This window comes from Zonotrichia leucophrys, chromosome 28, assembly GCF_028769735.1.
Source record: "Zonotrichia leucophrys gambelii isolate GWCS_2022_RI chromosome 28, RI_Zleu_2.0, whole genome shotgun sequence".
NCBI lineage: Eukaryota > Metazoa > Chordata > Aves > Passeriformes > Passerellidae > Zonotrichia > Zonotrichia leucophrys.
Window position 1 is genome coordinate 1,362,996 of NC_088197.1, and position 60,948 is coordinate 1,423,943.

The following is a 60,948-nucleotide window of genomic DNA, read 5'->3' on the forward strand; positions in this document are numbered from 1 at the left end:
GGCACCAAGCAAGGCGGGAGGAGGGGACAGCGAGGAAGAGGAGGCCGAAGGCACAAAGGAGCCCAGCTGGGGACAGGGACACCTCGTTAGTGACGGCAGCTAATTAATGAGGCCGGAGCCCGTGTCCGCCCCGCACACCCGCAGTGGTCCCGCATCGCCGCAATTGCGTTAATTACTGCCTGCAATTAACGCGGGGACCCAGAGGCGATCACACAGCGCCAGCCCCGCAGCCCATGAAGCGTTTACTGCACAGCTCTGTCCCCGTGTCCCCATTTGTGTCCCCACACGTGTCCCCATGCATGTCCCCGTGTCCACATGTACAACCTTGTACACAGAATTTACAACACCAAAAATAACAGTCCCAAACAAAACAACAACCCTCCTAAACTTTTAACTGAAAATTCAATTAAAAGCTTAGAAGTCCCAACTCCAAACCAAAAACTATTATACAAATGTCTTACGTCATTACTAAATATTGTCCCTTAAAACAAAATAACAGCACCTGACAAAGTTATCACACAACAAAATAACACCTCCAATGCCAAGCATGTACAGCACCACAAACACCATTTTACACCCATCAAAACCACCAACCTCCCACTGCAACACCCCCCTGACCACTTCTATTATTGCAAAGAAAAAGAAAGACAAAAAGTTCTACAGGGAAATACAAAAATAAAAACCCAAATCTACAGAAACAACTCAAAAATGTCCCCATATGTGTCCTCATGGGCCTGTGTCCCCATAGTGGCCCTCACATCCCTGTTTCCACACCTATCCCCGTGTCCCTACATATCCCAATGTCCCCACATGATGTCCCCACAGGTATCTCCATGTCCCCATACATCTCCTGATATCTCCACATGTCCCAATGTCCTCATACATGTCCCAATGTCCCCACGTGTCCTCACGTCATCACAGATCTCCTGATATCTCCATGTGTCCCCATGACCCCATACACATCCCAATGTCCACACGTGTCCCCACATCTCCATACATGTTCCAATTTCCCCACGTGTCCCTGTGTCCTTACACATGATGTCCCCGCATGTGTCCCCATGTCCCTATACATGTCCCAATGTCTTCCTTCCTTCCTTCCTTCCTTCCTTCCTTCCTTCCTTCCTTCCTTCCTTCCTTCCTTCCTTCCTTCCTTCCTTCCTTCCTTCCTTCCTTCCTTCCTTCCTTCCTTCCTTCCTTCCTTCCTTCCTTCCTTCCTTCCTTCCTTCCTTCCTTCCTTCCTTCCTTCCTTCCTTCCTTCCTTCCTTCCTTCCTTCCTTCCTTCCTTCCTTTCCTTCCTTCCTTCCTTCCTTCCTTCCTTCCTTCCTTCCTTCCTTCCTTCCTTCCTTCCTTCCTTCCTTCCTTCCTTCCTTCCTTCCTTCCTTCCTTCCTTCCTTCCTTCCTTCCTTCCTTCCTTCCTTCCTTCCTTCCTTCCTTCCTTCCTTCCTTCCTTCCTTCCTTCCTTCCTTCCTTCCTTCCGCCACTTCCTTCCTTCTGCCACTTCCTCCCTCCCTTCCTTCCTTCCGCTCCTGTCGCGATCCCGCAGGTCTGGAGCAGTCCCCACAGGGAATTTCGGTGTCTCAGCCATCACCTGCCGTGTCCCCCGCGCTGTCCCCTCGCCTCGGGTGGCACCGCAGGAAGCACCAGTGGCCCCTGAGCCCCAAACCCGCCGTGCCCCGAGGGTTTCGCTCCCTCTCGCCCTTCCCGGGTGGGATTGATCCCTCTGGAGCAGGGACAGGGACATTCACACCCCGCTCCTGGTGGTGGCTTTGGGCACCCGGGGACGGCCGAGGTCACCCTGGCAACAGAGGCCGGTGACGGTGACATTTTCCCAATCAATCGCCCTCTGCAATTAGCGGGCACCCCCCCGCCCTTCCCGGGTAATTAATGAGCGCCGGGAGGCCGGGACAGAGGGAGTCCCTGGGGCGCTGCGGGGTTTGTCCTGCTGTGTCCGTGTGTCCCCTCCCCGGACACCGCGGTGGCTGTCCTGGTGTGTCCCCTACCCTGCCACCGCGGGGTTTGTCCTGCAGCGTCCGTGTGTCCCTTCCATGGGCACCGCAGGGTTTGTCCCTGTGTGTCCTCTCCCCAGCACTGCTGTGGCTGTCCCCGTGTGTCCCCTCTCCAGGAGCTGCCCCCTGTCAGCCCAGGGAAGGGTTAAACCCTCGGAGCCCCGTCCAACCCGGCTTTGCGTCCTCCTGTCCCTCCACGAGTGTGGGGCTGGCTGAGCGCTGCTCCCTTGGGACCGGGGCTCTCAAAGCCCTAAAAATCCCACCTTGCCTCCACCCTCGCCCTGGAGGAGACCCGAAGGGTCCCTGTCACCCTGCAGGCTCCAAAAGAGCAAAAAAAAAAATATTAAAAATAGAAAAGCAAAATGCTTTTGTCACTGCAGGGTTCCCTGATGTCACCTGGGCCATCAGGTGAGCTGCAAGGGGGGAGCAGAGGGACCCTCGGGCATGGGGAGGTCACTGTCAGAGCCGGCAGTGCCACAAACGCCCTGAGGAGGCTGAGAAGGCTCCAGGTGTGACTTTCACAGCCTCGGAGCGGCCGCTGCCATCGCCGAGCCATCAGCTGTGTGTTAAATAAAACACATTGCCTGTGAGGTCATCTAATGGGCCATTATTTCTTTATTTGAACTTTTTACCTTCACCTCTTCCTCCGTGCTGAATCAGCTCCTTGGCTTGGCACTTCCATTCCTGCCCCATTTGGGAGATTGATGCAGGCTCTGGGGGGAGCCTGGCAGGGCTGGGGATGCCGATGGTGTAGTGAGTTTTTATGTTTTATAATGGTTTTGTCTTTGTATCCCCTTATTTTCCTCAGATTGTGTCCCCTCCCTCTACCTGTGTGATCCCTTTCCTTTGCTGAGATCATCCCCAAATCCCCACCCTGGCTCTCTGTCACTCACTCACCATCCCATCCCCTCCATCCAGAACTTTCCATCCAGGACATCGAGTGATCAGCCAGAAGCCAGGGGCCACCCCCAAGTGTTGCCCCATACCCTGTCCTAAACGTCCATCCCCAGTCTCCATCCCTTAGGGTCACTCATTGGTCAGTAAATGTTTTCTACTTTGGGTTTCCACCTCCCTTTCAATGTAACCTTGGCACCTCTCAGCAGGAGCCCCCTGAGGTTTGTGGGGCTCCCTGGAGCTCCTGAAATAAATTTTGGATTAACCCCTGCTAAGAGTTGGCCCCTTTATCCTCTGCCATTGCTCCAGCATCTCCTCTGCTGCAGGGGATCAGCCTGGCTGCCTTTGGTACCCCTGGGATCAGCCTGGCTGCCTTTGGGGCTCCCTCAGTGGCACTCAGAGGGAGCAGAACATGCCGGGGCACCGGGGGGAGCCTGGCAGGGCCGGGGATGCCGAGGCTCCGTCCCGGCCCCGGGATAAGGCAGGAGGAGCCAGGATGTGCCCGGGCACCCCTCGGGGTGTGGGACTGGCACAGAGCGAGGGTCCGGCCGCGACCCCCCCTCCTGGTTCAGTCCAGGGCGTTGGGATCGGGTTCTGTCCCAAAGGAGCAGCACCGATTTCATCCCTTTTCCTTGGCATGTCCTGGAGGGGCAGGGAGCAGCGGGAGCTGGGGTGGCCTGGGGGAGGCTGGGCTGGGCACACACAGGAGTGACTGACAGAACCAGAGCACACAGCCTCGAGCTGCACCAAGGGAAATTGAGGTTGGATATCAGGAAAAGGTTTTTTACAGAAAGGTGATGAAGTTCTGCAATGGCTGCCCAGGGAGGTGGTGCAGTCCCCATCCCTGGGTGTGTTTAACAGAGCCTGGATGTGGCACTGGGTGCCAGGGTTCAGTTGAGGGGTTGGGGCTGGGTTGGACTCGATGATCTTGGAGGTCTCATCCAGCCCAGTGATTCTGGAATTCTGTGCATGCTGTGATTCTGTGAGCTGGGGTGTGGGCTGGGGGCTGTGAACATCTCAAGGACTGAACGGGGGTCTGCAAAGTGATTCTGTGATTCGGTGAACAGCAGCTGTGAATTGAAGAGTAGAAGAGTCACGGAATGGTTTGGATTGGGCAGCAGCCGGGTTCCAAAAGGGCAGAGAGGGACCAGGATGGGACCCCTCAGGGTTGAGACCCCTCTCACCCCTCAGCCCATGAGGCACCTGTGTCCCCTGTGTCGGGGGATGGAACACGCTTGTGGGAACCCCACAGGGCCACCCCCAGCCCCAGCAGCAGAATGGGGTCTTGTCGCTGCTGCTGTCACAGAATCATGGAATAGTTTGTGCTGAAAGGGACCTCAAAGCCCACCCAGTGCCACCCCTGCCATGGCAGGGACACCTCCCACTGTCCCAGGCTGCTCCCAGCCCTGCCCTGCCTGGCCTTGGGCACTGCCAGGGATCCAGGGGCAGCCCCAGCTGCTCTGGGCACCTGTGCCAGGGCCTGCCCACCCTGCCAGGGAACAATTCCTGATTCCCAATCTCCCACCCAGCCCTGCCCCTGTGGCAGTGGGAGCCATTCCCTGTGTCCTGTCCCTGCAGGCCTTGTCCCCAGTCCCTCTGCAGCTCTCCTGGAGCCCCTTCAGGCCCCAAAAGGGGCTCTGAGGTGTCCCTGGAGCCTTCTCCTGTCCAGGTGAGCAGGCCCAGCTGTGCCAGGCTGGCTCAGAGCAGAGGGGCTCCAGCCCTGGCAGCATCTCCGTGGCTCCTCTGGCCTGGCTGCAGCAGCCCCACGTCCTCCTGCTGCTGCTGCCCAGGGCTGGGGCAGCTCTGCAGGTGGGGTCTGAGCTGAGCCCAGGGGCAGAGGGGCAGAATCCCCCCCTGCCCTGCTGCCCACGCTGGGGCTCAGCCCAGCACAGGGGGGGTTTCTGGGGCAGCCTGAGCCCCTCACCCACCAACAGCCCAAGTCCTTCCCCCAGGGCTGCTCTCCCTGAGCTCATCCCCAGGCTGGGATTGCCCTGACCCTCCTGCAGGACCTTGGACACGTTGAACCCACTTCTCCAGCCTGGGAATCCTGTCCAGCCCCTCCCAGCTCCAGGATGCCTCCAGCCCCCCCCTCCACAACCCACCAGCAGGCAGAGCAGTCCCAGACTCAGGGATGTGCATCTAGTCAACACTCTTTTATTAAAAACAATTACAAAAAGTTACAGGTTACAATCGTTCTGTACAACCCAACCAAACCTCTGGTGCCTGGGGAGGTGATGGCAGCCCTGGGCCAGGACTGGCTCTGAGCTCATCCATGGTGGGGCTGGATGTGGTTCCACCCTCCCAGGGACATCCCTTGACACAGACACCCCCTCACCCCCACCCCAAGAGCCTCAGTTTAGGCTGACCATGGGGAAAGGATGGAGGATGGAGCCAAAGCTGCAGAGCAGGACACAGCACAGTGTGCCCACGGCTGTGGGAGGCCGGGAAGGAGCAGGAGCTGCCTGTGAGGAACAGGCAAGAGGCAAGAGCCAGCTCTGCTCCAGGGACATTCCATCCCTGCAGCCAGGGGTGAAGATAAACTGGGGATAAACGTGGCAAAGAGGGAGAAACAGAACAAACCTTCCCTCCCCAGCTGGGAGGCACTGAACTGTCCGTCCCACAGCCTGGGCAGGGGCAGCACTGTCCCTGCAGGCACTGGGACACAGCGACAGCCCAAGGGCTCCCAAGGCAGGGAAGGAGCAGAGCTGGATGTGGAGCACTGGGGGAGCTGCACCCCCAAAACCTGGGGTGAGGAATTGGCTGCCAGAGGGAACAAGGATGGGCTCAGCAGCACCGGGAGTCTGTAGAGCCCCACTGCTCCTGGATCTCCTGCAGAGCCTGGCAGAGGAATCACCTCCCTGCCTCCGAGGGCAGCAGTGGGATGGGAGAGTCCACCAGGGCCAGAGAGGGGCTGGAGCAGGGACATCCCTGTCCTGACCCCAGCCCTGGAGCAGGGACATCCCTGTCCTGAACCTCTGCCCACAGCTGGGCCAGCTCAGCAGGACCTGCAGGGGACACAGAGCTGTCCCCAAACCCTGAGCCCAGCAGGGGCACAAAGCAGTGAGCAGGACCTGGCTCTGACAGGAACCAGAGCCCAGCAGCTCCTGTGCCCCCCTGTCCCCAGACTGGCACAGCCAGGGACACAGCAGCCACCAAGGGACACAGGGACACAACTCCAGGGCTGCCAGGGGGACTCAGGGTCCCTGCTCAGGGGTGAAGGTGCTCCCTGAGCCCAGCTGAGGGACCATGGGCTCCATGGGGATTGTTCCCCTCAGCTCTGCTGTCCCCAGAGCGAGCCACCAGTGCCACCACCCACCCCAGTGACAGTGACACCCAGCAGTGCTCCAGTCCAGGTGCCACACACACAGCTGGGTCCCTCACTCTCTGCACAACTCCCAACATGTGAATGAGGTGAAATGAAGGAATTTTGAAGAAAGAGGTGAAATTTTCCCCTATTGCTTTTGCCTGGGCCAAGTCCCTGCAGCAGGGCCAGCCTGGGGGGGAGTCCTGCACTCTGCTGAGGCCACCCTTAGGTGCAACCCCCAAAAACCTTGTTCCCTGAGCACAAGCTCACTGGGGCCCTGCTGGCAGCTGAGGGTGAGGGAAGGAGCCCTGTCCCACCCTGCAGTGATGGGGAGCAGCCTCTCCCTGCCTCTGGAGCTGTTTGTCCCTGTCCTGCCTCGTGGCTCCCTGAGGGCTGGGCAAGGGGGACACTGGTGGGTTCCCCCTTTGCACTGCCTGCAGATCCAGGTGCCAATTCCCAGATGCCACCTCATTGCTGTCCCTCAGAGCCAGCCTCCCTCTCCTGCAGCTCCACTGTGGGACTGCACCAGGATCCCTTCCCAAGTGCTTGATCCTCAGCTCTTGCTTCCCACACCAGCTCCACAATCCCTTCACAGCTTCCTGCCCAACCTCCTTCCATCTCCCCCCTCTCCAAACACTGCTTTGGAGTACAGAGGCAATTTAAGTTATATTTGGGAGAAAAAAAAAAGTAAACAATCTACCTTTAACTGAACCAGAAAGATCCTTCTGCACATCTCCAACCTACCTCTAACAAGCTTCTCCTAGGAACCAACAAGTTCTGGTTGTGCTACTCCAAACCACCTTGCCAGGCCCAACAGGCAGAGCTTGGACCACAGAGAATCCCTCAGGTGGAGCCTGAGGATCTGAGAGCCACCAGCTGGGCAGGGGACTGCAGGTGTGAGTGCAGGAGTCCTGCAGGGGTGGTGGGGAGCAGGAACATGCTGCTGGCACGGGGGACAGAGTGGCTGTGGGCATTTATTGCACTGCTTCTTCCCAGAGGCGCAGGAGAACGGCAGAGACACCACACGAGGTCATCGCTTCACCTTGGCATCCTCTTTGATCTTCCACACCATCAGCTCCATGCAGGCTCTGGCATCCTCACTGGAGTCGTGTCCTTCCACTGGGGACACAAACACAGTGCCACTGAGCCCTCTGCCTGCTCAGCCCAGCCCAGGGAGCTCCTCCCTGGCTCTGCAGCCACAGCCACACCTGGGAGCCCCCTGAGCACAGCTGGGATTCCACCCAATCCCAGAATGGTTTGTGGTTTATGGTTTGTTCAAGCCCCTCCAGTGCCACCCCTGCCATGGCAGGGACACCTCCCACTGTCCCAGGCTGCTCCCAGCCCTGTCCAGCCTGGCCTTGGGCACTGCCAGGGATCCAGGGGCAGCCCCAGCTGCTCTGGGAAATCCATTCCAGGCATGGATTCCACAATTCCTGATTCCCAATCTCCCACCCAGCCCTGCCCTGTGGCAGTGGGAGCCATTCCCTGTGTCCTGTCCCTCCATCCCTTGTCCCCAGTCCCTCTTCTGAAGCCCCTTCAGGCCCTGCAAGGAGCTTTAAGGAGTCCCCAAAGCCTTCTCTTCTCCAGGCTGAACACTCCTAACATTAAACATGTATTTTTTTTCCACCAAACCCACATTTTTGCTGGGTTTGAGCCTGACACCATCAGCTATGGAACAGCTGGGAGCTTCCCCAGCAGTGTTTAGAATGACAGGAGGGAACAGGCCCCACTTCCAACAGGAGGGTCCATCCCAGCTGAGCAGAGAGAGAAGGGAGGGCAGGACCTGACCTTGGTAGAACCACCCTCAGCCTTCCCACATCCCTTCCTTGGTCCCACTCTGCACAGGGAGGGAAGGAAGGAGAGCTCTGCCCTCGGAACAGGGGTCACACAAATGAGCTGTGGCTGAGGCTTCTTACATAAGCACATTCCAGCTACCACACACATGCAGGGCAGAAAACACAGTGTCAGGAGGGCTGGGGAGAGCAGAGGAAGGCAGGGCTGAGGAGAGCACAGCCAGGAGGTCCCTCAGGTCTCACCATTGTCCTGGATGATGCGTTTGAGGTAGTCGGCCATCAGCGTGCGCAGCGCCCGCTTGTAGGGCAGCCCCAGGCGGTGGGGGAACACGATGGCTGTGTCCACCACAGTGCCATGGATCAGCTGGGGAGCAGCACAGCAACAGGGTTAGCCCCCATTCCCACAGGGACAGGCCCTCCTGGGGATCAGGAACCTCCTGGTCAGCTCTGGGCTCTGTGCAGCTTCCAACCCAACCAGTCTGGCAGGAGGCTCTGGCTGGATGTGGGCACCCATGCAGGGTGTGGGCACACAGCATTCCCACTGTGCCAGCCCCACAGCCCTGGAACCTCACACTCTGGAGGTTTCCTGAGTCTCAGCAGAGACTGGGGCTGATCCAGCAGGACAGGCCAATCCTAAACCCCCCAGCCTGGAGAAGCTGGAATAGCTCTGGAGTATTTCTCAATTAAAAACTACACTGACTGCACAACAGCCCCTGTGGGAGCTGCAGCAACCTTTCAGCTGCTTCTCAGTCTGGTGAGTGGCACCCTGCCCATTGGAACTGGGTTATCTTTGTGGTGCCTTCCAACCCAACCATTCTGGGGTTCTGAGATGGGGCCAGAAGTGGGCAGGATGTGCACACATGACAAAGCAGGATGTACATCCCAATGCTGCCTGGCCTTCAGGGTGCAAACCAACCCCAAATCCTCCCATCCACCAGCAGTGACTCAACAGGAAGTTTTTAACCAGCACCAGCTCAGCAAGTGTGGAATGGGACAAGGAAATTTTATCACTGAATCATATCAGAGTGTTTTGAGTTGGGACTTTTTAAAGGGCTTCTACTCCATCCAGTGCCATGGCAGGGACACCTCCCACTGTCCCAGATGCTCCCAGCCCTGTCCAACCTGGCCTTGGGCACTGCCAGGGATCCAGGGGCAGCCCCAGCTGCTCTGGGAAATCCATTCCAGGCATGGATTCCACAATTCCTGATTCCCAATCTCCCACCCAGCCCTGCCCTGTGGCAGTGGGAGCCATTCCCTGTGTCCTGTCCCTGCAGGCCTTGTCCCCAGTCCCTCTGCAGCTCTCCTGGAGCCCCTTCAGGCCCCAAAAGGGGCTCTGAGGTGTCCCTGGAGCCTTCTCCTGTCCAGGTGAGCAGGCCCAGCTGTGCCAGCCTGGCTCAGAGCAGAGGGGCTCCAGCCCTCTAATCCATCAGCTCAGCTCTGAATTGTCACCAAGCTGGGGGAACTGGGGATGCTGACCAGGTCAAAGTGCTCCCTGCCCTGCACCAAGGGGGCTCAGGACAGCCAAAAGGCTCTACCTGATAAAGTCCATAACAGGGCAGGCTGGCTTTGCCTTTTTTAACACTGATTTCTTCCTCTCAGGTTAAAACAAGATGAATTCTCTGCTGTCATGAGCTGCATTCAGTGGGTGAGGGCAATCCCACATCCTGAGCACAGCAGTGAAGGGCAGGGCCTAAGAGATAAACCTGTGTCCTGTCCCAACAGGGATAACTCCAACAGGACCCTGATAATCCCTCTCCTCTCTGCCCCCAGGCACCAGCTCACGCTGCAGGACAAGCCAGAACTCCATCAGGAACAGCTCCACAACTGCACTTTAACAGGAACAACCTGCTCCTCTCCTCAGAATACAAAACTGCCAATGTTATGGATAATCTCCCCTGGCCTGCACTCAGCCCTGGCACCCTCCCAGACACACTGGTAATTACTTATGTAGATCAGGAAGAGTGAGGAAACAGGATAATAAAGCCTTAAATAAAACTTGAAATGCCATCAGCACTTGGAAGTTGCCACAGCCATTAGTGAGATATGGCTTTAGTGCCACAGCCCTGGGCCATTCTGCTGTGACACCCCACACTGCTCTGGGCTCCTCCTCTTGGCAGCAGCTGTGGTGCTGAGAGAAAATCAAGCCTCTAAGAGGCCAAGGCAGTCATCTCGAGCTGATCTAACTGGAAATAATGTCTTTCTGATGATGATGAAGCCTCTCCAAGGCTGGGATAAAGGGTGCCACGGAGAGGTAAAGTGTTTTACAGGCATGAAAAGCTCCTGCTTCCAAGCCAGCCCAGCCCTGGGAGCTGGCAGCCACAGAGGCTTCAGCAGGAGAGCTGTGGGACAAAGAATGGCTGAGGGAATTCTGGCATGAGAGCACAAAGACTTGGCTCCTGTCCTGGTGACCCAGGACAAACCCCTCAGTGGAGGACACAGTCCCTGGCAGGGCCCTGGGCACTCCAGGCTGGTGAGGGCCAGGCAGGAAACAGGACAGGTAAAAGGTCAAAATAATTTCACCAAAATAACACCACAATTCCTAGAAAAGCTGGCACAGAACAGAGAACAGATCAGGCAGAGGTGAGAGGCAAATGGTTTGGGATCAGTCACAGAATCATGGAATGGTTTGGGTTGGGAGAGACCTTAGGGACCATCTTGTTCCACCTTGCACCAGCCCAGGCTGCTCAGAGCCCTGTCCAGCTCTGGCACCCTGGGCAGCAGCAGCCACTGAGAGTTCAGGTGACACCAGGGGTGACAGACACGACCCCACTGCCTGCACTGCCAGCACAGCCAGCTCCACACAGGCTCAGAGACCGGACAGCCCATGGAACCTGGAATGTCCTCAGTGGGAAGGGACCCTCAGGGATCATTGATCCAGCCCTGTCCCTGCACAGCCACCCCAACACCCCCACCCTGAGCAGCCCCGGGAGCTCCTGCAGCTCTGGCAGCCTTGGCACCATTCCCTGGGCAGCCTGGGCAGTGCCCAGCAGCCTCGGGGGGCAGAACCTTGCCCTGAGCTCCATGCCAAGGCCTGGCACAGCTGCAGCCCTTGCTGGGCTCCTGTGTCTGGTCATGAGAGTGAAAAGATCAGCCCCTGCCCCTCCTCTTCCCCCATGAGGATGCTGAAGACCACAGTGAGCCTCCCCTCAGTCTCCTCTAGGTTGAACAAACCAAGTACCCTCAGCTGCTCCTCATGAGGCCCCTCAGACCCCTCCCCATCCTCACAGCTCCTCTGGACACTCTCTAATGTCTGCATGGCTTTTTTATATTGTGGTGCCCAAAACTGCACACAGGACCTGAGGTGAGACCACCCCCCTGATCCTTGGAAATAACCAGTTCCTAAATTCCACCTTACACCCCCCCAGGGTGGGAAAGCAGCCCAGGGAGATGTGAAGGCAGAGCCCAAGTTACCTTTAGTGCAAATAAGTCGCTTTCCAAGCTGTGCCCTATCAGAATGGTGTCTGCACTGAACATGTTCAGGAGGACGGCTTGGACATCCCGCAGGGTGATGCTCGTGTTCTCCAGGTCCTCTTCTGTCACACCTGAGAACCTGCACAGCAACAGCACAGAACAGGAGGGGTTCCTTCACTTGAAGACACACCTCAAAGCCCCTCAGCCCTTAGGGACTGGTGGTCAGTGGAGTTTAAACAAGTTCCTGAGAGGGCACAAAGCTCTGTGCCAAGGCAGACCATCCTCACCTGGTGTTGTAATCCACCACCTTGGAGTCTGGCTTGACAAAGGTGTCATACACCACCTTCAGCTCTGAGTTGATCACAGTCACTCTTGTCAGCTCCAGTCCTTGCTTAGTGTAGCACTGCAAGAACAGGGCAGATGTGATGAGAGGCACAGGCCAGAACAGTGGGGGATCAGTGGAGCCCCTCACCCAAGGGCTGCAGCTCCCAAAATGTCCAAAATGCCCCAAAAAAATTTCCAAAACATCTGGTGCAGCAAGGCCAGGCAGCAGCACTGCCCAGCGTGGGCCAGTCAGAGCCTGCCAGGGCTGCACAGCCCTCAAGCCAAACACAGCAATCAATAAGAGCTCATTTGCACCTCCAGCACCAATATTCAGAACAGAGAGAATCAGGTCAGCAAACAGCTTCCCTCCAGCCACTTGTGTCACACCTCAGGCAGCCCCAAAAAGCTTTGCTTTGGCTTTGGACCCACCATTTCACAGTCTAAGGCATAGATCCCAGGGTAGCCATCAGTTGTGGGCAGCTTCTCAAAAGTCTTGACAAAACCATCCAGGCTCTCCTTGCGCCCATCGTGCACGTGTTGCTGAGGGGAAAAGACAGACAGCTGGTGAGCAGAGGAACAAGAAGCCAAAGAGCCCACTCCAACAAACCTCCACTTCAACCAAAGTGGGGTTTTAATGATTTCTTAATGAGGAATAAGTTTTGAGAGGTTCACAGCCACAGCAAACACACCATGGGCAGCCCTGATTCCAGTGGCACGTCAGGGCTGGTGGCATCGTACTGACAGCACATGGAGGAGCAGGACATGTCTGGGGAGGAGGAGCTTTCAATGTGGAAGAGAATTAGTCAGGAAGGGCCACACTGAGGCCTGGCTCTGCTGGAACTCCAGCTCCTGGTTCCTGTGGCCAAGACAAGGCCAGGTGCAGGATCCTAAGCCCAGACTCTCTTGGGTTTTTGGTTGGTAATTGCTGCCCTGAGATGTGCAGGATGTCTCTGCTTCAGCCCACACGACTGAAGAACGAGTCTGGACTCTTCACTTTTCTGTCTTGAGGTTGTTTATTAATTCTTATCTATAAAATTTTCTTTCTGCCCAACCCGGATCTGCTCAGCAGGGCAGCCACAGGCACTCTGTGTTGTCTTTTTATACTACAAACTACATATTTACACCTAATTCCCAATACCTATCACCTGTGTTAGACAGTGCACTTCTACTCTAAACCAATCCCAAAGTGCCAACATCACTGCAGAAAATGGAGATAGAGGAGAAGAAGAAGAAAGGCTGGACACGCCCAAGTTCCTCCATCTTTTCCCCATCACCCCCATACCCCAAATCCTAAAATCTACATTTTCAGCCTGTGATCATTTTGTTATTACACCATTCAAACCTCTGTGACTTTCATGTCCTCATACAAAGCTGGCAGCTTGCTCCAGGGGTCAAAATCAAATCCCCAGGTGCTCTGGGCTGTGTGCCAGGGTCTCTGAGCCCCCTGATGGGGTCCTTGGCAACTCTGGACACCCAGAGGGATGCACTGAGTTCTGACAAGACTCCAGAGCAATGTGTGCACCCACACCCAGCCAGCCACACCCACAGCAGCTCCAGCCCACCACACTTGAGGCAATAATGGGCATTTCCAAGCACTCTGCATTGTTCCCAGCTCCAGGGTCAACAAGATCCAGCAGGAAAACTCAGCGAGTGATTTCACAAGTGGTTTTAGCCAGTGCATGACTGAGCTGCTGTTGCAACACAGGTACTCCCACACTCCTCCACAGCTCAGATCCCACTGGTTACCCTGAAACCCTCCTGGCAAGCAGGGGATCTGAGCTGGAGGAAGTTTAAAGGGGAAGCAGGAACAGGTAACAGAGGGCAAGGCAGAGCTGGGACTGCCCTTTTGCCTGCTGACACAGTTTTGGTAAAACCAAGCTGCACCACACCCAGAGGTGATGCTCTCCCTCCCTTATTCCCCAGTGGGGTTTTTCGTTGTGCTGAAGCTTTGTCTGTCCCTAAATCTCCATGTATCTGTGTACAAGCACAGCAACCTGGGCACAGCCTCCTTTGCCATGCCCAAAACCAAGGAATCACTGAATCCTTAAGGCTGGAAAGGACTCCCAGGGTCATCAAGCCAACCCAGCAGCCCCACCATGGTCACCACTAAAGCATGTCCCCAGGTGCCACACCCACGAGCTTCCTGAGCACTCCCAGGGATGGTGACTCCATCAGTGCCCCTTCCAATGCTTTACAAACCTTTCAGTGAGGAAATTTTCCCAATTTCCAACCTAAACCTCCCCTGGCCCAGCCTGAGGCCGTTCCCTCCCTCCTGTCCCTGTTCCCTGGGCTGTCCCCTCCTGTCAGGAGCTGTGCAGAGCCACAAGGGCCCCCTGAGCCTCCTTTGCTCCAGGCTGAGCCCCTTCCCAGCTCCCTCAGCCTCTCCTGGAGCTCCAGACCCTTCCCCAGCTCTGTTCCCATCTCTGGACATGCTCCAGCCCCTCAATGTCCTTCTTGTCATGAGGAGCCCAAACTGACCCCAGGATCTGAGGTGGGGCCTCAGCAGTGCCCAGCACAGGGCAGAGCTTCCCAAAGGTCTCACCCTACAAAGAATGAAACTGTTCTGGTTTGTCCCAGGATTAAAGGCTGGAGAGAGGAGGAACTGAGGCCCTTGTAAAGCTGCCATGTGTGGGCAGAGAGGAAACCAAAGCAGGATTTGCATATTTTCCTGCACAGATCACTGCTGCAGGTACAGCCTGAGCACAGGAACTGCATCACTTGAAGTTAATGAGGCAGCTGGGCCAACACTGAGGCCAATCTCTCCCAGATTCCACAGGCAGCACTGCTCAAAGGCCTCATGGATCACTGCTGCCAGAGGCTGCACTTGTCCTCTCTGCACCCATGGCATGGAACTGCTCTGCTGAGGCACTGGGAGAGCAGCTCAGCAGCCTGGAGACACCAAACACTTCTCCCTGGCAGCTTCAGCCCTTCCCTCCCTGTGTGACACAACACAGCTGGGCAGTGAAGTGAAAAAAACCCCATTAGGTAATTCTGTTGTCATGAAAATGCCCAATTCTTCCTGGCTGGGAGGAGGGCAGGGAAGTTGCTCCTGTTTTTGAGGAAGCACAAAGAGCAGCCTCTGCAGGCTCCCTGGAGCAGCACAGCTCCCTCCTGCCACCTCCTGCCTCCCTGCCTAACTGCAGCAAACCCAGCTCACTCACACAGCTGAGTGCCAAATTCTGGGTTTTCCCACCACTGCAGGGCAAAACAATTTAAGTTGCACTTGATTTATCCCCTTAAGGGAAGCCACTGTTCTGCTAAAGGCTTAAACAAGGATTTCCCAGCCCTGTGCTTGAACACACACAAGTTTTCTAACCAGCTTACTGCTCCAGTTACTGAGAATGCTTTCATTACAAATATTTTCTGTTTTCAAAGCATTTCTTCAAAACTGAAGGATTCTGTGCTCCCCAATACCCCAATATCCAAAACTTTCACTGCATGCTCTGATGCTGAGCAGCCTGTGGATTCAATCTTGAATCTACCAAAAGGTGCTGTGAAAACTGGGAGCTTATAAAAAGGAGGGAGAGAGACTTTTTAATACTGGTATGGAAGGACAGGACACAGGGAATGGCTCCCACTGCCACAGGGCAGGGCTGGGTGGGAGATTGGGAATCAGGAATTGTTCCCTGGCAGGGTGGGCAGGCCCTGGCACAGGGTGCCCAGAGAAGCTGATTTTTAAAAAAATCCTAAATTTATGTGGAAAAGAACAAAAAATAATAACCTGATGCCATTCAATCCAACTGTGCAGGGCAGGCTTTTATGGTGTAAACAAATAAATTTGTAACAAACCTTGAATTTTACCCAGAATCACCTTCTACCTCTAGCTTTTTGTTCTCCCCTTGTGTGGCAGCTGCCAAATGTAAAAATGCCACTAAAACAATGACAAGGAACATGCCCAGAGACCTGGGAGAAAGGCACAGGACAGACTGGGGATGTGGGGTGGCACACCAACTCTCCTGCTGCTTAAGGGAAAGAAAAAAGCACCTGTGCAAAGGTAGCCAGACCCTCTGCTCCATCAAACTCCACACCTGAGAAGGTCCTTAATTCCTTTTTCTAGTGCTGGGCTCCCTCCAAAGAAGTTTTGTGATATTTTGGAGTTACAACATGCTCATTGGGAAGGTTCCTCCCCTCATTACAACCAAGAAAACTTGTCAGAAAAAATCTGTCCACCAGGATAAAGTTACCTTAGCATGGGAATCTGGAAAGGAAAAGATGGGAAAAAGGGTTTGGCACTGTTGCCAAGGCCCTGAGACTGCTCTTTAAAAGGAAATCCTTTATTTCTCATTTCTTCTGTGATTCACTGAAGAACATGAGCTTTCCTATGTCCCTCAAGTAGACAAGCTGGGCAGCTCAGGATAAATGAACCCAGCTCACTCCAGACAGCTGAGTGTCAAATACTGGATTTTCCTACCACTGCAGAGCAAAAAAAAACATTAAGTTGCACTTCTTTTATCCCCTTAAGGGAAGCCACTGTTCTGCTAAAGGCTTAAGCAAGGATTTCCCAGCCACTGCCACTGTGAGCAGGGCACAAATGTCACAGAGAATAAAGAGGTGTTGTTCCATCACTTACTTTAGCAACCTGGCAGCCTGGTGACCCCACAGCTCCAGAGCAGCAGCTGTAGTGAGTTTCCCACCCACCTGGCACTGAAAGAGAAAGAGAGGAAGGGTCAAGGAGAAAATTCTTGTTAACAAGAGACCTGAACTTCAGCTTTCACTGCAGATCCCCTGGATGAGCATGACAAAAATGTGTCAAACACAAGGGGAAAATAACTGTGGATTCACAGGCAGCAATCTAAAGAGTTTAAGTCTCTGGTACTCAGCCAGACAAACTCCAGAAGCCACTCAATGATGGAAAACCAGAGCAGAGCTCAAACTAGGTTAGTGCCTTGCTGCAAATGAATTCAGCCAAGATCAGTGAACTCTCCTGGGAGTGACAGACCTCTAGTGCTCCCAGCCAGCCTGTTAAAGGGCTGATTCTTTCCCAAAAGCACAGGAAGGTTTTTTTTTCCTTTACAAAAAGAATGAAACCCCCCTGCTGCAGCCCCAGTGTCACATTCTGAGGACAGCCAAGCCCAGCAGCTCTTGGTGAGGTCATTGCAGTGACAGGCACAGAAGTGCCACCACCTGGGAGTGTGACAGGCCCCAAAATCAAGCTCAGAGCTGAGGAAGAGCCTGTGCTCGGGGCTGGAGCACAGGCAGCCAGGCCAACCTGTGGTTACTGATTATTGCAGTGTTGTTGTGGCTCCCAGGACAAGGTGAGAATTGACTCCAAGTTCTTAGAAGGCTGATATATTATATTATATTATATTATATTATATTATATTATATTATATTATATTATATTATATTATATTATATTATATTAAATATAATAATTATTATTATTAAAATTAATATTATATTATATTATTATAAAATTATCACTAAATTATATTAAAATTATATTATATATAAATATTATTTATATTAAAATTATATTATTTTTAAATGGATTATTATAAAATTAATTATATTAATTAATTATTTATTAATTATAATATATTATTACATTATATATATTATATTTAAATATATATATATATATTACATTAATTTTATTATATTATATCATATCATATATACTAATTATATATTATTATGATAAATATATAAATTATATATATTAATATTATATTATTATATTAAAATTATACTAAAATTATATTAAAATATATTATATGAAATATATGTTATATTAAAATAATATTATATTAAATGGCATTATTATAAAATTATATTATATTACATTAATATTACGTTAATATTATATTATTTATGATTATGTTATGTTATTTATGTTATATTATATTATATTATATTATATTATATTATATTATATTATATTATATATACACTAAAATTATATTAAAATTATATTATATGAAATATATATTGATATACTAAAACTACACTAAAGAAAGAGAAAGGAGACATCAGAAGGCTGGCAAAGAATGATAATTAAAAACCTGTGACAGACTCAGAGAGCCCGACACAGCTGGCTGTGATTGGCCATTAATTAAAACCAATTCACATGCTGGGTAAACAATTCTCCAAATCACATTCCAGAGGAGCAAAACATGGAGAAGCTGAGGCTTCCCAGGAGAAGCAATGGTGGCAAAGGGATTTTTAATGAAATGTGGCAGTTCCTGGCAGGGCTGTACCTCTCTGCTTGCGCAGCCGCCCCCAGTGGTGCACGCACTCCTCCCGGCGGATGCAGCTCCCCGAGGCCGACACCATGTACTCGGTGCCACAGCGGCAGCAGATCCTGCACGAGGCTTGGGGACAGGAGACAAACAAACAAACAAACAGCCAGGTCACTGCAAGCAGCCCTTCCTACCCCTCACCTGGCCAAAGCAGAGGAAATCACCATCACTCGGCCCCAAACGCTGTTAAATGATGTTTTCTGGTATAAACTATTCCAAATATTGTTGCAAACTTCTATGAAAGCACAGAAATCCCTCTGAAATCTGCCCCCCAGAGGCAAACACAAAGACTCTCCAGTGGCTTTGGTTCACATAAGCTGCCCCCAGTTCCAGCAAGGTTTGCTGCATTGTTTCTCCATGCACAGCAAATTACGTTGGAGTCTAACACAGTTATTTTAAGAACAGGATAAATAAGTCATTCTTTGGACACCAGAGCTAATGAAACCTGGTTTCCAGGGGATCTGTGCCTTGTCACTTCCAAATGACATTTTAGCCCTTCTAGGGCACAGCTTTTCTGTCAGGAGCAGTTGGGGCAAGGCCTGGCAGTCTGCAACAGCTCCCTCCTACCATCTCTGCTTTTACTGCCCAAAATCTGGGGAAGGGAGATGCAAAAAAACACTGGGAAGCAGCTATCATTCTTCTCATCTCCATGCAATTCCATGATTCCACCAAAACTGCATTTTTGTGTGAGCATTAAAGCTGTTAGGACATTCCCAGCTCTGCCCAATTGGTCACAGTGGCACCAACAGCTTTAGTTAAACAAGGAGAAATTCAAAGATCCCGCAGCATCTGCAGGAAACTACAGGAACAAAACCAGGAACATGGGCTCAGGTTCATATAAAGGAGCTGGCTGGTTCCTGGGAAAAAAGGGCTCTCACAAATACAGCACTTGACAGTGTTAATGCAAGAGAGCTTTTGCCCAGGTTGCTTCAGCAACCACAGGACAAATGTAGGCACAAGGTGTTAACATGGATGAGCACTTAACACACTTTAGTGAGGTCTCTCCACACACATGCTCAGGGGAGCGTGGCAAAGCACCTCAACAGAAATCACCAGTCTGGATTTTATCCTGCTGCAGCACAGCCTGCTTTAGGCAGGGGCTGAGGAGCAGAAATCTTGAGTTCAGGCCATGAGTTCAGAAAATTCAGAAGCAGACCCCATCCTGTGGGTTGACCCAACCTGTGGGTTCAAGGCTAGGTTGGATGTGGCTTGGAGCAACCCAGTCTGGTGGAAGGTGTTCCAAGGGGTGGAATGAGATGGGCTTTAAGTCCCTTCCAATCCAAACTATTTTGTGATTTTATGATCACTGCACAAAGGGCTCTGGGGAACTGTTTGGCCCAGCAGTGCCATGAGATCAGATAGAAAACTCTGCAATCCAGAGCAGCAGAGCAGGACCCACTGCAAAGCCAGCCTGTCCCTGTGCCAGTCCTTATCCCACCAGAACAGCAGCTCACACAGACAGAGACACAAAAAAATCCTTCCCCTGGGAGAGGGGAGGGTCACCAAGAGCAGAACAGGAGCCTCTTTCCAACTGGTGAATTGCTGTTCTTTGGCAGCACAGAATCCTGGAATTGCTGAGGGTGGAAAAGACCTTTAAGATCAAATCCAACCATCAGCACCACCACCATGGCCACCACTAAACCATGTCCCCTGTGCCACATCCACACATTTTTTCAACATTCACAGGGTGATGACTCCACCACTGCCCTGGGCAGCCTGTTCAATGCTTCACAACCTTTTCCACAGAGAAATTTTCCCTTATATCCAATCTAAACCTCCCCTGGTGCGACTTGAAGCTGTTTCTTTTCATCCTGACACTTGTTACCTGGAAATTAGAAATTAGAAACCTCCCTCAGCCTCACAGACTATAAACTCTGGGTCAAAAATAGCATTGTCAGGATGTGAAAGCTGAAGAAAGAAACTCTCCATGCAGCAGAGCTCTGCAGCCACACTGCCCATCCCAGCAGCACCAAGGGGCAGCTCCTGCTGTGTCCAGCAGACCCTGCAGAAGGAAAGAGGCAGCAGAACTTACAGTCAGTGACTTTCTTCTCCTCTGCAGTGTAGAGCACAGCCCGTCCAGCCTTCTCAGGGTGAGGCATTGGGTACCCATTCTCCTTGAGCTGCTCCTCAGTCATCAGGTACTCCTTGAGGCGCCGGTACAGGGCAGCTCCTGCACACAAACAGCTCAGCTCTCAGCACCAAAGCACTGCCTGTGTTTCTGCCTTTAACAAGTCTCCTATCTTCATAAATTGAACTTTCCCCACTATTCTGAACTTGTCTCAGCTCAGGATGGACAGGGGAATAGGTGTTGGGTGGTCATTTCTAAAATCTGGCCATTATTGTACAAGTTGATTTTTAAACTCCTTGAACAAGGAGCATTAAAACTGGAAAGCACAGCTGGAAGAGAATTCCTCCAAAAGGCCCATCTTCAGCCTTGCTGTTACTGATAGAACCAACCCAATTTGGGTTGAAGGGACCTTGGAGATCATCCCATCCCAGCCCTGCCATGGCAGGGACACCTCCCACTGTCCCAGGCTGCTCCCAGCCCTGCCCAGCCTGGCCTTGGGCACTGCCAGGGATCCAGGGGCAGCCCCAGCTGCTCTGGGCACCCTGTGCCAGGGCCTGCCCACCCTCACAGCCATGAATTCCTGCCCAATATCCCATCCAGCCATTATCCCAATATCTTATCTATCCATTCCCCATCAAGCCATTCCCCCTTGTCCCATCACTAAATGTGAGATTTCTCCCATTTCAGTGTTTAAATGCAAATATATCTGATAATTGGTAACACAGCCCTCAAATACCCCTCCCAAAGGCCACCCACAGCTCCCTAAAAACTTCATTATCCAAAGTTTCTTCCTGCTACTGATCTCAGGCTGCTTGTTTCATTTCACTGAATAATTATAACTTCTTGCACTCTGCTCAATATCTCCTTTGGCTGCTGCATTAAACCCTTCCAATATTCCTGGGTGCCCTTTGATGTTGCTTAGCTGAGCTATATTGGCCCTTTTAAGCTTTCTCAATGTCAATTCCTTCTGCTCCATGGCCTCCCTGGCTCTCCTCTGATCTCCTCCACAATTTGCCTACATCTCTTGGCAACCAAAATACCCATAACTGATTTGAGCCCACATGAAAAATGCTCGTGGCACAACCCTTTGGCTACGATACGACCTTACTGTGACATTGGTGAGAATGAAACTGAGCCCTGCAGAGATGGAGGTTTTTAAGTTTGCCTTTTAATCTGACAGGCACATTGTAAAGAACTGCTTCAGGGCAAGAAAGTTGAAGTAAAATAATGCCCAAAGCACAAGAGGCAGCTCTGAATGGTTATTGATGCTCCATCAAAGCCAGCCAGGCTGCAGCAGTGACCTCAGAGCCCCAGTGAGGATGGGAGGAGGGCACTGGTCAGTGGTGTCACCATTTCTCCCCAAGGGACTCTGCAGCTCTGTGATGCAGCCAGAGAACAGAGAAATCCCAGCAGTTCAGGTCATAAAATCCTGAATGGGAAGGGACCCACAGGGATCATTGATCCAGCCCCATCCCTGCACAGCCACCCCAAACTCCACCCTGAGCACCCTGGGAGTGCTGGCCTGGGTTGGGAGAGACCTTAGGGACCATCTTGTTCCACCTTGCACCAGCCCAGGCTGCTCAGAGCCCTGTCCAGCTCTGGCACCCTGGGCAGCAGCAGCCACTGAGAGTTCAGGTGACACCAGGGGTGACAGACACGACCCCACTGCCTGCACTGCCAGCACAGCCAGCTCCACACAGGCTCAGAGACCGGACAGCCCATGGAACCTGGAATGTCCTCAGTGGGAAGGGACCCTCAGGGATCATTGATCCAGCCCTGTCCCTGCCCAGCCACCCCAACAGCCCCACCCTGAGCAGCCCTGGGAGCTCCTGCAGCTCTGGCAGCCTTGGCACCATTCCCTGGGCAGCCTGGGCAGTGCCCAGCAGCCTCGGGGGGCAGAACCTTGCCCTGAGCTCCATGCCAAGGCCTGGCACAGCTGCAGCCCTTGCTGGGCTCCTGTCCCTGTGCCAGAGCAGAGCTCAGCCCCTGCCCCTGTGCCTGCCCTGGGGAGGAGCTGCAGCCCCCGAGGAGCCTCCCCTCAGTCTCCTGGGCTGCAGCTGAACCAGCCAAGTGCCCTCAGCTGCTCCTCAGCCCTTCCCCAGCTCCGTGTCCCTCCTCTGGGCACTCTCCAACAGCTCTGGGTCCTTCTGATCCCGTGGTGCCCAAAGTGCCCCCAGCACTGGAGCTGAGGCTGCCCCAGGGCAGAGCAGAGTGGGACAATCCCTCCCTGGGCCTGGTGCCCCCAGCACAGGGTGGCCCTTGGGGCTGCCAGGACCCAGCAGGGACTCAGATCCAACTTGCACTGACCAGGACCCCCAGGCCCTTTCTGCAGTGCTCTGAGATGAGCCAGATCTGCTGTGATGCCTGGAACAGTTGCTGTGCACATCCCAAGGGATGCTCCTGCCTTACAAGAGCTCAGCTTGGGCACCTTGGTCTGGTTCTCTGGCTGTCTGCTGATTTCCAGGACATCTGGGTCCTGTTTGGCTTTGGGATTTGCTGCTGAATTTCTTTTTTCGTCAGCCCTTCCCCAGCTCCAAGTCCCTCCTTTGGACACTCTCCAACAGCTTTGGATCCTTCTGGCAGTGTGGTGCCCAAAGTGCCCCCACAACCTGAGGTGAATGCAGCATCCTGATCCTGATCCTGCCCCCCCAGTCAGTGTCACAGCTCAGCCCCCCTCAGCAGGAGCAGCTCTGACCTGTCAGATCCTCGGCTCTCAGGCTCCCTGAGCGGTTCAGGGTGAAGCTGGTCTTGGCAGCAAGCTTCCCTCCCAGCACAGCCTCGTGGGACACCACCTTCTTGTTGCTTGTCTCTGCAAGGAGAGGGAACAGCACAGGGGGACACAGATCAGGTGACTTCAGTCCCAGTTTGGGACACTACACATGGGCAAAAGGACAGTTCTGTTTATTCTCTTTAACTCCTGTTTTGCTCCAGAAATGGGTTCTCTGTGCCACAGGCTGGCCCAGCATTTCCATCCCAGCACCACAGAGATTATTCTGTTCACACTGTCAGCCCACAGCAATTTTAAGGGCAGCAAAGACACTTTTCCAGGTCTGCTAGAAACTTGTAGCTCTCCCTGCTCACTCTGCACAGCAAGCCCTCTGACTGAGCAGAACAGAGGAGCCAGCACAGAAACAACCTGACCCCTTCATGGGCTGTGTGAGGGCATCACCCACCCTCAGGAAGCAGCTTTGATTCTGGGGCCCTGCAGACCAACCTCCCACACAGGATCCTTCAGCTTCTTTCAGAAAGGAGCTTCAGAGCTCTAGAATATGCTCAACACATCAGACAATGGCAGAGAGGGGCTTTTTACTAATCATTAACTGGCAGCCCTCTCCTAAAGGCCAGCCTCCAAGTTCAGCTGCTCTGCCTAATGGCCAGGAACGTAATGAAGACAGAGGGGAGAAAAGGGAAGAGACCAAAGGAAAAAAAAATTCACAAGAACAGCACAAATTGATTGTTTAATGTACCCTCTCGAGAGCCAATAATGAAATGTCTTAACCCTCTTCGTTTCTCTCTTGAAGCTTAATGTGTGTAACAGATTTCTGTGGTGATGGACGAGTCTATCACTTTGAAGGCATCATGTGAAAGTTACTCCATTAGCAAGGCTTTTCATTTGAAAGAACTTGTGCTAAAAAAAACCCACCCATGTGGCATTATCTCCATTTAGGCTGAGAAAGCCAACAAAGCATTGCAGGACCTGCCTCTTGAAGGCCCATTAAGGCTTGCCAGGCTATAAAAAGCTTAAACTGGAGCTGTTTGCCTTTCAGCATAATGCTGCTGAGAAATGGGTTCTGGCCTTTTGAAACAAGTTTCTCTGTGTGGTTTGTAATCCCAGCAGGGCTCCAGCTGCAGGGTTGGTACCTACTGTTGGTGCTGGCTGGGGAGTTGGGCACGAGGCTGCGGAGCTTCTTCAGGGTGTTCACAGCCACGTTCAGGTAGATGTTGCGGCTGGTGCTGCGCTCGTAGGCCACCTTCTCCTCTGCCAGGGCCTGGGAACAGCACAAATCATCACCACACACTCCCTTCACTGCTCACAGAACCCCAGAATGGTTTGGGATGGGAGGTGATGAGGTCTCTGGTGTCCAGATGACCCCAAGGCGTTAGAAAGTCTCTTTTTCCCAGCCCCGGGATAGAAGAAGGCAGCAGAATTCCTTGGCTCTGGTTCTCAAGGTTGTTTATTGTGACCGTGGTCACAGGGGCTCTTGGATGAGGGAAGAGATGAGAATGTGGACTCCATGTTCAGAAGGCTTGATTTATTATTTTATTATATATACATATATATTACATTATAAGTATACTAAAGAGAAATAGAAAGGAAGGGTTTCCTCAGAAGCTAGCTAAGCTAAACTAAGCTAAGAATGGAATGGAATGGAATGGAATGGAATGGAATGGAATGGAGTAGAGTAGAGTAGAGTAGAATAGAATAGAATAGAATAGAATAGAATAGAATAGAATAGAATAGAATAGAATAGAATAGAATAGAATAGAATAGAATAGAATAGAATAGAATAGAATAGAATGATAACAAAGCCAGCTCTCTCAGACTCTGCCGAGATAGCTCGGTCCTTGACTGGCCATTAATTATAAACATCCAAGATGGCCCAATCAAAAATCCACCTGCTGCATTCCACAGCAGCAGATAACCATTGTTTACATTCTTGTTCTGGGGCATCAGCTTCCCAGAAGGGAAAATCTTAAAGAAAGGATTTTTAGTGAAAAAGATGTCTGCAACAGTTTATTTGTTCTTATCTAACACATTGTCTGTCTGACCTGCTGAGGTCTGTCTGGCAGGTCAGGTTGGGGCACACTCACCGCCCTCAGGGCAGTGTTATCTTTTTATACTAAAAACTTTGTGTACTTTATTTACAATAATTTTCCAATACCTATCACCTATGTTAGACAGTCTGGCTCTACTCTAAACCAACCCAAAAGTGCCACCATCACAGCAGAAGATGGAGGACAAGAAGAAGAAGGAGAAAGACAGAACACACCCAGATTCCTCCATCTTGCCTCTTGAACCCCCATTCTAAATCCCCAAAATTCTACTTTTTCACCCTGTGGTAAATTCACTATCATTCTATTCAAACCCTTGTGGCTTGTAACTCTTCACACAAAGTTGGGAATTGTTTCCATGGGCTAAAATCAAAGGCACAGGTGTTTGTGACTCTGTGCCAAGGTCTCTGAGCCCCCTGCCAGTGTCTCGAGTCCACCAGAGATCAAGGTCCGGGGTTCTGACAGGGAAGAACCTCAAAAATCACTTTTTTCCACCTTCCACTACCCCAGGTTGTTCCAAGCCCCATCTGACCTAGCCTTGAACAGGGATGGGGCAGCCACATTTCCATGGCTTCTGGAGAAAAGAAATGTTTGGCTCTTAAATACAGACTCCAAGTAGTGATACCTCAGGTTTGAGCTTTTCTATTTTTCACATTCTGTGCTTCTTTAGTGGGTGGGTCTGGGTTCATATTATGGGATGGTGAGCTCTGTGCACAGAGCAGGGAGACAAAACAATTCCTGCTCCAGCTGGGGACCAAGGACAAATGATCCAAATCTCAGCCCAAGAGCACAAACACCGTGGGCTGGAGAGAGAAAAACAAGCAGGGTGGGACTGCATGGGCTGGAGCTGGAATTGGACAATTAACTCCAATATGCAAATGGAGCAGAACTTAAAAAATTGAGACCCTGTGACCAGGTGTTCATTTTGTGACCATTTTGATTCACCTGGGGTGCAGCCCTGGCTGGGCTCTTGTGCTGCCCAAGGTGGATCCACTGAGGCCTTTTAACAAATCCCTGCTTTATTCTTTAGCTCTGTCTGGTCTCAGTTCTAGCTCAGCCTTCACAAGGCATCAGTAGGATCACCAAAAAAAAAAAATTACCTGACAAGGAGATGAGTAATAAAGCAGAATATGGCACCAATATTTGCTCAGGTAAGTAAGAGGGAAAAAAAAGTAATTTTATTTTAAACAAAGTGCTGGGAAAAGTACTTTCATGTGAAAATTTCCTGAAGAGATCAATAAAAGTTTCCTACTTAGCAAAAAAAAAAAAAATTGAAACTTTAACATATTTTAAATTAGTATCATCCCTTCTCTTTCCCCCAGTATAAAGTCTGCTGCCACATTGGCTTAAGTATTCCAGAGCTGCTCTTGCTCCCAGGAATATCTAACCTTGCCATGTTTTCATCAAGTAATTCTTGATTCTTGTTCTTGCAACTGCCTGGGCAAGGCTGCTTTGCCCACTTGGGTGCAGTGCAAGATTTTAACTGGTAAGAAAAAGAGGTTTGGCAAATGGTGACTCCTGGGGAAGGTGGAATCCCACAACAGAAATCCTCGTGGTGTCTGCTTTGTTTTGGGACACACCACACAATGTCCCACATTCACCCAACTAACAGCCAAGCTTTTCCAAGAAAATGTATTACTCTCTCCACTCTGCTTCTGGAAATCCTACCATACTGTCCCTACTGCTAGAAAACTCCTTAAAGTCTCCTTAACAGCCTTCAGAAGCAGCAAGGAACCGATTCCCAACCAAACACACCTATCCCAAACACTTCCCTGGGCTCAGCACTGGTTCCAGGAGGTGGTTTTGGCTGCACCAGAGCAGCAGCTCTGGGACCACAATGAACATTCCTCTCCTGGGGTTATTAAAGGGCTCAGGCAAGATTTCCGAATGAAGGGAAAGATGGGATTTCCTACTGGAAGCCCCCACTGGAATGACACTTGCTGTTGTCCATTGTGGTGATATTTAATGCCAGCTGTGGATAGGGGAATCTTCAGGGAATCAGGGAATGGTCTGGCTTGGAAGGGACCTTAAGATCATCGAGCTCCCACCCCAAAGTTGCAAGCATAAATGCAATTCAGTTTTCTGGATTTACTACCATTTTAGAAGGATTTTGTCACAGATATCTTTTATGGAAAATCCTTTCCTCCTGAGAAGCTGTGAGGCCTCAGGAACAAAATGTAAACATTGATTATCTGCTGCTGTGGAATGCAACAGGTGCATCTGTGATTGGGCCATGTTAAATGTTTGTAATTAATGGCAAATCACAGCCCAGCTGGCTTGGACTCTCTGTCCAATAGTGAAGCTTTTGTTTTCATTCTTTGCTATTCTATTTTTAGCTAGCCTTCTGATGAAATCCTTTCTTCTATTGTATTAGCATAGTTTTAACATCATATATATTATATTAAAAGATATATTATTTTTATTATATATATTTTATATTTTATATATATTTTATATTATATATAAAATATAATGTATTATATTATATATATTGTATAAATATAGAATATAATATATTTTATATGTAATATATAATTATAATATATTTTATAATATATTATTATATTTTATATTAAAATATATATTCTTTTATATATATTAATAATAAATCAAGCCTTCTGAAACATGGAGTCAGATCCTCATCTCTTCCCTCATCCAAGAACCCCTGTGAGCACCATCACAGGTTCTGGCCAAGGCAGAGGATGCCATTCCCTGCTGCAAACATTACTCCTGAGAAGCAGGGATGTGTACAGACCTTGTCGAAAGCTTCCTGGGAGGAGGAGCAGAATTTCAGGCACTCATCAATGAAGAGATTGAGATACCTCTGGCGAATGTTGGTTGGGACTTTAGCACCAAACTCTGTGGGAATAACAGGCCTCTGTAAAGTGGTGCTCTGGAGGTGAGACAGAGAGAGAAAGAGGCTGGTCAGGCTCCAGGAGCTTGCTCTGAGGCTCTGCCACTTCCTGTTATTAATCATGGGGTGACTTCCTTTTTGAAAATCTGCCCAAAGCCAAACTTAACACGCAGCACTTTTGGTACTAAAAATACCATTGAGGCTTCACCACCTTCAGTGCTCTAAGTCCTTCAAAAGCAGCTGTATTTCACTCGAAGTCAGCCAGGAGCCAGGGACTCCAGGGGCATTAGTCACACACAGCATTCCAGAGCAGGGCATGCTGACATTTCCAGTGAGAGGGCCAAGGTGAGGATGGCACCGAGCACCACTGGAGCCATGAACACACACCACAGCTATGGGCACCACACACAGGTTTGGTGCTCTGGCTGTGAAAAGAGAACAGGAGGCCCCACCTATCCCACCCCCATTCCTGGGGCATTCCTGCAAATTGATTGCATTGGGTGTTTTCCTCAAATTTTAATGCCAATCATGATGTTCCTAAAAGGATTTACCCCTTCAATTTACTGGCATGTTCTTCAAAAGCTGCATGTTGGGCTGAGCTGTGACCCACCACTGCAGCTTCCCATTTCACACCAGTTTATCCCCCCATCACAGCACACTGGCCTCTTTTTCAGAGAGGAAAATGTTCATTCATCTCTAAAACACCCAATTGTTTTGTCAGTTGTCCTCCATCCCACCCAAGAGATATCCATTAACCGAGCCATCTGCTGCAATCTGGAATGAAAACAGCTCTGAGGAAGGTGTGAGCTTGTTCCAAGCTGGTCCTCTCTCAATGGAAGAAGTGCTCATTTTCCCCAGGAGACTCTCACCTTGATACCCTGTTCAAAGGGATTTGGTCTTTTTCATCAAATATATAAATTCTCAACCTCTAATATTATATCCTTAACCACCTCTGTAACTCTGCTAAATATTTTATCCTTTCAGTTATTTCTCTTATTTTTAATCAGCTTCAAGTTCTTTGTTACTATGGTGGCAGTTTGGGTGGGAAAGGAAAAAAATTACTTTTCACTCTTCTAGAAATAATCAGAACAAGTTATGACAGATCTTGACACAAACCATCATCAATAAATGGATTTTTAATCAAGTCCTGGCACTAACCAGTTCTGCCATCCACTCCAGCAAACAGCTCCTTATGCCATCCCCAGGCTGCTCCAGGAGGAATTCTGCTCTCAGTTGTCTTAGCAAATAACAGATTCCCAATGCTCACGGAAAGGAGGGAACTTTACAGAATCCCACAATGGTTTGGGTGGGAAGGGGCTCTAAAAATCATCCCATCCCACCCCTGCCATGGCAGGGACACCTTCCACTGTCCCAGGTGCTCCCAGCCCTGCCCAGCCTGGCCTTGGGCACTGCCAGGGATCCAGGGGCAGCCCCAGCTGCTCTGGGCACCCTGTGCCAGGGCCTGCCCACCCTCACAGCCAAGATTTCTTTCCCAATATCCCATCTAACCCTGTTCTCTGGCCATGCTCTCTCCCTGTGTCCTCTCACTTTGCTTAGGAACTCACAGCCAAGGCACCCAAAGGCTGGGCAGAGATCCCAGGGGGTAAAGAGAAACAAAAAAAAGCAACTAACAAAGACAAAACAGTCTTTTCTTTAAACACCAGCAGCAGCATGAAGTTCAGTGCTCACATTTTACTCTCTAGGTCACAGAGGGACATTATTCATAACCACCAGTGTGGCCCACAGAGCCTGGCAAGGCCATGAATCCATCCCTGGCTTGTGAGCACAGGAGGTTCCAAGCCCCTGACCCAAACACACCCAGGCCAGTCAGCACAAGAGAAGGCTCAAATTGGAGACAAATGATCAATACTCACAAAGATCAGAGCAGCATTTAAGTATTTCTACCTTTTTAAGCTCCTACCACTTGAGTGTTTAATTTTTTATACAATGCTATCTAGGAAAACCACAGGAAGAAACAAACCCACTCAATCAACATAATCAAAACACCACTCTCAAGGAGTGCTAAGTTTGGAACAGCAGGATCAAACATTCCACCCTCCCTGGGGAATGACAGGAAAGAATTCAAACTCCCCTTACCTGTAAGGAGGGAACATGTGCTACCCTTTTGGGCACGATGGTGCTGGTGGTCTTGGAAGCCATCCCAGCCAAAGTGCAAGGCTTCAGAGGAAGGGTGGAGGCTTCAGAGTCATTGGAAGGTGTGACACTCCTGCCACCAACAGCTGCCTTGCTGCTCCCAAGGCCTGCAGGGAACACAAAACACTCAGGGACCAATCCTGCCACTGGGCTCCAGGCTGCCAGAATGAACTCACTATCAAAGGCCAGTACTGCAAGCTGTGATTTTCTCAAATCCAGGTCTCCAAAAGGACACAAATTGGGCAATTTTACCACCTTGCAGGCAAGGATGAAGAAATCATCTGCCAGGAAATGTGTCTCATTTGGGTTTGTTTGGGGTGACTGAGTCAGCAGAGTTTAAAGAGGTAACTCTGGCAGCTGGAGGCACTGACACCCCACACTCAGCTCTGAGTCCTTCCAAGGCTCAGCAATGAGCCCTCATTAGCACTTCCCTCCTGCTCTGCCCCCCCAGGCTTCAATGGAAGAGGGAATGAAGAGCAAACACAATCCAAGGAAGAAATAGAAAAAGGAGAGGCTGAAGTGAGGGAGGTTGGGTGAGACACATCAGGCTGGACACGTCTGACCTGCTGCTTTTCACAACAGGGTGGAATTTCTCAGGCAAAGACCTTCCACTGGCCACTACCAGCAGAGATTCAAGTCATGGCCAGTCCTACACATCCCCTGACAGTTTCACACGTGCTCAGGAGAAATATAAACAGGGTAGAGCCTTTAACCAGGGGGAGGACAGGACAGCGACCCCAAATCCCACCGCTGCCTTACTTTGCTTGGCCGCTGCGGTGAGGGCTGCATTTGGCACGTGAGCAATCCTCCTCTTTTCTCCTGGCAAACAGAGAGAGGTCTTTTGAGCAGCCCCAACCAGCTGTGCTGCCTGCTGCTGAGCCAGCTGGATCCTCTGGTAACACACCTCCTGGGCCGTGGGGGGACGGTAGGGCCGCACCACCGGCTTGCTCGGGGTCTCTGCCTGCACACACAAACAGCATTTAGGGCCAGCAGCTCCCCTGCTCCATCCACACCCCCCAGAAAGGTCTCTTCTCCTCAAGCCCTCTGTTAGTTTTGAGAGGACAACATCCCAAGTGTGCTCCAGAATGAAATAATTAAGAGTCATCCTTTAACAACCATGGCATTAATGATTCATGCTCTGGGAAGGCCTCCCAGCTCACTGGCACGTTCCTCAATTCATGAGCTGCTTTTAGTGGCTGTGCCCAGCCCAGTCCTGGGCTCTATCAACACCCTCAGCCTTGCCCTAACACACAGACCCTGTGCTGCCTACTTTGCTTTTTACTGCAATAAAAAGGTGACACCAATTCTCCACTCCTCTTTGCCACAGGACACTGAGCTCCACTGCTCCCTCCCTGAGGACACCTGCATCCACCTCTGCACCACAGCAGCTCCCACCTCTCTGCAGCCCTGGAACTGCTTAAAAGCCTCACAGAGAAGTATTTATGGCATCAGAGCATTACATAAACTGATTTTCTGAATTTCAAACAGGCTCTGTCCCTGCCCACTTCTGGAGGCACCTCAGTTACAGCACAAACAGGTTCCACACGAGCTTCCTTTGATGGCCAAATTTAGGTTTGCAGGAGAAGTGCCAGAAATTATGTCAGCAAAGAGAGAAGTTTCCTAGCAGCAGAAGTGCAAGAGAAGCAGCAGCAGTACAAACTTCTCCCTCTACTTCACAGCCTTTGAAATGTGAGGAACAGGCCTTGAATCTCCTTGGAGGAGGGTGGCCCATGAAACACCTGGGGGCAAAGCTGGCACCTCCTGCATTCCCGGCCTCTGATGCTGACAGCAGCTTCTGGATACCAAACTGGGTGCAGTCAGACATTAAATTATAATTACAGACTTCCAAGCAGCACAGGCCGCTCATTTTCTGCCTCACCTGCAATTCCTTTGGCCCCCATTTCCCTTGGCAACCAACCCTGAACTCGCTCCCTCCCCTCCTCCTGCTCAGTCCCTGAGCCATAAATCATGAGCAAGACTGAGCAAATATTCCACTTGGAGGGACACAGCAAGGCACGTTCTGAGGTGAAAAGTGGCAGCTGAGGTGCTCCAGCACCTCCTGGGCAGAGCTCTGAGCTGACAAACTCCAGGGAATTCAGGTGCTGGAGCTGAGCACACCAGGTCAGCTCTGTTTGCCCAAGCAAAGGCTCTGCTGGGGCTCCCATCTTTGGAAAGCATTTTGGGATCAGCTGTCACATTAAGAAAATATATTTGAAGGTTTGTACATGTCTAAAAGGTGCCTCTTTGCAATAAATATTTGAGTTAATGAATTTCCAAGCCATTTGCTTCAGTCTCTTATCTCTTCACTTTGGAAGAAAGGGCCCTTATCAAACCACATGAACTGGCTGGAGATATGTAGTTAAATAAAACCCATTGTATTGACCCCAGGGCTTCAAATTATTAAAGGCAAAAAAATCCTTCCTAGGCAGAGAGGAAAGGCAGAACAATTAATTTGGACTACCCAGCTCAAATTAGTGCACAAGCCTCCACTCTTATCCTGCTGCAACATAAAACTAATCTGAGATCAGCACCTGGAGGGAAACACATTAAACCCTCAGAGAAAACATGAATTAAAATCCCAGCGAGAAAGGAACAAAAAAATCAGAATTTTTTGCTTCTTCTTTGCCTTTTTTTTTTTTTGTTTTGTTTTAATTTTTCTCCTCTGTATTTGTACAATTGGGAAAGAAGAGTATCCAAACAAATACTGCTGAGATCTTGGCTGATTCAGGGCAGATGTAAGGTAATGGTTTTAAACATCTGATCAAATTCCTGAAGTATCTTTTAGATCCACAAGGCACAGAAAAATACCAGCAGATACAGAGTGACCTTGTGTGCAGTTAATTTTTATTGAAATCTCTAAATTAAGCTATACTGGAGAAAAATGAACACCCCAACCTATCCCAAAGGGTTACCAAGAGCACAATCCACTCACTCTTCCCAGCCTACCCTTGGTTTTAGGAAGGTTTTTTGTTTTGCTGCCACTTTTAACAGATCCTAAACATGGGAGATTTTTGAGCAATTGGAAAGAGAGGAAATAAAACAGCCACAGATTGATTCCAGCACAAACAGCTCCCACACTGCTGCCTGGCCCTGGGAGTGCAGCCTTTGCCAGGGTCAGGACAGAAAATCCTCACTTGGAACAACCTAAACTCATCTGCTTCTAATCAGCTTTTAAATCTGCACTTACATTTCCTTGTTTGACAAGATGAGAGATCCTTCTTTTTTGGCCAGGAAACAAGGTAGTTAAATTATCTTCTGTCTTTTCTTCATTTGCTTCCTCTTTGGATGGCTGGAAAACAAAAGAACAGGAGAACAGACTCGAAGATGCCTCTCAAGAGGGAGATGTGGAAATTCTCCTTTTGGGTTAACCTTGCAGAGGACAGGTGGGAACACGTGGCCAGTGACAAGAACCTTCCAGAAGGCACCAAGGAACAGCAGCAGGACATTCCCAGGCCAGCAGCAGCTCCATGAGCTGGCATGGGGCAGGATCAGCCTTACCTGGCACAGGAGCCTTGACCAGCCCTCCCCTGGCAGCCACTCACACTCCTCACCTCCCATGGCATTTTCAGAGTCCAGGGGGGTTAGGGTGGATTGGTTTTTAAGAAGTTGGGAACTGACTCATTCTGCCCTGGGCAGTGCTGACACCTGCTCAACACCAAACCACAGTGCCCTCACCCCACATTTAGGGAAATATTTCCTGCAGGCTCAGCCACAGCTGTCACTGCAGGAAGACTCTGGTGACACAGTGCAGGTCACATCCAGACATCAACAGGAGGCAGAAGCACATCTCCAGCCAAGGCTACTCCAAGCTGACACCTCAGAGCTGCTCCTGGACAAGGAGAACACTTGGAAATCTGCTTGAAATTCAATTCAGTTGTTAATTGATAGAAACTTGTGAAGTGATTTGTTTCTCAAAACTTGTTTTCAGTTTCTCAAAACAACTCCTGGCAAAACTCTGACAATCTCTGAAATTCAGCAAGAGAGCCAAGCCTGGATTTAGGGATGAGCTTGGGCACCACTTGGGACAAACCTGTGTTCATCACCACAAGGGCACCCTGAATCACTTGGTTCCCCAGGAACCCCAGGGTTTGTTAATTCACTTCCACCCCTAATAAACTCTCACAATGTAATTCTGCCAGGCAGAAATCACTGCCCTGCCACATGCAGCTCCTGCAATCACAAACCCTGGAGCATCCTGAGCTGGGAGGGACCCTCAGGGATCATTGATCCAACCCCTTGTCCTGCACAGCCACCCCAACACCCCCACCCTGAGCACCCCTGGGAGCTCCTGCAGCTCTGGCAGCCTTGGCACCATTCCCTGGGCAGCCTGGGCAGTGCCCAGCAGCCTCGGGGGGCAGAACCTTGCCCTGAGCTCCATGCCAAGGCCTGGCACATTACTGAGCCCAAACAACACAGGGTTGTGTTGGTTTTGCACAGCCTGGTGTTTGGTAGTGGGGGAGGCACAGAGGTGGCTTCTGTGAGAAGCTGCTGGAAGCTTCCACCATGCCCAGCAGAGCCAATCTCTGATGGCTCTGAAGATGGACAGGCTGCTGCTCAAGGCTGGGCCAGTCAGAGGAGATGGGAACACCTCTGTGATAACAGATTTAAGAAGAAAATCAAAATAAAGTGAGGCATGCAGTTTTAATTCCAGCTAAAGAAGAGGAGGTGAGAACATGTAAGGGAAACAATGTGGAGACACCAAGGTCAGTGGAGAATGAGGGGCAGGAGGTGCTGCAGGCACCAGAGCTGAGATTCCTCTGCAGGCTGTGGTGATGACCATGGTGAGGCAGCTGTGCCCCTGCAGCCCCTGGGGATCCACAGGGATGCAGAGATCCACCCACAGCCCATGGGATCCATGGGGATGCAGAGATCCATGGAGATGCAGCAGAGTATGCATGAGGTCCATGGAGGATAGCAGAGACCCACCCGCCTTGGGGATCCACAGGGATGCAGAAAATCCATGGGGGATGCAGAGATCACCCATGGGGATCCACAGAGGATGCAGAGATCCACCCACAGCCCATGGGATCCATGGGGATGCAGAGATCCATGGGGGATGCAGAGATTCCCCCCATAGGGATCCATGGGGATGCAGAGATCCACCCATGGGGATCCACAGAGGATGCAGAAATCCACTCTCAGGCCATGGAGATCCACAGGGGATGCAGAGATTCCCCCCACAGGGATCCCTGGGGGATGCAGAGATCCACCCACAGCCCATGTGGGTCCATGGAGGATGCAGAGATCCACTCTCAGCCTGTGGGGATCCACAGGGAATGCAGAAATCCATGGGGGATACAGAGATCACCCTTTTGGGGATCCATGGGGGATGTAGAGATCCACCCACAGCCCATGGGATCCACAAGGGATGCAGAGAACCATGGGGATGCAGGATTCACACGGGATCCACAGAGGATGCAGAGATCCACTCTCAGCCTGGATCAAGGGATGAGAGATCCATGGGGGATACAGAGATTCCCCCCATAGGGATCCATGGGGGATGCACAGATCCACCCACAGCCCATGGGTGAGGTGCCCACACTGGAGCAGTGGATGCCTGGAGGGGGCTGTGATCCAGTGGGAGACCTGGTGGAGAGAGAGGGGCTCTGCTTCCAGGCTGGAGCAGCCCGGCCTTGGAGGACTGCACCCATGGCACAGCAGCTTTGGGGGGCTGTGTGCCCATGGAAGGGGCTCACATTGCAGCAGCTTTGGGGGGCTGTGTGCCCATGGAAGGGACTCTCATTGCAGCAGTTTTGGGGGGCTGTGTGCCCATGGAAGGGGCTCTCATTGCAGCAGTTTTGGGGGGCTGTGTGCATGAAGGACCTCATTGCAGCAGTTGGGGCTGTTCCAGAGGCTCTCATTGCAGCAGTTTTGGGGGGGCTGCTGCTTGTGACACTGGACCCACACTGGAGTTCATGGAGAGCTGTCTCCCCTGGGAGGAACCCCACAGTCTCACAGGGGAAGGATTCCTCTCCCAGAGCAGTGGAAGAAAATCTCACTGATGAACTGACCAAACCCCCATGGCCTCTCTCCCTGCACTGTCTGTGGGAAGGAGAGAAGGGCTGAGGTGGAAAAAGCTGTTTTAAGGGCTTGTTTTACTTCTCATTGTATTCTGATTTTGTTAACAATAAACTCACTTTGTACCTCTAAGCTGAGCCCTTGGAGTGCTCTCTCCTGGTCCTTACCTCAACTCATGAACCCTTGGTTTGAATTTTTTCTCTCCTCTGTGCAGCTGTAGCAGGGGAGGGTGAGTGAGTGACTTCCATGGGTGCCTGCTGCTTGGCCAGGGTCAAACCACAATGGATCCATCCAGGAAATCCTCCACAAACAAAAAGAAGCCCCATGACCAATCCCACCCAGACACCCATGTCCCAAAGAAGGATCCCTGTGCTGCAGTGAGCCTCCTTCCCCAAGGAGCAGGACACCAAACCTCAGCACAGGGATGCAAAGGAGCCACATGTAGCTGAGTTTTGTCACTCCAGGCCACAATTAACTGTTTGCTGTGAGTGGCAGCCCCTGGTTCAGCATTTTCTGAATTAACTTATCAGTAATTCCTGCTACAGATTACGTGCCCTTCAACTATTTTCTTGCTATGTAAATACTGTCTGTTTTATCTCCTTAGTCTGAAGCCTCTGGTACCACTGGAAGAAATTTTACCTTCAATTTTTTGCTTGCACCACCCACAAGGTATCCAGAGATCCTGAGGAACTACCTGTAGTATGCATTTAGAATAGGAAAGATGAATTTGGGGAGTCTCCAAAGTGTCTGACAAGTACTGGACTTGCATCAACACCCTGTCCAGGTTCTACCTCCCCCAGGTTCCTTAAACTCTGCAGCAAGAAGAAGGCAGTGCCCAGGCTGGCAACCTTAGATTGGCATTGAAAACCCCAAAACTGACTCCCTGCAGCCTTTTCTCCAGCCATCTACATCCTCAAGGTTCTCAGGCCAGATGGAGACAGAAGTAATTGATGACCCTGAAAGCTGAAAGCCTTCACACAAAAGGAGACTGAACCCTCCCATTTCACAGCAGCTTTGAATCCAACAGGTAAATTCAGGAGCAAACACTTCCAGGCACTCAGTCATGACAAGGAAGAGATTCTGCCAACACATGGAGTTCCCTCTTCAGCTACTTGAGATAAGCAGCACCACTAAACCAAACCAGAATCCTTCCACCTTTGGAGGGGAGAGAACCAACACCCCCAACCCAGCATTACCTGCTTGCCCAGCCTTCCCTTGTCTTCAGTTTTCACATCTTTAGATTCATTAAAGATCCTGAGACACTCCTCCATGGGATCTGACTCAAAGTCCACATCTTTCTCAAGGATGGAATAATCAATGTCATCAGATGTAGAGGAGGATGATGAGGACTTGGACAGCTTGGAGCGCTTTGCTTTCTTTGTCCTGTCCCTGTCACTGTCAGAGGCTGAGCCAGAGTCAGCCCCATCCAAGTCTGAGCTCACATCAAGCAGTGAGGAGGACAAAGGCCGGCCTCTGTCATCCTCATCTCCACTCTCATCCCCAAACAGGTCCACGTGACTCAAACTCTGCTGCTTCTGACCCTTCTTGGGGTCTCCTTGTCCTGCACAAGTGACCTTGTCCTTCTTTCTCTCCAGGGAGCTCTTGGTCCCTTTCTCCTTGTTTTTTCGACCAGAGCTTTCCTTGCCATTTTTCACATCAGCAGTTTTGCTCTGAGGATCCTTCTTGCTGCTCCCCACTTTCTCTGTGCCCTTGGTGACACCCTCGCTCTTGCTTTTCCCTGAACTGCTGCTGCTGGACTTGGATTTTTCTTTCTTACACCCATCCACCTTTTCTGACTTGTGTTTTTCAGGTTTTTTCAAGTTCCCATCTGTTTTCACTTTGACGCTTTTGTCTTTGCAGTTTTTCTCTTCATTCTTAGTTTTTAATTTTTCTTCTTTCTTGAGCACTTTGTCTTTGTCTGCATTTTTATTTTTCTCCTTCTTCCCAGCCTCACTGAGGCCTGCTGCTTTACTAACATCAATTTTCTTCTTTTTTGTTTTGTCTTTGGAGTCTTTGTTTTTATTTTCAATTTCCTTGTTGTTCTTACCAGAACACAACTTTGCTGCCTTTGAGTTCTTGTCTGATGAGTTCTTGGCAAGGTTTTTCTGTGAATTTGGAAGGTCCTCCTTGTGCTGTGCTGCTTCTTTGCTCCCCTGGGAAGCAGAGCCTTCCAATTTTGTGCTCTGCTCTTTGCTGGAGGACTCATTTGACTCACTCTCTGAACCAGCTTTGGAGGGTGAACTACCAGAAGCTGTTTTATATTCCACCTCAGCCTCATCTTCAGAGGAGGAGAACCTGGCCAACACCTCATCATCATCAGGATCTTCACAGAGCTTCTTCCTTGATGGAGAGTAGGAATCCTCATAATCAGAGGCTCTGTCCCTTTTGGACCCCTTGGTTGTGCCTTTGCCCAACAGCCTGGCAGAGTAATTGGAAAGGGGGTCATATTCCAAGTCTGTGGAAGGCTTGGAGTCATCAATCACATATTTGTTGTTGGTGACAGTGCTGCTGTATTTTTTATTCTGCACCACAGCCTTGGGGACGTACTCCAGCGAGCTGCCCTTGGAGCGGGAGGAATCCAAAGTGTATTTACTGGAGCGGGCAGCAGCAGCCAGAGGAGTGGGGTTGTAGTCTGAGTTGTTGTTGAAGTTGTAGCTCCCTGGATTGTACTCCAAGGAGGCAAAGGAATCACTCTGAGGCCCAGCAGCTGACACAGGTGTGTTTGAAATGAGTGAGGAGCCCTCTGAAGCACCAAACTCCTTCGTGGTTTCCAGCAGCTCCTCGTACTTCTTCTGCTCCCTCTCCACTTCGTTCTTCACTGCCTCAATGGCCTTGTTGACCAGCTCCAGCTCCAGAATTCCAGGGGTGACATCTGTGATGTCAGCCAGAAAGCCATCCTCCACCTCCAGGGAGGGCCTGGGCAGCTCAGGGTTGTAGGGATCATAGCCTCGCTCTGCAAAGGGGAAAAAATCATTTACTGCCAGCAATTCAAGTAAAATTTAAAATGAGGCCTTTTTAACGTGTGTTTTGATCAAACCCCAACACTGAATGACACAACCAAAAGTCACATTCTTACACCACAGAATAAATACCAAAAGCCACCAGTGATGTTCTCTGGCCTAGACTAAACCAGATTGTAAAACTTACTCCCAGGACTAAAGATCTGTTAAAAAAGTGCTTTTAAGACTCATGGAAAAGCTCTTAAAGCTCTATAAATTAAATATTCTTCAAGGCACCAAAGAATAATCCCCTGTATTAGGAGCTGACTGTGCACAGAACTATCTGCTAAATTCAATGAAGCCACCAAGAAGGAAAGAAGAGAAGTGAGAAACTCTGGATTAGGTTCTCACTTGCCAATGCCAACACCTAAAACCACCAAAAGCCTCAAGGCTCAGAGATTCTTATGGCAGCTACAGGAAAACCACTCTGATCTGAACTGACAAACTGAGAGCTGCTGGTAGGAAGGAAAAACTACAACAGGCAACACAACTCAACCACTCAGAGCAACCACCAAGACAAGAACATTGAACACCCAAAATATTTCCCTTTCCAGAAAAGTCCCTTTGATGGCCTCTCTTCCACATCCAGCCTGGACAGGAGAAGGCTCCAGGGACACCTCAGAGCCCCTTTTGGGGCCTGAAGGGGCTCCAGGAGAGGGACTGGGGACAAGGCCTGCAGGGATAGGACACAGGGAATGGCTTCCTACTGAAAAAGTGACATTTAGATGGGAAAAAAATCCATTTAGATGGGAAAAAAATCGTATTTAGATGGGATATTGGGCAGGAATTGTTCCCTGGCAGAGTTGGGGGTGCTCACCTGGACAAGGGAAGGCTCCAGGGAGAGCTCAGAGCCCCTGGCAGATCCCAAGCCCTGTGCCTTGAAGCCAAGGGATTTGAGCAGTGCCCTTGATTTCAGTGAGAGCAGAAATGGGTTCAGGTGTGTTCAGTCCTTGGGGAAGCAGGGCTGGAAGCAGGAATTGGGGACTGAAATAATCTGCTTTGCTTCTGTGCTGGGCCTGCTCACCTGGACAGGAGAAGGCTCCAGGGACACCTCAGAGCCCCTTTTGGGGCCTGAAGGGGCTCCAGGAGAGCTGCAGAGGGACTGGGGACAAGGCCTGCAGGGACAGGACACAGGGAATGGCTCCCACTGCCACAGGGCAGGGCTGGGTGGGAGATTGGGAATCAGGAATTGTGGAATCCATCCCTGGAATGGATTTCCCAGAGCAGCTGGGGCTGCCCCTGGATCCCTGGCAGTGCCCAAGGCCAGGCTGGGCAGGGCTGGGAGCAGCCTGGGATGGGGGAAGGTGCCCCTGCCCATGGTGGGGGTGGCACTGGATGATTTTTCAAGTCTCTCCCAACCCACACCATTCCAGGACTCCAACAATGACAGAAGCTTCAGGAACATTAACAGCTGCTTTTTGACTCTGTTTTCAATCCTTGTTTTATCACAGCATCTCTGGATGCTGACATTCCAGAGGGGCTTTTTGTTCTCTGCTACAAGGACAGTACAAAACTGGCTCTCCAACATGGATATGCATAAGAACCAAACAAAAAGCAAAGAGAAAGAAAACAGAAAATTAAAAACCTCTCAGGTCTAAGAGGGATGAGAGAATTTCTCATAACAGTCAGGGTCAAAAGAGCTGTTTCTACCATTCTCGTAAGACTGAGGGGTTTGGGGTTTTTTTTGAGGGTAGGGGTAGTTTGGGGGGTTTTTAGAGAGGATACATAAATGCAAAACTTCCTTTGGCAACAGGAAAAGGATCTCTCCAGCAGTTGGCAGAACTGGCCCCCGAGGAAGCAGAATGAAAGAGGCTGGGTTAAAATCAAGGCAGCAGTTTCAGAAAATACTTTTTATCCCTTTGGGTTTGCAAGGTTTTTTTCCAAACCAATTAGCTCCTGATTGAGCAGGGACTCTGGGCAGTGGCAGAGTGATGGCACCACCCTCCACAGGCCAGCCTGAGCCCTGCTCAGAGCCACAAACGTGGGGAAAGAGGAACAAGGTGCTATTTCTACAGCCAGTTCCCCTCCAGCTATTGCAGAGAGCTGTAATGATGACACAAAGAACATTTCCAAAGCCAAGGTGTGCTCCTCTCTGGGACACAGGGAGGGAGCAGGTGACCAACCAGGGACAGAGCAATTCCTGGTTAGAAACCTTGAAGAAAAGCAGGTAACAAGGCAAAAACATGAACAAACCCCTATGCAAACAGCAGCAGCATCAAGGCAAGGCTATGGAGACATTATCAGAATTGTTAGGGATAAAATCAGCCTGAGGAGTGAGAAGGAGCAGCTCATGTCTGACCATGGGGTGAAACATCAGCTCCACACTGGCAGAAAGCAGCAGGAGTCAGCTCTACCCTCTAAATCTGGATTGAGACCTCAAATGCAGCACAAATATTTGAAGGGAACAGCTGAAAGGCTGATAATTCATGCAGGGCTAAATATCAGATGGCCTGCAAACAGAGAACAGAGTCTGGATCTAGAGACTTGCCAAAAAACAAAGCAACAAACCCTAACTAAACAAAAGCCACCTTGTACATGCAGAAAACCAAACTATTCTAAATATATCAGGATCAGGGAAAGCAGAGGGCAAGCCCAGCACAGACATGGTGGCTGTATCTCTAGCACAAAGCTCCTGGTACATTTTCTGTGCCTGGAATGATGAAAACACACATTATAACCTGAGGACATGGCACAGGCTGGGAGCAGGGCAGGGAAAGAGCTCTGTGCAAGTGTGGGGGAGGCCTGATGGATTCTCCAGCACTGCTGATCAAAGGCTGCTGTAGTAAACCCCTCAGGTTTAGCCAGGGCCCCTTGGAGAACAGAATGCTGACACAGCGGCAAAGAAGTTTCCTGTCTCCAGGGACATCCGCCTTGTACCTTATCCCTATAGCCATGTAAGGCAATATTGTGTTAACCCTACCATTGGTCACTTATGGTCACTCTAACACCTTTGCCATTGGTCAGGATTGGATCCAGGCCAAGGGTATAAAAGTAGCACACTGTACCCCTGCTAACTCGGAAGAAGAAGAGCTGAGACCCTTCACAGACCCCTCCAATAAAGCCATACTCGTGGAACAGCAGCGTCTTCTGCTTCTCCTCTCTCTACCCTCTGCTGGAGCCTTAGGCCAAGGGAAAAGCTACCTAGCAAGCAAAGCTGAAATCACAGGAGCTGCCTGATCACTCAGAGCTGAATATTCCCTGCTTGCAGGGGCTGACCCGCAGCCTTGGTCTGAGAGCGAGCTGGCTTCTGGCACTCAGTGCCCTTGGGGACTGAGCTCTGGAGCTGGAACAGCTTGCACAGGATAAGACCAAGCTGGGCTCATTTAGGCTGCCTGCCCATGAAAGGCTGGGAAAGCGGCTCCAGGATGCCCATCAGCACCAGCCCCTCTGGCCACGAGGAACCTGCAGAGAATGCAGGAGAAACAGGGCAGAAAGGGGTTTAATTTATACAAAAACATACATAAAAATATATATATATAACATTTTATATATTTTTGTACAAATATTACAATATATATATATAAATATATTTTAATATATATAAATTTTAATATATGTCATAAAAAATTTATTTTATATTTAAATTGAAGTGTATATTTATGTGTTTATTTAGATTCATATTTATATGAATATAAACAAATATATTAATATAAAATCTATTATTTCATATATAAATATATTTTAGCATATAATATATAAATATATGTCATAAATATATTATTTATATATATATATTTTATAAAATAAATATATTAATTATAATTACCTAAATAAATATATATTATCTATATAAAATATATATCATTAATGCTATAAATAATATATAATGTACATTTATATAATTGATATAAATTCTATTTATATAAATATATTTTATAGAATATATTTATATTATAGTATAGTTGTACTATACTATAATATATAGCATATTATATTTATAATATATTTGGTACATTTATATTTTATTATTTGTATTATATAAAATACATATTTATATAAATATAAATATTGATATTTAATATAGTTGTGGAATATTTATATTTTAGTATGGTTGTGGGATATTTATATAGAACTGTGTTTACATTTATATATTATGTATTTTATATGATTATTTTTAGTTCTACATTTATATATTTATTTAATACCAATTTTATATGTATACATATATGATGAGGCATAAGCACACAAATCTCCAAATCAGAGATGTTCAACCTGCCATTTTAAATCAGCTTTTTAGCTGATTTCCTACACTCCCAGGAGCCAGGAAAGGGAAGGATCCTGCCCCTGGGATCTGGCACTCACTGGAGTCTCCTTCATGTTTTTCTTTCTGGCAGGATTGTGAACTAAACACTTTATAAAGTACAAACTATTAAAATAAATGATTGTACCTCAGATACATGAGGAACAAAAGGTGAGGTTACCATCAATATTATAGAAAACCAGTTATTAATATTAAACAAGTTATTGATATTAATCTTATTAATATATCATTAATAATTATATCTATTATATTAATAGAGACACAGAGGTCTCTATGCAGAACCTCAGTGAACATTTTATTTAACCTCAGTGAACATTGTATTTAACCCAGAACTGCTTTAGAACACACCCAACTGAGCTGTGCTTCAATCAGCCATTGCAGCACAGAAAATACAGAAACACAGAACAAGATTCTGCCTAAAACAACCAGGCTGATGGGGTTTTTCCTGGTTACTGTCAGGATGATTGAGGGACACAAAGCCTCGGTTCCAAGGTGGAGCTGGATTATTACAAAGCTTCCCTGAGCCAGACTCCTCACTGGTCCTTCTAGTTTGGGCAACAGGCAAGGGCAGTAAACAAAGCTGACATTAAAGAAGAGTGGGAGGACAAGGTCACCTGTGTGAAGGTAAAACTTATTTTACAGTGAATCATTCCAGAGAAAAGTCTTTTTTTTTGGTCCAAGCCTACCACAGCACATAGCTGAGATGCTTTAAATACAGAAAAGCCCAAATGTGTGCCAGGTGAGCTGTATGATCATGGCAAACCTGCAGGTTTTGGAAAAGGACTCCAGCTCTTGAATGCATGTGGGAGACAGAATCCCAGACTGGTTTGGGTAGGAAAGGACCTTAAAGCTCACCCAGTGCCAGCCCTGCCATGGCAGGGACACTTTCCACTGTCCCAGGTGCTCCCAGCCCCGTCCAACCCTGGACACTCCCAGGGATGCAGCAGCCACAGCTGCTCTGGACAAGGGGATGGATGACAACTGCTTCTCCCAGGTCCAACAGAGCTACTCAGCTGCTGCTTGACAAAAAGGCTGCAAAAATTAGAAACGTTAAAATTTACAGCTGTTAGGAATTCTAAACAAAAGGCTTTGCTGGCCAAGCTGCAGAAGGACCAGCACGGGTCAAAAGACATTGAGCATTTCTTGTAGTGAACTCACAAGAAGGACATTGAGGGGCTGGGGGTGTCCAGGGGAGGGACAGAGCTGGGGAAGGGTCTGGAGCTCCAGGAGAGGCTGAGGGAGCTGGGAAGGGGCTCAGCCTGGAGCAAAGGAGGCTCAGGGGGCCCTTGTGGCTCTGCACAGCTCCTGACAGGAGGGGACAGCCCAGGGAACAGGGACAGGAGGGAGGGAACGGCCTCAGGCTGGGCCAGGGGAGTTTAGGTTGGAAATTGGGAAAATTTCTTCACAGGAAGGGTTGTCAGACATTGGCACAGGCAGCCAGGGCACTGATGGAGTCCCTGTCCCTGCAAGTGCTCAAAAATGGTGTGCATGTGGCACCTGGGGACATGGTTTAGTGGCAGGGGTGGCTGCTGGACAATGATCTTACCGCTCTTTTTGATTTCCAAGCCCTGCTGCTGCTGCTGAAGGCACCCATTGCCCTGGGTCACCTGCAGCTGGCAACAAAAGGTGCATTCATGGGGAGGTGGGGAAGGTGGAAGCTGTTTGGAGACTCTTTGGGAAAGGAAAAAATAAAGGCATTTTTATTTCACGTCATCGGAACAGCTTTGTTGGCTTAAGAGCTTGCTGTGTTTACAGAGCCAGCACTCAGCAAAGGGACAACCTCTGTGATTGCAGAAAAATTATCACCACTGGAAAATCATTCTGAGCTTTGCATTTAACACTTGACAGAAGAGACAGTGGTGCCTCAAGAACAGAATGTTTCAGAGAGGTTTTAGCAGCAGCCTGAGTTCTGCTACTCTTCAGAATTAAAGAGCACACAAGAAATGGCAGGTTTTGGCACAGAGCTCGTTCACCAGGACCCAAAGCAAATTTCCAACAATTAATTTAACAATAACATGCAACCACTTGGAAATAATTAACACTGAGATTTAAAATAGTACATTTCAAATAATCATCCAGAGGAAATGGGTTAGGAGGGCAGCAAAGGGGAGCTAAGAAAAATGTTTCTTCAACTTCAATTCCAAACCTAGTCCAAGGATTTGCTTTGATCCTTTTTTGTGTTTTTGAAAAGTAAATCTAATTATAAAATTAAGTGTTAAATGCAGAGATAACCTTGTGTTGGTCAAGGAACACCAGGAGCAAGGTTTGAGAGGCATTAGAGGCAGAAGAATCCCTGTTGGATTTGTTCTCCAGGGGAGGCATTTAATGCCACAGCCTCAAAGTACATCATGAACCTCTACAGTCGTTTCTTTAATGGAAAAAAGGATGCTAATATGAGAAAAGAAAGTCTGATATTAGCAAGACTGAAAAACAGTCACAACAGTCATCTCTCACTCCAAGGTATTTTTAGCCTGCTGGGTTCCAGCAGGGCAGTGCTGCTTTCCCCAGGTGTTGTGGCCAATGGGGCCACCTGTCCCCAAGGGCTGAGCCCCAGGGTCACACTGAGGGACAGGAGCAGCCAGACAGCACCTCTGCACTGCACCCTGAGCTCTGTGCCCAGCTCAGCCATCCCAGACCGAGGGCAGGCAGTGCCCAGAGAGAAATCATGGAATGGTTTGGGTTGGGAGGGACCCTAAAGCCCATCTTGTTCCTGAACACCTCCCACTGCCCCAGGGTGCTCCAACCCCATCCAGCCTGGCCTTGGGCACTGCCAGGGATCCAGGGGCAGCCCCAGCTGCTCTGGGAAATCCATTCCAGGGATGGATTCCACAATTCCTGATTCCCAATCTCCCACCCAGCCCTGCCCTGTGGCAGTGGGAGCCATTCCCTGTGTCCTGTCCCTCCAGCCCTTGTCCCCAGTCCCTCTGCAGCTCTCCTGGAGCCCCTTCAGGCCCCAAAAGGGGCTCTGAGGTGTCCCTGGAGCCTTCTCCTGTCCAGGTGAGCACCCCCAGCTCTGCCAGAGAACAATTCCTGCCCAATATCCCATCTAAATGGATTTTTTTCCCATCTAAATGTCACTTCTTCAGTGGGAGCCATTCCCTGTGTCCTGTCCCTCCATCCCTTGTCCCCAGTCCTGATCTCCTGAGACAGGGACCTGCCCAAGGGGGCTCATTCAGCCACAGCAGCTCCAGAGGGTCCTTCCAAAGCTGGAATTGTTATCAGGGAACTCATCAGGGCACATCCCACAATGCAGCTCAGACAGAAACAACCTGGGATGCAGCACCCACCTCCTCAATTTATTCAAGGCAACACAACTTTGGGCATGTGATAGATGAGTAATGCAATATTTGACTCTCACAATTAAAAGGCAAATATCCTGTATATCTGTTAAGAGAAGTTTATAGATTTATAGTTGTGTTTTACCCCTTTTGTGCTGTTATCAGGGGGGGCTCTGGGTTTGGGACATTTGGGAGGGTGGGATTGTTACTGTGGCAGCACCTGAGCTCCAATCAGGATTTAAGGAAGTGAATTCCAAACTGGACAGCAAAGGAGCCAATGGACAGAACTTTGGGAGGGGCTAAAGGGTTAAAAGGTGAAACCTCCATTGTGTGGGTGAGCACATGATGGGAAAAATCCTCTGCTGCAGGTGCTGCAATATTTTCTCTATTCAGTCTCCTGTTGTATTTTTATAAGGTTTTATTAAATCTTTTAATTTTTTCGAAGTGAGTATCACTTCTCACAGGCAGTTTTGTGTCTGGTGCAGCAAAGCAAGAATCTGAAAGGTCCTCAAGCCACTGAGCATGGCAGGGAGTCCCCAGGGCCACCTGGGGCTGTCGCTGCCTCCCACAGCAGCACCACCTCAATCCAGGGGTGCAAAAGCCAGGACAGGGTGACCTGACCCACACCGACCCCTCACTGCCACCCCTCCATGCCCAGAACCACTGACAGCCCCACCCACCCTGCTGCACAACAGCAGCAAGCTCTGTGAGGCATTTTCCTAAGAGGAAATCACAGCACTGGCATGTGGGATCTCAGCACCTCAGGACTGAGGTGTCACCGAGAGCACCCTTGGGGGGCTCGGGAGTCCTGGAATGTTCCAGAAGTGTCTGGTGGCTGGACTTTGATCCTACACAGGAGACGACACCTGTATGAGGATAGGAGGGTTTCACCGGGGTGAATGGTGAAGGGATTGGTTAATTAGAGAGTGAAACACAGGGTTTAGGATTTCTGTACAGGGGGGTTTAGAGAAGTAAGATGGAGGAATTGGGGCGTGTCCTGTCCTTCTTCTTCTTCTTCTTCTCCTCCATCTTCTGTGGTGATGGTGGCACTTTGGGATTGGTCATTACTAAAAGTGCACTGGCAATAAGGGTGAAAGATATTGGGGAAAAATGATAAATATTGTACACGTAACATTTGGGTATAAAGATAGGTGACCGCCGGAGGGCAGGGCAGTGTGCTCATGGCTGGCTGCTGAGCAGAGCTCTGTCGGGCCGAGAGAAAATCTTTTAGATAAACAATTAATAAACACCGAGACCGAGAAAAGAACTGAAGCCTCTTCTGTTCCTTTGATACGCGGGCTGCCCCAAGGCCACCCCGGGCCTTTCCAGGCCCTTCAAACAGCCGAAAACCGGACACTGGCACATTTCTCCCATAAATTAGGAAAAAAGTGAGAATCCCAACTGGCTGGATTGGCCAGGACAGGGAGAGGACAAGGACTGGCACCCAAAACACACCCTGACCCCACAGCCCATCAGGCACAGGCTGGAAGGAGTGTCACTATTTGAAAATCTGGATATTCAGGGTTCTTTGGAGATCTTTCCACTCCCCTTCTCATTTTAGTTATAAAGTTACTCCTCAAAATACAGGAGAAGTTGAAATTCTCTTTGGGGAAAAAAAAAACCCCAACAAAACAAACTTAACAGAGACTTGGCTTTTTCCTCTGAGGAAAAGGCCAGAAACCATTTCCACATCTCCTGTGTAATAAAATTAAGGATCTACTCAAAAATATAATTAGCAGAGCAAGTCTTCTTTTCAAAGAAAAAAAAATTAAATATTTCAGGTATTCTGGTGACTTCTCTCCATTCAACTTCCCCTTGAAAACCTACTCCAACCAGCACAGTCACAAGTAGCAACACCAACCAGTCCTTTAATTTTCCAGCCTTCTTCTGCATACTCCAGATAAGTTATCTTCTCAACACCTGTCTGATTCTTTAACTAGTGTGGGGGGAAAATTCCCGCTTGAGACAAGAAATAAAGAAAAAAAAGAAAAACCACAAACCCCAAAACTCAACTATTTCAACTTAGTCAGGACTGAACATATGGAAAACAAAGTTAAAAGCTAAAGAAAAACAAACACCTCTCAAGCTGTATTATATTAAAATATTAAAACATTTTAGGTGTGATGTATGAAAAGCTAAAAGCAAAACTTCAACTGTTTTTAAAACCTGTCTGGCTTTAAACAATTCAAAAGCTGGAATTAAAACTCTGCAGTTCCTTTGGGCACCTGCAGCTCCACAGCCACAGAACCCAACACCCCAGCACAAACCTCTCTTCAATAAAATCCCAAAATCCACAGGGGGATTAAAAACCCTTGTAAAGCAAACCCTCCAAAGCCAATGTGGGCTTTTTGCACCGCATAATCCATATTCCAGTGGCAGGTGACACTCAGGTCCCTGCTCAATGAATGGCCACCATGTGAAACCTCCCTGGAGAAGTCGCTTCTCTCCAGCTGCTCCTTCCCAGCTGTGCCCCCCAAACCTCCACCAACCCCACAGGACTCCAGAAACTCCAGGAAGAGTTACCTGAGCAGCCGGGGCTCGATAAGCACTGCAGGTATTTGTTCATGCCGGAGCTGCCCGGCCGGGCTGGCGGCAGCACGCGGTGCGCGAATGCTGACACAGCACTTTGTGAGCACCGGGGCAGGACCGGCCCCGGTCCCGCCTTCACCCGCGGGTGCTCCCGGCTCGGCGGGGGCTCATCAGAGCTTCCCGAGCCCCTTCCTCTTTCCCAGCGCTGCTGCCCTCACTTTGGGGAGTTTCTGACCTCCTCCTCCTCCTCTCCCCAGTCCCCACCTGCGGCTGCTTTCGCCTTGGTCTGAGCTCCGCACCCTGCGCGCAGCAGCGCCCCAAACATCCGTGCCCGGCCGTGCCGAACCAAACCCCGCAGCTCTGCAGCCCCGGGACAGCAGGACAGGAGGTGACACGGCAGGGACACAGGCTGGAAAGGAGGTGACACGGCAGGGACACAGCCTGGGCCAGCAGGAGAGAGGGTGGAACGGCTGGGACGCAGCCCCAGGGCCAGCACGGGAGGAGGTGGCAGCCCTGGGACACAGCCTGGGCCAGCAGGGGAGGGGGCGGCACGGCTGGGACACAGCCTGGAGGGGAAAGGGGATGGCCGGCGGGACACAGCCTGGGCCAGCAGGGGAGGGTATGAGCCTGAGGGCACCAGGGACACAGCCTGGGGAGGGGGTGGCACGGCTGGGACACAGCCTGGAGAGAAGGTGACACGGCAGGGACACAGCCTGCACCAGCAGGGGAGGGGGTGGCACGGCTGGGACACAGCCTGGAGAGGAGGTGACACGGCTGGGACACAGGCTGGGGAGGGGGTGACACGGCTGGGACACAGCCTGGGGCCAGCACATGGGAGGAGGTAACACGGCGGGACGCAGCTGGGGGAGTGAAGCTGGCAGCGGCCGCACAGGAATCACGCTGGGACACAGCAGGGGAGGGCAGGGACACAGCCTGGGCCAGCAGAGGACAGGAGGGACACGAGATGGTGACACAGGGCCTGGGACCAGCAGGAGAGAGGGTGACACGGCTGGGACACAGCCTGGGGAGGAGGTGACAGCCCTGGGACACAGCCTGGGCCAGCAGGACAGGAGGTGACACGGCCGGGACACGGGCTGGGCCAGCAGGACAGGCGGTGACACGGCCGGACACGGGCCGGCCCTGCTGCCGCCGCCTGCCCCAGCCCACGGGAGCCACCCGGCGTCTCCGCCCCGCCCAGCACAGAACGCTCCGGGAAGCGCTGCATTAGTGAATTGTGCTTCCCAATGGGGCGGCGGGGCTTGGCTGGAGATTAAAAACATAAATTAGAGGAAGTGTTCAAATGTCAGGGAAGAGAGGAATTTTTCAATCCCGGGATTGCACACACAGGGCGGGCAGAGAGGAGCCAGGGACTCACCAGCACTGGCACAACTCCAACTGTGCCAAACCCAAAATCCTGCTGGAGATCTGCTCCCACCTCCTGCTTTTCACACACCTGGAACTGCCCCACTTGGGGAGACCCAGATGCAGGACAGAATCTCCCCACAGCTACAGAAAAACCAAATATGGGAAGTGTCCTGTGAGGCTTGATGGAGATCTGCTCCCACCTCCTGTTTTTCACAGATCTGGAACTGCCCCATGTGGGGAGACTCGGATTTTTAGGGGAGAATCTCCCCACAGCCAAAGAAAAACCAAATATGGGAAGTGTCCTGTGAGGCCACACTGACATCCTGGCACTAAGGGCACCTGCACCTGCCCACCCACAGGAACGCCCCAAAAACAGCACAGGGAAATCACCACAAATCCCAAACTGCTGAAAAGACTCATCCCAACCCCACCACCAACTGGTTCTTCACTCTTCATTTCAAAACTTGGTTAAAAATAAAATCCACTGGTGGCATTTTGGTAATTATTCTCCTAAGCACAGATGTGGGGGGGAAAGCAGAATTGATGCCCCCTCCCAGTTCAGACTGGAGCACCCAACACTGAACACCTGCTTTGCTCTGTCAGTGAAATGATACCGAAAACACTTGGGGTTCCACTTCTGCTGTAGCAAATTCAGTAATAAAGCTCTCTGCTGAGATGATCGTGCACAACACGAGCTCCAGGAAGGAAAATGCACTGGGAAAGATGTTTTTTCATCTCTTCTACAACACAGTGTGAACATGGCCTGCAATGTGAGTCATGCCAAGGCTCTAAATCCCAACCTGTGCCGAGGCTGCTCCCACAAACAGGCACAGCCCCTCAGCAGTGCTGTGTGAGGAACCTGACCCTGTGTTGAGTGAGGGGTGATTAAAGCTGGGTTTTAACTTTTAAAGACCCTCCCTAGGTTTTACAGAGTATCACAGAACCACAGAATGTCCTCAGTTGGAAAGGACCCACAGGGATCATCAGCCCAGCCCTGGCCCTGCACAGCCACCCTGTCGCTGACATCTTTCATGAAAAATCCTTTCCTTTGGATTTTTCTTCCTGAGAAGCTGAGAAGCCTCAGGAATAAAATGTAAACATTGATTATCTGCTGCTGTGGAATGCAACAGGTGCATCTGTGATTAGTCCATGTTGGATGTTTGTAATTAATGGCCAATCACAGTCAGCTGGCTCAGACAGACTGAGACACAAACCTTTGTTGTCATTCTTTCTGATTCTATTCTTAGCTTGCCTTCTGAGGAAATCCTTTCTTCTAGCATAGTTTTAATGTAATGTATATCATAAAATAATAAATCAAGCCTTCTGAAACATGGAGTCAAACTCTTCCCTCAACCTGAGACCCCTGGGAACACTGTAACACCACCCCAACAGCCCCACCCTGAGCAGCCCTGGGAGCTCCTGCAGCTCTGGCAGCCTTGGCACCATTGCCTGGGCAGCCTGGGCAGTGCCCAGCAGCCTCGGGGGGATCATCCTGGTCACAGCCATCCTCTGTAGCTGATTTTGGGCAGAAGGGAGAGAGAAATGATCCTTGCACCAGTGACAGGATCCAGAGTTAAAGCTGGGGAGATAAGCCCAAGGATTTCTCCACACTTGACCTGAGCCCCACAGTTTTACAGCAGCTCAGTGTGTCAATCACACAGAGGAGCAGAACTCTGTCCCTGACACCTCCCACAGATTTGATCCAGGTCTAACCAGCAAAGCTTTGTACACCCAGATAGAAAATCCACAGCCACAAAACTGCTCCACAAGCTTTGGGCCACATCAGAAAACCGCTGAGCAGCTCAGTGCACCCCACTGCAGAACAAAATACTTCAGGGAGGGTGCTGAAAGCCTGGCTGGCTCTTCCCATCCCACAAGAACACAGGGATCAGGAGCTGAGGGAGTGGCTGCAGCTGTGCCAGGCCTTGGCATGGAGCTCAGGGCAAGGTTCTGCCCCCCGAGGCTGCTGGGCACTGCCCAGGCTGCCCAGGGAATGGTGCCAAGGCTGCCAGAGCTGCAGGAGCTCCCAGGGCTGCTCAGGGTGGGGGTGTTGGGGTGGCTGGGCAGGGACAGGGGCTGGATTTGATGACCCCTGTGGGTCCATTCCGGCACATTCCAGGATTCTGTGATCAATGCAGACAAAAGAGCTCAGAGCTCCAGACCTGGGTGCAGCTTTCTGCTCTGGGTTCAAAAACATCCACCTCCAAACCACCCCCAGACAGCATCAAACCAGGGCTGCCTACCTTAAGATATTTATGAAGAGCTGTATTATGCCTCTTTTATGTCTTTCAGCATACTCAGGACCTCGACTTTAAAGAGAGACCTATTTTTCCCCTCTACAGCTCTTGAAAAGACGCTTTTAGGACTGAAGGCAGCTCTTCCCTCCTCCTTACAGCGCACGCTTTCAAAGCACTTCACACACATTCAATAATCTTTTCATCCTGCTCTGAAGCAGGTGGGTTTTAGTCGTCTCAGAGATGGAAAAAGCACTTCAGCCAAGTCAGGATGAGAATTTGCAATCTCCAGATTCCCAGTCCTGGACAGAAAACCCCATCAGCCTCAGCTCAGCACAGAATTTTCACAAACCTCCAATGCAGGATGAGAATTTGCAATCTCCAGGTTCCCAATCCTGGACAGAAAAGCCCATCAGCCTCAGCACAGGATTTTCACAAACCTCTAAGGCACCCATATTCTGTTACCACACAGGTAATTCCTGCAATAAAACACTGGAATAGATTTCCCACACCAAGCATTCCATGTTTCAGACCCCAGCTCAAATGTGTCCCTTACTCAATGTGTTTGTATTTATGGACCTGCTTCCAGATGAAGGGAAAGGGGGAAAGGGGGAAAGGGGGAAAGGGAAAAGGAAAGGGAAAAGGAAAGGGAAAAGGAGAAAGGGGAAAGGAGAAAGGGGAAAGGGGAAAGAAAAGGGAAAAGGGGAAAGGAAAAGGGAAAAGGGGAAAGGGAAAAGGGGAAAGGGAAAAGGGGAAAGGGGAAAGGGGGAAAAGGGGGAAAGGGGAAAGGGGGAAAGGGGGAAAGGGGGAAAGGGGGGAAAGGGGAAAAGGGAAAAGGGAAAAAGGGAAAAAGGGAAAAGGGAAAGGGAAAAGGAAAAAGGGAAAAAGGGAAAAAGGGAAAAAGGGAAAAAGGGAAAAAGGGAAAAAGGGAAAAAGGGAAAAAGGGAAAAAGGGAAAAAGGGAAAAAGGGAAAAAGGGAAAAAGGGAAAAAGGGAAAAAAGGAAAAAGGAAAAAAGGAAAAAGGAAAAAGGAAAAAGGGAAAAGGGAAAAGGGAAAAGGGAAAAGGGAAAAGGGAAAAGGGAAAAGGGAAAAGGGAAAAGGGAAAAGGGGAAAGGGGAAAGGGGAAAGGGGGAAAGGGAAAAGGGAAAAGGGGAAAAGGGAAAAGGGGAAAAGGGAAAAGGGAAAAGGGACTCCTGACAATCCAGCAGCAGGCAGGGAAAACTCAGCCCTGCTCCTGCAGACATCCAAGGGGAACAGAGGGCTCTGCAGCGCTGTCCCCCAGCACTGTGTGTGCAAAACAGAGATCATTTATGAACACCTGAACCTTGGGAAGTCTGGAGCAGTGAGGGTGGGCAAAAAAGGGGGGGAACAGTGCTGCATCCCACTAATTCCTCTTTCCACATGTGCACGTCCCCCCCTTCCCACAACCTGCCAGGGCCAGCTCCACTTGCAGTTTTCAAAAGCTCCTTTCAAAGCTACGAAATTGCACCAAGAGTTTTGGGGTTCCTGCCAATCCTCTGGTGATCCTCAAACATCAAAGCCAGCCCCAGCCTCAAATCAATATGCTTAGCAGGCTGCTCCTTTAGATGTTATCCTTTTTTTCTAGGCACCATCCCAGAAAACACCAATCTGTGCTGCAGCTCTTGGTGTAGAAACCAACCTGCCTTGGCAAAAAAAAAAAAAAAAGACATTTTTAAAGCTTCTGTATCGAGTGATGTGATTAAATAGGTCAGACCTGCCCATGTGCATGGTTAGGAGGCTACTTCAAAACAAAACAGGCAGTTCCCCTGGCAGGGAGCAAGCCCTGGGGGATGGAGAAGCTGCTCCCAGCACTGGTTGTCAGGTTCTGGCTGAGCTACTGCACCCTCTAGTGTAAATCCTCCAGATCCTCGCAGGCCAGGAGCCTCGGGCAGGCAGGGAATGAGAGGAGCACTTCAACCAGAATCCTTCCCAGGAAACTGAGCCAAGCACTGCAAAATAACTGCAAAAGTGTCTCCTTGCTCCTACAGGAATCAGGAACATTTTGTGATCTGCTGGAGTCTGTTCTAAAAGCCTGAGATTGCAGCAGGACCATTGCTCATGTCCCATTTCTCAGTTGGAATCACAGAATGGTTTGGGTTGGGAGGGACCTTAAACCCACCCAGTGCCAGCCCTGCCATGGCAGGGACACCTCCCACTGTCCCAGGCTGCTCCAAGCCCTGCCCAGCCTGGCCTTGGGCACTGCCAGGGATCCAGGGGCAGCCCCAGCTGCTCTGGGAAATCCATTCCAGGGATGGATTCCACAATTCCTGATTCCCAATCTCCCACCCAGCCCTGCCCTGTGGCAGTGGGAGCCATTCCCTGTGTCCTGTCCCTGCAGGCCTTGTCCCCAGTCCCTCTGCAGCTCTCCTGGAGCCCCTTCAGGCCCCACAAGGGGCTCTGAGGTGTCCCTGGAGCCTTCTCCTGTCCAGGTGAGCAGGCCCAGCACAGAAGCAAAGCAGATTATTTCAGTCCCCAATTCCTGCTTCCAGCCCTGCTTCCCCAAGGACTGAACACACCTGAACCCATTTCTGCTCTCACTGAAATCAAGGGCACTGCTCAAATCCCTTGGATTCCAGTCACAGGGCTTGGGATCTGCCAGGGGCTCTGAGCTCTCCCTGGAGCCTTCCCTTGTCCAGGTGAGCACCCCCAACTCTGCCAGGGAACAATTCCTGCCCAATATCCCATCTAAATACGATTTTTTTCCCATCTAAATGGATTTTTTTCCCATCTAAATGTCACTTTTTCAGTAGGAAGCCATTCCCTGTGTCCTGTCCCTGCAGGCCTTGTCCCCAGTCCCTCTGCAGCTCTCCTGGAGCCCCTGCAGGCCCCAAAAGGGGCTCTGAGGTGTCCCTGGAGCCTTCTCCTGTCCAGGTGAGCAGGCCCAGCTGTGCCAGGCTGGCTCAGAGCAGAGGGGCTCCAGCCCTGGCAGCATCTCCGTGGCTCCTCTGGCCTGGCTGCAGCAGCCCCACGTCCTCCTGCTGCTGCTGCCCAGGGCTGGGGCAGCTCTGCAGGTGGGAGCCAACACAGAACCAACATTAAAAAATGTCTGGAGGCAAAAACCCTGAGCTGAGCCAGAACTCCCAGCTCCCTGTTATGCCAGCTGTGCCATGTGCTGCATGCCAGGGGGTTGGCAAAGAGGCGGGAACAGGCTCTGAGGTGCCTGCAGGGAGCAGTGGCTGCAGCTCAGCCTCCTCATCCTGCTCCTTCCACAAGGGACAGAACCTTCCCTTGGGAAACCAGGCCCACACTGGGGCTCTTCTGGGCCAAAAAACTCTCCCAAGTGCTGTAGATTAGGTTGGAAATGAAGAAAATACAGCAATTATATAGAATAGTTTCTATACAAGAATTTCTATTGAGAAATAAGAATAAGAATAGAATATTAAGACTATAAGAATTTATAAGAAATTCTGTAAGACGAAATTCTATGAGAAATTCTATGAGAAATTCTTTAAGAATTTATAACAAATTCTATAAGAAATTCTATAAGAAATTCGACAAGAAATTCGACAAGAAATTCGACAAGAAATTCTTATAGAAATTCATAAGAAATTCTATAAGAAATTCTATAAAATCTACAAAAATTCTCAAAAATTCTACAAAAAATTCTACAAAAATCTACAAAAAATCTACAAAAAATTCTACAAAAAATAAATTCTACAAAAAATAAATTCTACAAAAAATAAATTCTACAAAAAATAAATTCTACAAAAAATTCTACAAAAAATTCTACAAAAAATTCTACAAAAAATTCTACAAAAAATTCTACAAAAAATTCTACAAAAAATTCTACAAAAAATTCTACAAAAAATTCTACAAAAAATTCTACAAAAAATTCTACAAAAAATTCTACAAAAAATACTACAAAAAATTCTACAAAAAATTCTACAAAAAATTCTACAAAAAATTCTACAAAAAATTCTACAAAAAATTCTAACAAAAAAATTCTACAAAAAATTCTACAAAAAATTCTACAAAAAATTCTAACAAAAAATTCTACAAAAAATTTCATCTACAAAAAATTCTACAAAATTCTACAAAAAAATTCTACAAAAAAATTCTACAAAACATTCTACCAGAATCCCTATCAAAATCCCTATCAGAATTTATTTTAAAAATTCTATAAGAAATTCTATAAGAATTTATTCTATAAGAAATTCTGTAAGGATCTAGAAGAAATTCTATAAAGAAATTAAGAATACAGAGAATATAGACTATAAAGAGTATAGAATATACAGAATATAGGGTTAAGAAAATGTATTTCTTTTACAGAAAAAGTTGTCAAGCACAGCAGCACCTGGTGCAGGCCAAAATGAGCAATTCCAGTTCCAAAACTGACACTCAGATATTTAAAGATGTGCAGGAACAGCACACTGAAAGATAATTATAACATCATCTAAAGAGCCATCCTAAAGCATTCTAGGGAGCTTTTAAAATTTGAAAAAACACCAAAATTTGCAAAAAAAAACTTTGTCTTTCTAACAATTATCTGCCTGTGACAGCCCTGAGAATGATTCTTTTATTTTAAACTAAACTAGTAGTGGTGGTAAGCTGACCTGGTAACCAGGAGACATCAATAATGAATCCTCTCCCAAACTCGAGAGCAACCCAAAGTTAAATAATCACACAAAAAACACAAGTTAGGCTTTGTTTTGGCAATTTCTGCTTCAGATTATTAGAAACTGTCCACACCAGCATTATTATCCCATTATACCTAACAGAAATAAAGCTTTGACATAAAGAAAGCCAGCAGGGCTCTTCTGGGGAGAAGAATGCAGGCTTTTTTCTGCCAATAAATCAGCAGAACAGCAAATAATGTGAATAAATAAAATGACAAGAGCTGCTGGAAGAAGGGCCAACAATAGCTCACTATTGATCCTGGTGGGTCTGTTCCAGCTCAGGATATTCCAGGACTGCCTGAATCACTGGGGTTTTGTGCCAGGCTGCCTTTGAGAGCCTGGCAGTGCCCTGTGCCCCACCAGCTCCTCAGGGGCTTGGACCCAGCACATTCCAGTATTCCCAGTATGGACCACTGGGGATAACTGGCCCCAGCATGGAGCACTGGCCCAGTACATTCTGATATTCCCAGTATGGATCACTTTTGATCACTGGCCCCAGCATGGAGCACTGCCCCAGTACATTCCAGTATTCCCAGTATGCACCACTGCCCCCAGCATGGAGCATTGCCCCAGTACATTCTGATATTCCCAGTATGGACCACTGTGGATAACTGGACCCAGCATGGATCACTGCCCCAGCACATTCCAGTATTCCCAGTATGGACCACTGGGGATCACTGGCCCCAGCATGGAGCACTGCCCCAGCACATTCTGATATTCCCAGTATGGATCACTGACCCAGCACATTCCAGTATTCCCAGTATGGACCACCATGGACCACTGGCCCCAGCATGGAGCATTGCCCCCATTGCCCCAGCACATTCCAGTATTCCCAGTATGGATCACTGGCCCCAGCATGGAGCATTGCCCCAGTACATTCTGATATTCCCAGTATGGACCACTGTGGATAACTGGACCCAGCATGGATCACTGCCCCAGCACATTCCAGTATTCCCAGTATGGATCACTGGGGATCACTGGCCCCAGCACAGACCATTATCCCAGCACATTCCAGTATTCCCAGTATGGACCACTGGGGATCACTGGCCCCAGCATGGAGCACTGCCCCAGCACATTCTGATATTCCCAGTATGGACCACTGCCCCCAGCATGGAGCACTGCCCCAGCACATTCCAGTATTCCCAGTATGGACCACTGGGGATCACTGCCCCAGTACATTCCAGTATTCCCAGTATGGATCACTGCCCCAGCACATTCCAGTATTCCCAGCATGGACCACTGCCCCAGCACATTCTGATATTCCCAGTATGGACCACTGGGGACCACTGGCCCAGCATGGAGCACTGCCCCAGCACATTCCAGTATTCCCAGTATGGATCACTGGTCCCAGCATGGACTACTGCCCCAGTACATTCCAGTATTCCCAGCATGAATCACTGCCCCAGCACATTCCAGTATTCCCAGTATGGACCACCGTGGACCACTGGCCCCAGCATGGAGCACTGCCCCAGCACATTCTGATAATCCCAGTATGGATCACGGGGGACCACTGGACCCAGCATGGACCAGTGCCCCAGTACATTCCAGTATTCCCAGGATGGCTCACTGCCCCAGCACATTCTGATATTCCCAGTATGGAGCACTGCCCCAGCACATTCCAGTATTCCCAGCATGAACCACTGCCCCAGCCCCCAGTATGGGCCACCACCCCCACCATGGATCAACCCCTGGCACGGACACGGGAGGTTCTGGCTGACCACAGCCCCTCAGAGAAGGAAGAGAACCCAGCACGGGCCTTGCCTCCCGCTCCAGGCAGCTCCAGGATCTAACGGGAGCTGTCAGCAGCTCTGGAACCGGCCTGACACCTCAGCCCCACGTGAGCCCAGCGCCCGGAGCGACAAAGAACGGGACCGGGGCAGCGCCGGGGCCGTCCCGGAGCCTCGGGACGCTGCTCGCCAACACCCGGTGGGATCACACCGGACCCAGCCACCCTCAGCGCTGCGGCTCCTTCAAACCCTCCCGGACCCCGGGGCGAGCTGACAGCCACGGGCAGGGCTGGGCTTGGCCGGTGACACAGGCAGACCCCGGGATCTGCACTGCGGAGGGGTTTGGGGGCTGAGCCGGGCCATGAACGGCGGGCAGGCGGCAGGGGAGGCGGCCAGACACGGGTCTGCCCTCGCCGGGGGGAAAACACACGGGGCAGGGGGAGAAAGCACGACCGGGCCGGGAACGCCCGCAGCCGGGGACGGGGCCGCGGGAAGGTGAGGGGGCACCGCGGCCGGGCCGGGCCGTACCTGCGCCGCGTCCGAGCGGGAGCCCCACGCTGGGGTCGCCTGAGGCTCCGGAGGCTCCGCACGGCGCCGGGGCCACCGGGGGGTGGCGGAAATGGCAGTAGGGCCTGCGGCACCCCCGGCCCGGCCCCGACCCCCCGGCGTTGAGGAACGGGCAGTCGATGCCGCGGAAGTAGCCGGTGGATCTGAGCATCCCGCCGGCTGCGGGGCGGGAGCGGGGCCGGGCGGGCGGAGGAGCCGCGGGCGGCCGGGACGCGCTCCCGCCTCACACGGCTGGTACCGGCCCCGCCGCCATCTTGGGAGCGCCGGGCGCGGCAGCGAGGACCCCGCGACGCCGCTGCCCGCACAGGGCTGCCCGCGGCGCGCCTGACAGCGGGCGGGGCGGGGCGGGGCTGAGGGAGGGGCGGGAACGGCCACGGGACCGGGAATGGCCTGAGGGGGATCTGTAGTGTCCTGGGGGGATCGGGAATGGCTCGAGGGGGGTCCGGAACGGCCTGAGGGGGATCGGGAATGTCCTGAGGGGAATCCGGGGTGTCCTGAGGGGGATCCGGAGTGGCCTGAGCAGGCTCCGGAGAGTCCTGAGGGGAATTGGGGATGTCCTGAGGGGAATCCAGAGTGTCCTGAGTGGGATCCGGAGCGATCATTGATCCCAGCCCCTGTCCCTGCCCAGCCACCCCAACAGCCCCACCCTGAGCAGCCCTGGGAGCTCCTGCAGCTCTGGCAGCCTTGGCACCATTCCCTGGGCAGCCTGGGCAGTGCCCAGCAGCCTCGGGGGGCAGAACCTTGCCCTGAGCTCCATGCCAAGGCCTGGCACAGCTGCAGCCCTTGCTGGGCTCCTGTCCCTGTGCCAGAGCAGAGCTCAGCCCCTGCCCCTGTGCCTGCCCTGGGGAGGAGCTGCAGCCCCCGAGGAGCCTCCCCTCAGTCTCCTGGGCTCCAGCCTCAGCTGCTCCCGTTCCCTCGGGCCTGGCCTGGCTGCAGAGCCCCCATGCAGAGCCAGCACTCTCAGGGGTGCTCAGGGTGGGATTGTTTGGTTTCTGCAGGGCCAGGAGTTGGACTCAATGATCCTTATGGTTCCCTCACAGCTCAGGAAATTGTTTTGTATTACTGAATTTTTTATTTTATTTTTATTCCCTAATGAAGAACTGCTATTCTTATTCCCATATCTTTGCCTGAGAGCTCCTTAATTTCAAAGTTATAACAATTCGGGGGGAGGGGGTTTACATTTTCCATTTCAGGGGAGGCTTCTGCCTTCCTCATCACACACCTGTCTGTTCAAACCCAGACTGGGGCATCCACAGCCTCTGGGAATTGCCTGGCACTGCCCCTGGTGGGGGCTCAGAGCAGGGAGGCTCCACCTGCAGCAGGTGAGGAAGGTGCACAAGGAGGAGCTGGCCTTGGCCAAAGGGAGGGACGAGGGAAAGATTACAGAGCTGTGTTTTGTAATAGTGTTAAGTGAAAAAAACTTCACTTTGTTTTCCACATTTGGCACAGGCTGCTGCCTCCTCCTGTCCATTGCTCCCATGGCATCCCAGCAGAGCCCAGGGACCAGCAC

The 60,948-nt window shown here is 50.4% G+C and overlaps 1 protein-coding gene across 1 annotated transcript; it reads right to left on the bottom strand.

Moving 5' to 3' along the window:
* Positions 1-5,034: 5,034 nt before the first annotated feature.
* On the bottom strand, positions 5,035-59,680 carry REXO1 (RNA exonuclease 1 homolog). Its single transcript, XM_064734095.1, has 16 exons — positions 59,400-59,680; positions 37,038-38,794; positions 33,011-33,112; positions 30,583-30,784; positions 29,767-29,930; positions 27,571-27,708; positions 23,908-24,031; positions 22,738-22,851; positions 20,007-20,144; positions 17,933-18,046; positions 16,303-16,376; positions 12,162-12,272; positions 11,696-11,811; positions 11,409-11,547; positions 8,241-8,361; positions 5,035-7,323 (listed from the first exon to the last, which is right to left on the bottom strand). The coding sequence occupies exons 1-16, from the start codon at positions 59,587-59,589 to the stop codon at positions 7,235-7,237; spliced, it is 3,693 nt and encodes a 1,230-aa protein (XP_064590165.1). The 5' UTR covers positions 59,590-59,680; the 3' UTR covers positions 5,035-7,234.
* Positions 59,681-60,948: the final 1,268 nt, after the last annotated feature.

What these genes read in the sequence shown, in the direction of transcription:
- REXO1 (XM_064734095.1), bottom strand. Translation starts at nt 59,589, where the DNA reads ATGCTCAGATCCACCGGCTACTTCCGCGGCATCGACTGCCCGTTCCTC. An exon ending in CCCAGGAAGCTTTCGACAAG is followed by an intron (nt 24,032 to 27,570) that starts GTCTGTACACAT and finishes TGCTGTTCCCAG; the next exon opens with GCCCTGGCAGAGGAGAAGGT. An exon ending in GCGGCTGCGCAAGCAGAGAG is followed by an intron (nt 16,377 to 17,932) that starts GTACAGCCCTGC and finishes TTTCTCTTTCAG; the next exon opens with TGCCAGGTGGGTGGGAAACT.